Source organism: Equus asinus, chromosome 8, assembly GCF_041296235.1.
Source record: "Equus asinus isolate D_3611 breed Donkey chromosome 8, EquAss-T2T_v2, whole genome shotgun sequence".
Classification (NCBI taxonomy): domain Eukaryota; kingdom Metazoa; phylum Chordata; class Mammalia; order Perissodactyla; family Equidae; genus Equus; species Equus asinus.
In genome coordinates, this window is record NC_091797.1 from 16,660,448 (window position 1) to 16,732,536 (window position 72,089).

A 72,089-nucleotide genomic window follows, 5' to 3' on the forward strand; every position below is an offset into this window, starting at 1 on the left:
GGCCTCCTCTTTAAACAAAAGTAATCAGTAAGAATAAAGAACTTACCTAAGCAACCACGTAGATGTGATTCTTGTGCAATATTTTATAGTATTCATAATTAGCCCTCATTAGATTCAGTTCAAATAAATGATTATACAGAGCAAAATTTCCAAAATATTTGCCGACGAAATTAAATTTTAACAAAATGGAATCAATTCTATTTTTACTTGCTTTTTGACATTTTGAACCCCTTCCTACTGGTTTAGTTGATAAATAACAAAAATGGAGCATTATCTGACAGCATATACAAATACAATTTTCCAAGGGAAAAAAAGAGAAATAATAGATACTTTAGAGAGATTTACCATTTATAAGTCTTTGTACACATTCTCATTTAGGATTGATAACAACAAGGTGAAGTAGGCCCATTTCTGGATGAGAAAATATACTCTAAAAATCTAAAAATAGTGAAGGAGGTGTTGAAAGTAGTCAGGATATAGTTCTGGTCAGACAAATGGTGAACTAGCATGAGCTGAAGATGCCTCTAAGATAAATAGATCATTGAATCATCCTATACTCATTAAAGAAATTGACTTCATAATTCTAAAGGTTCTAAAAGGGAAATTTCCCAGCTTAGGTGGTTTTACTGAAGAATTATACCAAACATTTAAATAAGAGTTAACATTCAAAATCAAACTTGTGTTTTACCATATTAGCAGACTAAAGAATAAAACCATTTTGTTTACCTCAATATATGAAGAACAAGCATTTGATGAAATCTAATATCCAATCCTGATAAAACTCTTAGCAAACCAAGAATAGAAAGGGAGTTTCTCAATTTGATAACAGGAAGGTATACACAAATGTAAAGCTAACATCATGCTTAATAGTAAAAGACTGAATGTTTTCCTTATAAGATCAGAATAAAGGCAAAGATGTCCACTCTCATCATCTCCATTAAACATTGTACTGGTTATGGCCAGTGAATCAGATAAGACAAACAAAAGGCATCCAATTGGAAATGAAGGAGTAAAACTATCCTTGTGCACAGAAGAAATGATAGACATGATCATCAATCTAGAACTAGACATACATGACACGGACACTTGATTTTGACAGTGGTTGAGAGGCGCCACAATGGAGAAAGAATCATCTTGTCAACAAATAGTGCTGGAAAAATTGATATCCATATGTTAAAAAAAGAAAAAACAACTTTGAGCCAGACTTTGCACTGCATCCAACAAGAAACCCCAAATCTATGAGAGACCTAAAAAAAGAAGGCAGAAGACATTCAGAAGAAAACATAACATCTTTGAGGCTTTTGGTTAAGCAAAGATTTCTTAAGTACAATGTCAAAACAATCTATAAAGGAACAAAATGATGACTGGACTTCATCAAAATGAAAAAATTCTGTTTTTCAAAAACACTGTTAAGAGAATGAAGAGGCAAGGCCCGCCCCAATGGCCTAGTGGTTAAGTTTGGTTTGCTCTGCTTCAGCTGCCCAGGTTCAGTTCCTGGACATGGACACACACCACTGTCTGTCGGTGGCCATGCTGTTACAGTGACTCACATACAAAAAAACAAAAATAAAAAATAAAGAGGAAGATTGGCAACAGATGTTAGCTCAGGGCAAATCTTTCTCAGCAAAAGAAAAAAAAGAGAGAGAATGAGAAGGCAAGTCAAGGATTGTGAGAAATTATATACAAAGGATCCATCGAGAAAAGAATTTGTATGGGGAATATATGATGACTCTTATCAGTATTGATAAGAGATATGAGATTGATAATCATTATTATCAATAATGATAAAACAAGCAACCCAATAAAAATGGGCAAAAGACTTGATTAGAGACGTCACAAAACACTATGTACAGATAGCAAATAAGAATACGAAAAGATGTTCAACATTATTCATCATTAAAGAAATGCAAATTAAAACCACTATGAGATACCACTACACAAGTATTAGAATGACCAAAATTAAAAAGATTGACTATACAGAGTGTTAGTGAAGTTGTGGAGGAACTGGATCCATAATACATCCCTCCTGGGAATATAAAATGGTGCAATTGTTTTAGAAAACATGTCTGCAGATTTCTTAAGAAGTTATATCTTAAGTTATATCTACTATATGATCCAGCCTTTCCATTTCTATATACCCAAGAGAAAAGAAAACATATCTCCATTCAAAGACTTGTACATGAGCAACCATAGCAGGTTTATTTGTAATAGCCAAAACCTAGAAATAATTGCAACGTTCACTCATATGTGACTGGATAAACAAATTATAGTATATGCATATAAAGAAGTATTACTTAGCAAATAAAAGGAATCTACTATCGATATATCCAACAATATTGATGAATCTTAAAAGAATTAGGCAGAGTGAAGAAGACAGACATCGAAGTGTACATACTGTGTAATTATATGTGTATACAACTAGAAAATGCAAACTGCAGTGACAGAAAGCCGATCAGATTTCAACCTCTTCATTTAGAAAATGAGTATAATCGTTACATGTACCTCATAAGGATATTTGGTAAAATTTGATGATATAGGTAAGCATTTAAAATATCATAGTGTTGGTTGCAGGGTGATGTCAGCAAATGGCGTCATCGGAATTTCCAGCACTCATCCCCCCACCCAAAAACATCATTTTGCACAAGAATCTGCACATGAAAATAACTTCACAAGAGCCAAGGCTTCCAGGAGAGGAATTGCATGATCTAGGTGAAGCACAAAAATAAGAAAAGACTCAGGAAAGAGGCATACTACCTCATTTTCTTCCCTCAAACCTGAGCAGCTCCCCATGGAGAGAAATACCCTTCCTACAGGAGAAGTAGAGTGAAGTGAGCACCTGACTTCACCACAGACCTTAGAACCAGCACAGGCCAACTCCTGTAGCTCTAGGGGGCTCCGTGTGGGCTCCTGCAAACCCAGGCCCCAAGCTTACCTGGGTGCCTACAAGCTTCAGAGGTCCCAGGCAGCTTCCTCAGCTCCAGGCAGCTTCCTCAGCTCCAGGCTCCCAGTGGGCCCCCATGAACCTAGCTGCTGATGTACCCCAGCATCTGCCTACTTCCACAGCCCCAAGCAACTCTTAGAGTTCCAGGATCCTGTCAGGCTTTTGTGAACATAGGCTCCTGACCCACCTTGGCACCAGCCAACTCCCATGGCACCAAGCTTCCAGCAGGCTCCCGCGAACCCAGGCTCCCAACTCACCCCATCTCCAGCTGTCTCCCAAGGCCCTGGGCAGCTCCTGTGGCACCAGGCGCCCCATCAGCCTGGGCTCCAGGCTTTGCCTTGTCTTCAGGGAGTTCACACTGTCTTTGTCTTCAGAGAGTTTACATTCTAGTGGGATCTGGTCTCTCTTGTTCACTTCATAGCTGTATTCCCAGCACCTGAAAACATGTTTCACATATAGGAGCATTTCAATAAATATTGGCGGAATAAATGAATTATATCAATGAATAGGCCAACAAATAAATAAACAAGATATTGTATACTGTGTCATAAAGAAAAACAAAACAGGAACATGTAACAGAAAAAAAGAAAAGGTGAGCTATTTAAATATCATTCTCTCTTTGGACATGTCAGGAGCAATACTGGGCTACATAACTTCACATGCAGGATGCGTATACTCCATTCAGACTCCAGCTACCTCATCTCATTGCCATACCACATAGTAAAACTGAGATAATCTAGAATTAGCGGCAAAGGTGAAGGTTAAATTTTAAGTTTACTTCTGAATTTTGTGGAGATTAACGTAATATGTAGGCATGGAGTGAGACTATGGCAAGTCCAAAATTGGATTAAATATGTAAAACATAGAAAATTTTTTCCTGATTTAGTAAAATTATTTAAATGAAAAATTTCCCTAAAAACATAAAATTAAGCCTATTGAGTTTTATTTTTTTTAAACTGTCTTGAAAAAAGATAAATTACATAAATATGTAAATACTAGACTGGAAATACATAATTATATGAATACTAGACTAAATAGTAGACAGTACAATCAACATTTAGAATAACAAGATATTTTTGTCTGTAGAAGCAAACTACGTCTCTTATTTTCAACTAAACTATATCTTATGGTTTCAAAACACAGTGAAGAAAGATGGTCAAATCATTGTATCTTCTACTGTGGACTTCCAGGTCAAAAGCTAGCTTTTATTATATCTGTAGAGTTAAATATTGTTTGGAGAAGAAATAAGAACAGAAATAGACAGTGCCTGCAAAATTAAAAAGCAAATCTATTCATCATACACTTAAAGAAGCAAATCTACACAAATGAATCCACAAAATATTCAAGAGAAGTTGCCTAAAAATGCATCATGTGATGCTTCCAGTGATGTAAAAACAATCAGAAAGAGTCAGACAATATCACCTCTGGCAGAAAACAACATAAGAAAAAAACATATATTGGTAACACTACAATGATTCATGGTTTTTTGATGTTTTTATCACATATACAATATTCTATACCGTCAGTCAACATATTCAATATTTTATGCATTAAATTTTTAGTTAAATATGTTAAATAAAAGTTAGAATTTTATGGACTGTAAACTTACAGTCAGTGCTGATAATTGTATTTATAAATGAAATAAAAGCCTTTATTGCTATTTTCATTTTGAAAGCAGAGAGAGGCTGGCAAAGTAATTTCTGCTGGAATTATTCAGATCCAGAATGGAGGAAGAGAAAAGTAGAAGAAGCTCTTTCATTCTAGTGTAGTCAATAATTGAGAGCTAAACGATTCCATTAAAAGCTGAAAAACTCACCAGGAAAATAGTAAATAAAACATGATTAAGGGCACTATAAAAGTATAAGTACAAAGGTAACTACTAAAAAGAAAAGTAAAGGGGCCAGCCCCATGGCTGAGTGGGTAAGTTTGGGGTTCTTCTTAGGTGGCCGGGGTTTCGCAGGTCCGGATCCTTGACGTGGATATGGCACTGCTCATCAGGCCACATTGAGATGGCGTCCCACATGCCACAACTAGAAGGACCCACAACTAAAAACATACAACGGTGTACCAGGGGGCTTTGGGGAGAAAAAGGAAAAACAAAATCTTAAAAAAAAGAAGTAAAAACCTGAAGCCACAATATTTTTGTAAAAAGGGCAAAGCAAATACATCATATAAAGAAACAAAGCAAATATAATGCAATGCACATAATAATTATAAGGTAAAACTATATGATAGAGTTGAAAAACAAATCAGTCATATCAATAAATATGAAAGAGCTTAAATCAATTACTTTACAAAAATTTCAATTTGGCACAAAACAGAACCCAAATATATGCTTTATAAAAGAGTGATTCAGAAAGATAATTTACCAAAGGAAAGTTATAAATACCTATGCACCAAATAACATCAAGGCCACCTTATGAAAACTGTAGGAGATGCAAGGAGACATAAATGGGAACATACCAACAACAGGACACTAACACACCACTCCCAGTTCAAGAAAGATCAAGTGGATAAAAAATAAATAAGAATATAGAAGACAGAAAAGATTCACCAAGACAAGAATAGCAATTATACTTTCAAGTACACAAAACATATTTAAAGATTGATTATATATTAGATCACAGAAAAATGTCAAGCTCCATAAAACAGAAATATAAAAAATACTTTATCATTATGCAATGAAACCATAAATTATGAACAAAATCAAACTCAAAAAGGCCTTTCTACCTGGAAATTCTAAAACCCTCTATTAAACAAGTTGTGGGTGACAAGGGAAATACAAATTACAGAATATCTATAAAAATAATGGTAATAAAAATATTATCTATCTGAATTTGTGGAATGCCCTTAAAGCAGTGACAAGAAAATTCATTGCCTTAAACATTTTAATGAAATAATGAAAATAAATAATCCCAATTCAAAAATCTGGAAAAAGAACAGTAGAGTGGGGCCAGCCCAGTGTCCCAGTTGTTAAGTTTTATAAATACTAAGTACAATTTAATATTGTCTAATTTTTTCTTTTTAAAATATGGACTGTCATTTTGTTAGCCAATGCAGAGGACAGCAGACAAACATATGGCCAAAGTTAGGCACTCTGCTTTTGTGGCCCGGGTTTGGTTCCTGGGTACAGACCTACATCACACATCTGTCAGTGGCCATGCTGTGGCAGCAGCTCACATATAAAAAGAGAAAGATTGGCAGTGAATGTTAGCTCAAGGCGAATCTTCCTCAGAAACAAAAAAAAGAGTAAATCTAAAGGAAAGGAAAGAAGAAAATACTAGTCATAAAACAGAAATTAATGAAATAGAGAACAGAAAATCAGAAGATATAATTAATAAATCAAAATTCTGTGTTTTATAATTTAAAAAATAGACAAATTATTAGCTAGCTTAATAAAGAAAAAAAATAAAACCAAAAATTTATCAAATAAGACGACAAGGGAGAAATAGCTAGTAAAATAGAAAAGAGAGAGAGAGAAATATTAAAACCTTTATGCAAATACGTTTAGATACCTAGAGAAAAGAACAATTTCTTAGGGAAATAGAATTCACACAGAATGACCCTATTAGAGATAGAAAGATTAAACTGGCCACTGACTATATAGAAAAAACTATCAAGGAACTATCACCTCTCAAAGAAAAAGTGTGTGTGTGTGTACACAATCTGATAAATAAATGGACAAAGAACATAAATATATTAAAATTGGTTGCTAAACATATGAAAAGATTTTCAACTACACTTATAATAAAAGCAATGGAAATTAAAACTACACTGAAATAGCATTTTTACCTCTCAGACTAAAAAAATAAAAAAAAAAATTACACTCTGGTACAGTTTTTATGGAGGGGAATTTGACAATATCTACCAAAACTACATGTGCATTTACCCTTTAACCCAACAATCCTTCTAGGATTCATCTTTAAATCATTTCTAGGAATTTCATATTCTTCTCACGACAACATGAAAATACATATGTGCAATGTTATTTATTGAAATAATTTTGTAACTGCAAAATATTGGAAATAACATATTGCCCATAAATAAACAGTTGGTTGAATAAACTATAGTGCATTCACACAACGTAGTACTATGTATTTTTTCAAAAGAATGAGGATCTTTATGAACTAATATGGAGTACTTTCCAGGTATATTGTTAAAAATAAAAAAGAGCAAAATGCAAAAGCATTTTTACAGTATTCTATGTGCAGAAAAGAACGGCAAATACAAAAATACACATGTACTTATACATTTATAGAAAATGTACATGCAACATAGGAAGAGTATACCAGAAACCAATGAGATTGTTTATCTACATTGGTTGAGCAAGAATTGGCTAGGCATGATGGAGGGTGTCAAAGCAGTGGGAGAAAATAGAGGGAGTGCTAATTCTCTGACTATTCCTTTTTGCATAGTTTTAGAGTGTGAACTATGTTAATGTCTCACATATTCTTTAAAATAAAATATAATCAACAAGAGTGGGGAGGAAAATCCAGAAATGGAATAGAAACAAAAACAAATTAAACTATATTTCAAATACATAAAATAATCATCATAAAGGGTGAAAAAAAGAACCAATTCAACTAATATTTGAATGCCATATTTGGACTGTCTTCTATATTTATATAAACAAATGCTCCACTTTAGTAGATAAGGTTTTGATTTTTTTGTTTGTTTTTAACATAGACACATGGGTTAGTAGTTCCGAAACTACTATGTATCCTATGATTGAATAAATAAATAAATACATTATGAATAATGGAGCCAGATCTCTCACTGTTGGAGAAAGGCTTTACGCACATGGAAAGGAGGAATGCACAAATAAACCCTGTGTTGTTGTTTTTGAATTGGAGGTATTGGTAGGAATTTATGGTTTTTAACAGAGTTGGAATGAGTTTCTAGGGAAATATCAGTGAGCAAAGCAGAAGGAATTCCTGCCCTTATGGATGGATAATCTTTGAAACTGGGAGATAAGAACATAAGGGTTTCCAGCCACTAGGGTCACAAACCATTCTTTGGGATGGTAAAAATTATTTATAAAATGTAATGCCAAAGGGAGAAATGCAGTCTTACCACTTTTTAATGATACCCATTGTGGCTCTGAGCTAAAGAAAATTCCAAAAAACAAAAATTCATATTGGCTGCCTCCTTAGCCCTGCAACATTGGCAGCCAGCATCAAAGACAGTGGTAGCTGAGTGCCCATTGGAGGCGTCAGCCAAAGGCAAACTCATCTTTGATATCTGGAGCTATTGGCAACATGCTCACTGAGACTTCCCAGTCATCAGAGTCCTTAGCATCCCAGATCTGTGAAAGAGACTGGAGGAGAAGAGTAAGAAAAGAACAGATGCCATGTGGGAGGTGACAAGATCTGTTAGTTAATCTTTTAGAAAATCCCTCAGGGCCTAGGGGCAGTGAGTAGTTAATTGGGTGAAAAGTTTAGAGTTTATGGCTCTTTCAATTGAAGGTAGAGGGGAACACTATCTCTACCTGTTACACATATAAATGCACACGCACACATGAAGACAACTAATGGGAACTACCTTAAAACCCAAACCCAAGGAAATCTATGAAAAAGCTACTAGAACTAATAAGCAAGTTTAGCAAGGTCACACAATTACAGGGCAGAGGGGGGAGCAATTTGCATACAGAGGAACAGGTTAAGATTACCATGGATTTCTCAGCAGAATCCATGCATCCTCCTAACTCTCAGGCATTTTCAGCACTGCTCCTTTTAACTCAGCACACTGCTAATTTCTGATTTTACTTGAGTACTCAGGAGTACCTGTAGTGTTTCTGTCAATAATGGAGATGTGCTTTTCCATGCACTCTCCAACACATGTAGACTCGAAACCTGCAAGCTTTCTTCTATTCCTAATTTGCCCTCCATACCAAACTCATCATCAACACTGTTTTTTATCTCTTCCCATCCCACTCTTTTGTGCAATTGTCTAGTGCTTTAAAATTAATATGGGAAATTGTAATCACGCTCTTATTTTTCCTATCACCAATTTCTCAGCTCTGCAAATCACCCTGCATAATGCCATTAGGTAGCCTTCATGAGGTAATATTTGATCACATACTTTCACAACTCTCTAAACATCAATGAAATTACTTTCCCACATTATACAAGCAAGCAAATCTTCTTAGACTTCTATACAAAATTTCCCCAAGATTTTCAACAGTCTGTTATTCTGACTTAAATATACCTTGTGATACATTGATTTGTCTGTTTCTGCTCTCCAACCAATTATAAAAAACTCTTTTTTCTTTCTGATCAAGTCATACACATTTTTCTAAGTGGTTCAAATGTCACTCTACCATTTAGTTTTTACCTGAATAATATCAACTCACAGAACTCCCAATTACTGTGTACATTTTCTATTTCAACTACCTAGCACTAAACTACCCTACCTGGTAATGTTCATATATATGTATCTTTCTCACAGTATTATAAGTCTTAGAGGAAAGAGATGGTGTGTTCTTTTCTCTGCATTCCCTAAGAATCTAGGCCAGGTCAATATTTATTCACTCAACGAATATTTACAGGCTCCCACCTATGTCACTGGTATTGTGCTAGGCTTTGGAGACATGGCAATAACCAAGAGAGACATAGTGAATTTCTCAAACACATGTTCGCTGACAGTATCTATCACTACAGCATTCAAGTTGCTATCATTCTGACATCATCTATGGGAAGAGGTAATAATTATAGGTATGGTGTCTCCAAGAATGAAAAATATAATATTCACAGTAAATTATAGGATCATAATAAATTATTTTGCACCAGAAAAAAGAACATATTGTACCAAGCAATTCTATAAAAAGGTGGCTGGCAATTTTGTGGATATAGGCATCTGAAATACTAAATTAGTAATTTAAGTAAGATATGGTGAAAACATGAATAAAACAGTGAGAAAGAGAGATCCAGGGAAGTATTTCCTAAACATTCAGAAAGGCAAACTGTCAGGAGGGAACTTTGATTGAAAGCAGCCATAAGAGTAAAGCAGTGTAGGATGACTTCTAAATTCCAAGATTTTTTCAGTCAGTGATACTCAAACTGTAATAGCAGTAAAGGAGAACTAAAATAACTTCTATGCATTGGTCACTTAAAATTTTAACATTGCTAAGGGAAAAACAGCTTCAGCGCCATGAAAAATGGCAGTTTGTTGTAGTTACGCTTGAGCCTAGGTGAATCTCCAGGGTTGGAATGAGAAATTTCAAGCTTCTTTGCACTGCTATGGAGAACCAGCATGTGATGAATGTTAATCTTTGGTTTGATACCTTCTGACTCAACCAGTCCTCTAGGTAATGATTTAATTTATTCCTTTAAAACTTGAAAACAATTAAGCACCTATTACTCATCCGCCCTCTGTGAAGAGAAGCAACACGCCTTCAACCACACCCTAAAAGACCTGCTGAGCTTGAAGCCAGCAGCCTTAGAGCAGGAATTCTGGGCATCTTCCTAAGACTTATTCCTGTTACTCTTCTTGAACGTCTTAACCACAAAACTGTCGCAGAAGGGAAGAAGAAAGGAAAGAACAGGAAGTGTTTATGATCGAAGCTGCAAAATGCCCTTTTTATCTACATAACCCTGAGTGCGCTGTTGGCACCACACTGATGTTTTGCTGCAAACATGTCTATGGACTTTTCCAAACAGCTCTTTCAATTCTGACTTGCATTAATTTAGGAGATCTTGTCTGAAAAGGAACGCCTCCTTTTTCAGCCACCCCCTGGGCATTTCGGATCCTGATATTATCTTCATCCTCCATCTAGTGTTCAGGTGTGTGAGCAGACATCTACCTTCCTCATCAAATGAAGGTAATGAGAGAAACGCAGAACTCTGCTTTTCACAAAGGAAAGTGCGTAGGATTTTCTCGGTGCAGCCCTAGAGGGCGTTGGGGTAGTTGCAGGAAGAATTCAGTTAGCCAATGACTGCGCTGAAGGCATAAAGCCCTATGACGTCGCACGCACACACGCACGTGGTAGCCCGGGTATCTTACTCTCGCTGTAGGAGGGGAGAGTAGCCGTTAGTCTCTGGCTCCGGCCCCGCAGCAGGAAGATTTGGCAGCTGGAGCCAGGGTAAGAATTAGAACTGGTGGGAAACTGGAAATGACCAGGGCCTGGGGGATGGGGTAAAGATGGGAGAGCGAAAGATCTGTGAGGCGAGGGCTCTTCTAATCCTTTATGCCTCTTCGGCATTCTGATTGGCACATGGACTGATTCAGTGCGTGTGGATAGAGCGTTGTTTTGTTGCTTAGCATAAATCCACCAAAGACTTTCGATATGCCTCTCTCTGTTTATCCTGTTGAAACTCTTTACTTATCTTAAAAGAGAAGTCATTCTATGTATGTGAATTGCTCTGTCTTAGCAGAAGCCTGAAGTCATTTCTAAATCTGGCCTTTGATAAGGTGAAATCAAGAACTTTAGTTTCTTGTTTATGTTTTGAATGCACAGTTATTACAAAGTGTATAATAGAAACAATTGGCGTTGTGATCGTTCACTCTTCTACACTACTGTCATCTACGACTTTCAAGAAAAGACATGAAGAGATATAGTTGTGATCCACGTAGTAAATGCTCAGTTTGTCGGTGATTACTTATAGAAATTATCTTCTAAAGAGTGTATGGGTTGGAGGCCTAGGTAAGGAGCTGTGAGTCTTGAAAATGTGCTGTGACATTCCAAGGAAGTTAGTCAACCAACAGTTAATTGAACTTCTTTAAGAAGCCTGTTTCCTTGTTAGTGTTTGAAGGAAATGCCAGGGTGCCAAACCACAATCTGATTTCAAAAGGAGATTATAGTCTTAATGGTGAGGTAAGGTAAATACAGTAAAGCAGTAGAGAACAATACATAACAATTGGGTCAAATTTTAAGTGTGTGGCAGAGATTATTGATATCACCTATCTACTCTTCACATCTTTATTTTAAATATCCTCTTTTTCCCCATTCTAGGATTATGAAACCATACACCATCCTCTTCCTGTAGATGCCCTGGGAGACCCATGTTATCCTGGTCTTAAAACACCTGCAAGAAAGGGCACTTTTCCATTAGTAAGTAGCAAGGAAAAAAATGGCAGCCGCCTTTTAAACTATGTATGAATGTGAGTTTAAAGGAATAAAATATGATCAATTTTTCTTTAAAGATGCTCTCAACAAAAGTGTCATTGCTTTCATTGATGCAACAAAGATGATTATAGGTTGACTGAGTGAGGGTTTGGGGGAGAGGAGAGTGTCAAGGAGTATGTGGCATCATGGTCTGTTGAACTATGGAATTGTGGGTCATTTATTGCAAACCTGTTAGATGACTGAGCTAAACAGAATCTTCAGGCTCATGTGTATGTCTTTCAATGAGCTAATGAGGATGCAACAGCTCAGGTGTTAGATTATTTTCCTAAAGTTAGCCAGAAGGTCTCCAGTAGAACTGGGCCTTGAACATTTGAATCTCTGATTAAATACTGATTTTTTTCCTGTGACACCTGGAAGTAAAAAAATCTTATAAGCACTTCTAAAATTAGCAGTTCAATCGAACAACATGCATTTATTGAAAGATCTTGTGAGCTCAGCAAACTACCATGTGTTGAAAGGGGTAATAAAAATATTAATAATTTCCATTGACTGAATATTCTATGCCAGGCATTGCATTAGGTGTTTTATGCATATTATGCCTTTTAGTTTTCAAAGCAAATCTATGATATGATAATCCACATTTTACAGAAGAGGAAAGTAAAGCTCAGAGAGAATTTCCTAGAACTGATGGTTTACCAAAGACCATGCTCTTAACCAATAAAATGTAGAAAGTTGGTAACTGGGAAGTAAAAGTTATAGGAGGCTGAGCCATGGCGGTCAGCTATAAGGTAGGATCCTGGTTACCTTAGCAGTGATTAACCAGTCTTGAGTGGTTATTATTAAAAAATGAGGCTAAAAAGGCAGCATCCAGATTTTAGTGCGCCTAAGAAGAGGAGTGGGCTGCTTAGGGAGGGAGGGCCTATTTGACTTATGTTAAAAGCTACGTGGGAACTAAATAATGTCAAAAACAATGTCAGACAACTGGCAATGAAATTTGAAGCTATTAGTGTGAAAAATTCTGTTTTGGAAATTTACTGACTTTGACTTACTTGCACAACCAGAATTTGCTAAAACAGGAATAGGTGTATTGTCTATTGTGCTCCAACCTTCTCTCCACCTTCCTCTTCCTACAGCTGAAGCAGATACTTCATCCTGCTCTGAGAACCAACAGTAAGTGATAATTCATTTATTTTGATGTGAACATTTTATCAATCGTTTTTATTTTGCCAATGATGAAAAGATATAATTAATAAATTTACCCATGATTTTCAAACTTTATGGATAAATTTTTATTGATAGAATGATCTCAAGTTAATTTTACTCTTTTACTCACTATATCAAATTGAAACTTAAATGAATTTTCACATTTTATTCTAAAATAGATAATATAAATATATCCCATGTTTGTGACTTTGAAACAACTATACTAGAACTACCTTTAATAGAAAAATGTAAAAGTATGACAATTTGTATTATATATACACTTCCATTTAATGATTTTTACTATGAATATATATGGTTATGTATTAATACAGGGATTGTTAAAATGAGGATAGAATGTCTCCATTGTGCTTCAGAATGATTGCTTTTTCCTAGTTGAAACTATGTTCCTTTCAATGTGCATTGACTTTGAAGTCATGGTTGGATGAAGGCTAATTTCTGACATTACTGAAGAATGTGCCATTGGCATAGGTTAAGTAACTGTTCTATGCCTCAATTTCTTCATATGTAAAATATAATCAGACCCACCAAGGTATGAGAGTGGTATTAGACATCGGATTTTACCATACATGATCAATAAATGTTCACTCCTCTCCTTTTTATGAGCACACTGTTGAGGATAAAGGGAATACATGGAACAGGTGTCAATTGTCTACTATTTACAAATCAATAAGGCCTGAGAAGGACCACAAATAAATTCTTTAGAATTTGCTTTCCCTCCAAGAATTTGGGAGTACTGTCTCACACAAAGAAAACTACTCAAGGCACATTCCTTTAATTTACAAAGTGAGCAATCATTGACTAATGGTGGGAAGTGGGTGCTTCCTAAATGTAGTGATGATGTTGCTTCATCTAAAGGACCAAGGATTTTTTTGACACGTTGATAAGGGACAGCATGGGTAGCCCAATGCTGAACGTCTTTTAAAAAGTTAATATAAAATCTTTGAACCAAATCATGGATTCAGCAAATGTGAACCCACTAGATTTTTAATACATTAATTGTATTTGTATTTTTTCTATACTCGGAAATTTGGAAATATAGACAAGTATAAGGAATAAGATAAAAATAACTTTCAACCCCGCCGTTGGAGAAATAACCACTAATAAAGTGTTTGCACATTTATTTCTGTATAATCACAACCCTGGAATCTTGAGTAGAGTCATGGGTAAATAAAAGGACAAACAGTTCTACTTTTCATAGAGAAGAGCAAACCAAGAGATGGTACACAGTAAAAATAAACTTTCCCCCAAAATTGAGATGAGTAGTCAATCCAGTACCATAATTAACTATCAAGAAGCCTGGTTTTTTCCATATTTCCTTTTCGATGGGCTTAGGAGCCATAGAACTGGGCAGAAAGAAGTGGTATTCCTAGCCTTTATAGCCTTTATATATACCTATATATAGGTGTACTTTAAGGGCATCAGTCAAGTTCCTCAGTTTTTAAAATTTTTATTGTCTCTGTCAGAGACTAGGTTGGTTCTTCTATGATTCTACTGGCACTGTATGATAATTTCTCTTGTTACATTATCCATGAATTTGGGAATCACAGTTCCTTTGAGATAAGCAACATCATTATATTGGTTTTTCCCTCTTGGTTAGAGGTCCATGTACTACATGTTTCAGTGCAAACCTTTGTTCTCTTTGACTTGCTTCCCAGTAATGGCTTTCCTCCCAGTGGTGATGTTTTTGGCTGCTGTGCTGCTTCCATCTTTACCCACAGAAGGAAAGGTAAGGTTAAAGTGGAAAATCTTTCCAGAGCTACCAAGGCAACTTTTTTGGGATGGCGAGGCATTATGAGAGTGGAAGGGGCTAGAGTGTCTGGTATATCACAAAGTAGTCATTGGTAGCTCAGAGCACTTAACACAATTATCTAGATGAAAGTCTACGGCTGAGCTGTCCAATGTCTGAGCCACTAGTCACAAGTAGCTATTGAATACTTGAAATGTGACTTGTATAAAACAAGATGTACTGTAAGTGTAAATTACACACCAGATTTCAAGATTTATTACAAAACACAGAAGAAATATCTCACTAATAATTTTTATATTTAATACGTGATGACATGATATTTTGGATAATTAAATAATGTATCAGGTCTTTAGGGCTGTTGTAAGAAATTAACACAAATCCGATGGCTTAGAACAGCAGAAATTCATTCTCTCATGGTTATGGAGGCCACTTGTCTGAAATCAAGGCATCAGCAGGGCCATGCTCTCTCTGGAAGACCTAGGAGGTAATTCATTCCATGTCTCTCTCCTTCCTTCTGGTGGCTTCCACCAAGCCTTGATGTTCTTTGGCTTGTGGCTGCATCACTCCAATCTCTGCCTCCATCTTCACGTCACCTTCTCTTCAATGTGTCACTTATAAGGACGCTTGTCATTGTATTTAGGGTCCACTCAGATAGTTCAGGATGATGTCATCTTGAGATCTTTAACTTAATTACACTGCAAAGACCCCTTTCCAAAGAAGGTCGCATTCACAGATTCTGGATTAGGAGATGGACATATCATTTTTGCGGACTATCACTCAACCCATTTCAAATAAAATATTTAAATTAATATCACCTATTTCTTCTCACTTTTTTAATGTGACCACGAAAAAGTTAAAATTACATATAATGCTTGAATTATATTTCTAATGGACTCACTGGTCTGTGAGATTAAAAAGCTAATGATGGTCCTCCTCTCCCAAGACCTTTTCTGATTTTCTTTTTTTAATTCATGTCACTGTGATCCCCACAGAAAATTAGCAATATATTTACATAATCCTAAATTAACACATCTTATTCCTACATCACCACATTTAATTTCATCAATACTTTATGACAAAATTATACGTGTTTTTTACATATAAAAAATCTAACTCTAAAGATCTTAGTGTTTTGTTTTGCTTTGTTTATTAATGGTCATAGACTTAGTATATGAGAGCCCAACTCTTGAACTCAAATCCTCTATTTTGAATATGCTACTTTCCTTAAATAATCCCAAGAACAGGGTCAGTCATCCTCTTCAGTGACTGGTGGGTAGGTGCCCAGATAAGGTGCTAGCTCCTGATCAGAAAACCTCTGAATGTGAGGAGCTTTGGCCATTGCTGCCTGCTCCCACACTCTCCTTTCACTCCAGGCGTACAAGATTAGCTAGGATGCCTCAGACCAGAGAATTCTGACACTGGGTCAAACGTCATTTGGCATCCAGAAATACAGTCATTATGTTACCATAATCAAATTTTCAATCTCAAGGCAATTTATTCATCACCTAGGGCTTGATTCAAGTAGTTTGCTGTCTTCTCAATTTCTTTCTTTATGATTTCCTTTCATGGCCTTTTCTAATGCCCTATTATATTTCTCGTCCATCTCCTGATCTTCATTTATAAACTTATTTAAAAGGGAGATATCATTTAGTCTTTGGCACCACTAACTGTTTGTCGATCAGATGCTTTACATAGCCTCTGCCTAGTGTGGTTTTCAGTCCCTTCTCAGGATGCCTAGAAAATATTATTCTTCTTTCAAAACCCTAATCCAGACCATCTTTTGTGAAGCCTTTCCTAAGCTCAGTCAAGAAGAATTGATCCCTCCTTCCTTTATATCTGGTAGGTCCCACCTATCATTTCAGTTATTATGTGGCGGTGTAATTATTTATGACCTGTTGCCTGTTGAGTATAAACTCTTTAAGGAGAGATAGATAGATACTATATTTGATCCATTTTATTCTCAACACTTTTCATATTTCCTGTTGCCTAATGAAAGTTTTATTGATACTTATTTAAAAAAAAAAAAAGCATATCTTCCTCAGTAGAATTTTTACCTACAAAACAAGATGGGGTAATTGGCAGAAAATAATTAGTTCTTTCTCAGGGACCAAATTTTGATGTGCTTTGAAATGAAACTACTTTACTTTAAGTAGGTTTTTGAAAGTCAATAGGAAATATCCAAGGATGTTATTTTATGCTTTGCTGTAATGCAGAGATTGACCACTACTGGTATTTCACATGTGCATCTTTTCTAACTTAGGAATCAGTAGCTGGGAATGGCCAGATCTGTGGGTACAATGGCATTCACTATTGGTCCCTGTCCTTAGGAACATACAACCAAGCAGGAGAAATGGACATTTAAGTAAAACATGGCAATGTGGTCAGACCTGTGTTTGCAGTATTTGGAGAGGTTTGAGAGAGCTCAGTATTGAGAGGAGGAGAGAATAACTTACCCAAAGATGTTAGGGAAAATCAACACAGGGCCTGTCTGTTTAAACTTACACTTCAAACTCTTGCTCAGGCTCATATAATATCACACCATCGTGTAAATTTAGGTCATCAAGTTGCGTAAACCTTATGGAATAATTCACACACCCTACTGCACCTCCAGGCCTAGTCCTCTCCCCTCCCCCACAAAAGATACACCAAAAATATCAGCTCCTGATTTAGTACCTTGGCAGTTATATTTCTGTTATTAAAAGGAACAAAGTCAGCAATAGTCCATTAATGGATGGCTTTGCTCCCTCCAAATTACCTTGGAGATTCTTTTAATACTGAAAAAAATGTCTTTTGAGTGACCTCATAAAGTCTGCCCATAGTAGGTAGAATTGTTTTACTAGAGTATTGAATGCACTTCAGCTGAACCTGAACATTCTTTCACCTAATACATTCTAAATACATTCTTTCTCTAAATACAGACACCATGTTATCAAAGTCTAGGATGAATCTTGAGGTCCACCCTTATCCCCCTGCTGCAGCCTGATCAGATGTGAATGAATATGTCTGAATGTGCCTATTGTGTACTTTTGTGGTTATAAAATATTATCACTCTTATGTCTAGAAAAATCACATTAAGAGTTCCCTTGAAACTAGAATTTGGCATTTGTGGCCTTAGAGAAGTTTTTGATTTGTTGTGCCATGAATTACATTCCCATTCTCAATGCCTCAAACTACCTCTTTCCTGTTTGTCACAGCTTTGGATCAGATTCGTTGGCAACTCTTAAATAATAATTAATATTGGTTTGAACTGAATGCCTTTTTTAAAAAATTTTATTGAGGTCACATTGGTTTATAACACTTTTTAAAGCGATCTTTGTTCCCTTGAATTAACTTATTCACTCTTAAATGCAATTTTCAAAGATGTTGAAAAATAACCCTAATCTTATTTCCCTTTAGGATCCAGCTTTTTCTGCTTTGTTAACCACTCAAACCCAAGTCCAAAGAGAGATTGTAAATAAACACAATGAACTAAGGAAATCAGTCTCTCCACCTGCCAGCAACATGCTAAAGATGGTAAGAGGCAGCAATATAGGGAAAGTGACGTGAACCAGTGGTGGTAGGAGCAGGTGGCCTGCAGTAACTGGCATCTCTTAAGAACTTTGTGAGTTAGCACATTCTGCCTCTATTTTGGTATACTATTTGACCTTGTTATGGGCCGGGCAGAAATTAATTTTCCTTTGTAACGGTTAAATGACTTGTCAAGGTTACAGGGCTATTAAGTTGGGAAGGCCGAGTTAGAAGCCAAATCTTGAGACATCAAATGTGAAGCTGCCACATTTTTTTGTTCATTATCTTTCCTAGTCTGAGATAAAGATCTCCTTTCCTTCAGGATCAGTGCCATTTAGGGTAAATAACAGCCTGCTTTCCAGGGCATAGTCCATAAAAGCTAGATATCTCCCATATGAGCCCAGTGGTCTACAAATAGAGCTGGAAATAATCTAGGCCAGTTTATTACTATGGAAATATAGTTAGATTACTTCACATGATGATCAGTATTTAAAGTGGCACCATTACTAAAAATCCTAGGAGGAGCTGCTGTGCTGTCATAAATAGTCAGATATTATTGTATTAGATACATCACCTATGGACTTCTCTTCATGTGGAAACTGGCACCGGGGCAGACAAAGACACACATGTACAAAACAAACAAAAAGATATTTTAATACCAATGACAATTAGATAATACATCTACAGAAATTTTAAAGTAGTGCAAATCAACATACCACTCAGATAATAAAGCATATTTCTCATTGGAGTTGAATCTTTAAGTGTATTTTTTTTTCCTGTGACATTTAGGAATGGAGCAGAGAAGCAACAGCAAATGCCCAAAAGTGGGCAAACAAGTGCACTTTAGAACACAGTAGTGCAGATGACCGGAAAACCAGTACGTAAATGAGTCAATATTTGCTGAATAAATGAACAAACAAAATAATATTGGATAAATAAAATAGAATGGACCATTCTGGGATGTTGCATTAAGAAGACTTTGTGAATAAATGCTGCTTTTACTGCTGTCTTTTTAAAATCAAAGTGTGTGTACTTAGAGAGATAATTATATGTACCATTTTGTTGTTGTTGATTGTTTGCATTATGCAAATCATTTCTTAAGCAATAGTTTATTTGTTCCTCTCAACCAGCTCATAAGTAAATAGTTCATGTATCATCATTTTTCCAATTTTAAAGATTAGAAAACCAGGATGTAGGAGGAATGACTTACCCAGGAACGCAGCCTGAAGTAGTGGCATATGTTGGAAAGTTAACCAGGCTTTCTGATTTCTAACCCACTGCCCTATTTGTGATGTTATGTAGCTGTTTGGTGTTTTGAAATCTGTTTATTTTGTATTCATAAAATATATTGAATTATGTTAAATTGTTCCTGAATTTTGCTCTAAAAATATTTAACCTTTTTTAATCAGGATGAATATTTTGGGTATGTTGATTCATTTTTTTAATTTTTGACAACTGTCAAGTATTTTGTGCCTGTAATGCATAGAAGAATATATGTGACTCAAAAAACTGTGACATATCTTTTCAAGGATCATAAAAACTATAAGAGAAAAAAATTTTATGCATGAACTTTACATAAATTATTTATTTACATTTTCAAGCATGATATACATATAAGCAAGCTCAATTTGAAAGTATGAATAATTTACCAGTTATTTAAGTAGACCTGTTATTTATATTATTGATGCTAACATTATAATGAAATTATGAAGAGAGATGATTGCATTCAGTAGAAGATTGAAATAAATGGTCTAGAAGTTCCAAGTCTACTGTTAGATTCTTTATATCTTTCCATCCCTATTAAAGCAGATATCCAAGAACACTTTATATTCTCTTTAAGCAGCATGTGGATGTCACATTTAAAGCCACTAAAATGTAAATATTAAATGAGTGCTTGAAAAGATAGGGAGAAGTTTCTGAGGTGCAAGATACTTCTTTCTTTTTTCAATTAGGTTTATTGTGGTAAGAAGCCTTATTTTTATTTTTTTATTTTATTGTGGTAAGAACACTGAACATGAGATTTACCCTCTTAACAAATTTTCAAGCGTACAATACAATATTGTTGACTATAGGTACAATATCATACAGCAGATCTCTAGAACTTATTCATCTTGCCTACCTGGAACTTTATGCCACATTTTCAGCCCCAGTAACCACCATTCCACCCTTTGATTCTATGAATTTGACTATTTTAGATAGTTCGTAGAAATGAAATCATGCAGTAGCTGTCTTTCTGTGACTGGCTTATTTCACTTAATGTAACGTCCTCAAAGTTCATCCATGTTGTCGCATGTTGCATAATTTCCTTCTTTTTTCAAGGTTGAATGATCTTCTATTGTGTGTGTATATATATATATATATATATATATATATATATACCACGTTTTGTTTACCCATTCATCTGTCAATGGACATTTAGATTGTTTCCACATTGTACATATTGTGAATAGTACTGCAATGAACTTAAGAGTGCTAAATCTCTTCAAGATCCTGATTTCAATTCCTTTGGATAAATACTCAGAAATGGATTGCTGGAAAATTTGATAGTTCTACTTTTAATTTTTTGCAGAACCTCCCTATGGTTTTCCACAGCAGCCACACCATTTTGCTTTCTCACCAACAGTGTTACAGGATTCCATTTTCTCCACATCCTCACCATCAATTGATGTCTTCTTTTTTTTTTAATAGACATCCTGACAGTTGTAAGGTGATACCTCATTCTGGTTTTGATTTGCATTTCCCTGATGATGAGTGACATTGAGCACCTTTTTGAATACTTGTTAGCCATGTGTGTGTCTTCTTTGGAGAAATTTCTATTCAAGTCCATTGTGGTCAGAAAAGATCCGTAGTCAGTCCCTCTTGCGACCCCCAGAAAAGATGGATCTTTGGACATTCCATCCAACTCTTTCTCTTCCCAAAGAGAGGTTAAGAGCTAGAGTTTTTTGCCTGCTTACTCGGTGCTGAACCAGGAAGGGACATTATAGCAACTGCCAGCCCAAATCTCTCTCTCTTCTCACTAGTCCCAGGCAGCAAGATTATTCTACATCTTGTTAACATTCTGAGACAGGCAAATCAGACGCCAGTCCTTTGGGTGACCTCTGGAAAATTTGTGGCATTGGATGCCCAGACCAACTCTTTCCCTCCCCAAGGAGAAGCAGGAAGCTGTGGTTTCTGTCTGCTTGTCTCATCACAGGATGAGCCAAGGAGAAGAGCTATGGCATCTGCCAATCCAAATCACCGTCTCTGTTCTCCCCCAGGGGCAAGACTGGGCCAAACCCATCAGAGCTCCCAAACTGGCAAGACAGATGCCAGTTCTTAGGGCAGCCCTGGAAAAATTGAAGCATTGGACAAACTCTTTGCCTTCCCAGGTGAAAGCTGAGAGCTAGGATTTTTCATTTGCTTGCTCTATGCCGAGCCCGGAGGAGGAGTTATGGCGTCTATCAACCCAAGCCACTATCTCCATTCTCCCCCAGGTGGTTAGCCTGTGCCTGACCGTCAGAGCTCCTAGACTAGCAAGACAGAAACCAGCACACTGGGAACTCCCCTTGAAAAAGTTGGGATGCTGAACACATGAACCAATTCTTTCTCTCCCCCGGGAGAAGCTGTTGAAAGGGGGGGCTCTCCCTGATCATATGGCACTGTGCTGAAGATAGGATTCTAGTAAGAGGGTGTCCCAGTCTCCCTACAGGCTGCAGTGAGTCTGCTTTCATGTTTCTCCAGGGTACTGGAGCCTTTCGGTTAAGTTTTGGATTTCTCACAAGGGCAATGTGTTCATGAGTTGTTGCTGAAGCAGTGTGTGTGTTGGGCGAGGGAGAGTCCAGGGCTTCCTACTTTAACACCTTGCTGATGTCACCCTCTGCAAGGCCTTCTTGCCTAACTCTCTCAGCAGGGTTTGGCCTTGTGACATTCTGATTTATTGATAAAGAGGAAATCCAAAAATTTTGAAAATTGTCATTCCTCCTGATGTCAGCTACCTTTTTTGGGGGGGCTCTTAAAGACTGCCTATAAAGCTTTTTCTTCAAAGTTTACACAAGATCATAATCATAAACATTAATTCAGCATCCTATATGTGAAAAATCTCTGATGAAGGTGGGGAAGAGGAGGAGAGAAAAAAATAAAAGTTGGTGGCTGCCTTTTGCAAGCTTACAATACAAATCTGAGAGCACAGGAGGCAGTACACATGTGAAGAATTTAGCATGAAAAAGAATGCATCTTTGACAGTCCAGAAGGAGAAGGATTTTTAAAGGATAAGATCTTCTCAACCTGCTCAAAGTTTTCATGTTGAGGCCAGCCTCAGTGTACTGGGAAGATCTGTCTTATATTCAGCTTTATAGCTGATAAGGAATGTAAGCACCTTTTATATATTAATTAATAGTTAGCAAGTATAGGCACTGTGTTTGAAGGGCAAAAGCCTTTGGTTCACTGAGTTGATTTCTTTTGCCATCAAATGCTTTAGTGCTTTCCTCATGAATGATCTGTTTCTTCTTAGGTACGAGATGTGGTGAGAATATCTATATGTCAAGCGACCCTACTCCCTGGTCAGATGCAATCCAAAGCTGGTATGATGAGAGCCTTGACTTTACCTATGGTGTAGGACCAAAGAGTGCCGGTTCAGTAGTTGGACATTACACTCAGGTAAGGGAAACAAATTAAAATACTTTTACCGTAAATGCTGTAACAGAGAAAACTTCTCCAAATTATGACCAACTCCAATGATTTGGGGGAAGAGCCCGAGTAGGTATAATGCAAATAGTCCTGGCATTTGGCTGCTACTTCATCTAGAGCTGTCGTCTTTTTGCATGGCCTGCAAACTCTTGGTAGGGAAGTAGACTCGGTACTTTCCCAACATTATAAATGGATAAAGTAGTGAACCTACATGAAAATTTAATATTTTAGAATTTTGTGACTTTGTTTCAATCATTTAACTAAATATTTCCATCAGGTACATGGTTATAAACGACAATAGTAACGGTTTTTCAGTTATATATTTGCTTCTGTTTTTTTTTTTTTTTAATATTTTCCCTCTTCTTTAATGCACTATCATATATTCCTTTATGGATTTGTAGGCTGTTTGGTACTCATCTTACCGCGTTGGATGTGGAATTGCCTATTGTCCCAATCAAGAAAGCCTAAAATACTACTATGTTTGCCAATATTGTCCTGTGTAAGTATACACTTAAGAGTTGAATGCCAATAACTTCATCTGTGATTTAATATTTTGAAACTCTCATTTACTAGATAAACCAGAATAAAAAGCATATTTCAGTAAAGGGAAAGAATAAATCCTTGGAAATGTTCTTTAAGCTGAGATACATTCAGCTTACCAGAGAGGAGACTAAGTTCTCAGTTCCAAGTTTAAATTTAAAGCCTTTTCCTCAATTATAAATTGATCGCCTTTCCCTGAGATTCAAGGTTATTCCGTGAGCGTGTGTAGTGTGTATTTCTCTGGATTTGGTATCGTCAGTTCTAGCTAATTTCACACTCTAGGAAGCTGGCGGCTTGATGGTTAAGCAAGGGGTGGTGGTAGTGGAGTGGCAAATAAGGGATGGCAAATTGTGATTTCAGCCCTTTCTGATAAATGTTCCTATTCCTCCTTTGAAAACCGTTTAATGTTATTAGCATCAGAAATCATTCATTCTTTTGGGGTCTCAAACATTTTTCAACAAATCTTTGATCTATTTCAGAGCCCTTAAAAAGGTAACATCTTAAATCTTTGTTTCTCAGAAGTTTTCACAGAAATACTCCATAATGAACCAACCCTTAAGGTCTTGATTTGTAGCAGGAAACAGGCTCTTTCATCAAGCAGGATGTTTGAAGTTATCCACAATAAGTACTATGGATGTATTGAAGATCTAAAGTTAATGTATCCGTTAGTCTTAATTTCTTTTAATGTTTGAAATTGCTTACCACTGGAGGCAGGGGGAAGACTTCGATAAGATTTATTTTGAGGCTGTAGATAATCCGGGGATGTAGATCTCTGGTTTGAGAGGTATGACCTCGAAAGTCATTTTCCTGCAAGCCCCTATTAGGGTTTAGTAGAAAGAATTGAAAGATCCAAGGAGAAAGCATCCAAGTGCACTGCCTGGCTGTGAGTGGGTGCATCTGGAGCCAGGCATCTGAAGTGAGAGCTGGAGTGAATAATGAGGGAAAGCAGGAGTGAGGGAACTTCCAGAACACTTTTATATCCACTTGACAGTTTTTCCAAGAGCTCCCACACATCCAGCTATGTTCTGTGCAGGGAGACTGAGATAGAAATGCATTGCCTTGGCCTCTTGGCCCACTTGACACTATTGAGATTTGGACTCCTATGTACTTTCAAATGAACAAAATGCCAATAGGGTAATGATCATCAGTGAGTTACAAGTTAGTCACTGTATGATGATTACACCTTAGATATTGCTACTTCTCAAAACGTTTTTTAATTAATGTATTTGTTTTTGCTAAACAGAAAAATCTCTTACACGCCACCTCTAGAAACTCATAAACCTTCCCTAGCTCTCTCTGCTCCACAAACACAAACACCACTAACTACTTCATATCACTGTCCCCGTCTAGAGGTCAAAAATTTGTACACCGGAGCTTTGCTGTCTCTGGTTCATATTAGAGAAATTATGGTATTTTATCATCTTTCAAATCTAAATTGATATTGTAACATTGAGTATTCTTTTCCATACTACAACCCCCTGCCCCAGGAAGCTCACCTGTCTTTCTAGGAAATATGTTCAACCCCCAGCCAGCACATTGAGGTCTGTTGCTTTACCGATGTGACGGAGTCTATCAGGAGATGAAGAGAGTGTCGCCACATGGAAATATACTCTGAAAACTTTAGACTCTAGTTATCCCAATTTAGTTATTCAGCCTGCAGAATTATAGTCAAGGAGATAGGTCAATGTGTGAAGTATTTTCTTAATTTGTATCTTATCTGAAGTACACACTGGGAGTTGTAATTTTTCAGTTTTGCCAACATAACTAAAAAATTTAATAAGTATGTATGTTTGATGATTGATGCTGCCCTTGGAGTAGAAACTAAACAGCAAAGTGAAAAATATTTGACATTATGTATTTTAAATTTCAGTGGTAATAATGTGAATAAAAAGAATACCCCTTACCAGCAAGGAACACCTTGTGCCAGTTGCCCTGGTAACTGTGACAATGGACTATGCAGTAAGTTTGAAGTGATTAACTTGCTATTTTAACAAAGAGTTGATATTGTTTTTTCTTTTTATGGATTAAGAAATCTCCTTAAGTAGCCAATTTAAATAATGTCTTTATGCAAAAGGCAAAATGATACTCAACAGAGTGTGTGTTTAAGTAAACATTTTACACACTTCAATAACCTACATATTATTTGTAATGAAAAGAATATTACCATATGTAAGATAATAAAACTTCTACCATCAATGTGTTTTTGTGACTATGCAGAACTTTTTAATATTAACTATATGTGTTTCTGGTAAATGGTTCATTTCGTCAAAATTAACATTATACTAAAGGTCGTATTTTGATAGAATCAAAGTGTATAAATCTAAGGATGTCAGACCACATTATGGCTCAGTCTAGACAGGCAAACCAAATATTATATTTCTTTTCTGCTGAGTTCATCATGCTGATTACTTCATTTTCTTCTATCGTATAATTGGAATCATAGTGTTTAACGTAATAAATGATCAGTTGCCCTATAATTTGATAGTAGTTTTGTGCACATTTTTAATAAAATTCCATCTCTATACAGTATTGGCTCACAGAACTCACAAACACATTGTTGCAAAAGGAGAGAATAAAATAAATGTCATATGTATCATTTCTAAAGTTGTCATAAATAGAAGTAAAAATAGCTGTTGGCATTTTATAGTTGGGATACTTTTATTAAAATTATTACAAACAATAGAGTTAATCCATTCTCTGAGAGTCTTCCCGTTCAAGTGCATTCATCATTAGTTAGCATTCTTTATGACTGAATTATATAGCTATAATGCAAAATATAGATGATATAAAAGCTATAAATCAACTGAAGAGAAAAAACATTGAATATTTATACCTCTGTGGAATGATATTTGCTAAGGAACTTGGAATTTCTCCTGTTAGCACACTCAATTGAAAGATTTTAAACAAAAGAGTGACAAGGTCAGAATGATATTTTATAAAGAGCTTTCTAGCAATAGTATGTAGAAACAATTGGATGAAAGTCAGCCAGAAAGCTGCTGAAAACCATAGGTTGAAAAAAAGTGGATGTCTTTACTGCATTACTGGCAAAATGAATGAAGAGAAATGGACAGGGATGAGAGACAAGAAATAGAATAGCCAGTGTTTGTTACCTGTGCTGGTTGAGCGCTGGTCAGAAGTAGAAAAGAAAGCAGTTCAGGTTGATTCAGTTCCTGGCCTAAATTACTGAGTAGTCAGAGAGCCATTTCACTGAGATTGTGGGAGGGGTGTAGGGAGACCATACCCAAGAATTGTCAGCCTTGTGGGTGGTATGATGAGTTTAGTTTGAGATTTGTTGAATTTGGGGCTCCTGGGGAACATCTGAGAAGAAATATGAGAAGGAAAGGGGGCATATTATCATTGTTTTACATCTTTATCTTCCCATAGAAATCACTTTCTCCAGAAAGAAAGCACTGGAGTCTAAACAGTGCTGCTCATTAGTGTGACATGATGGAGATGTTCTCGACCAGCATATGTCTTACAAGTAGCCACTAGTCACATGTGGCCTTTGAACACTTGAAATGTGGCAAGTAAGATTAAGGAACTGAATTTTTTATTTTATCTAACTTTGAATAATTTAAATTTAAATAGCTGCATGTGGCTCGGGGCTCCCATTTTAGACTCTGCAGGTGTAGAGAGATTCATTATGTTTATTTTATTCTCTTTGCTAAGAGAGAAAATTGGGTCAATTCATTTTAGAAACATATCACCAAGATCAGAATAAAAAAGTGAGGAATTAATCAGTGAGCTCAACTAAGACACTCCATATGTCCCTCGAGAAGTGAAAGACCATCATAGTGTAAGTGACGCTGAGCTTTGTCCAGTCCTACACCACCTCATGCACTTTGAATGTATGGATTATGTTGCTGCCACTGAGGAAAATGATAATGAGGTAAATAATCTGTTTTTGTTACAGCCAATAGCTGCGAGTATGAAGATCTCCTTAGTAACTGTGATTCCTTGAAGAAAACAGCTGGCTGTGAACATGAATTGCTCAAGGAAAAGTGCAAGGCTACTTGTCGATGTGAAAACAAAATTTACTGAAGTTCCAGTGTGCATTGCGCAAGACTAAGTGGAGAAGGGCTGCATCCTTTTGTTGACACATACCAGAGGGGAAATTATAGGCATGTTAGTTACAAATTTGATTCCAGACAGCAATGCATCTTTTTCTCCTGGATCTTTACAGAAATCTCTTCCATACAATGATTTACAAAATCAGAGTAGTCTGTGATGACAACATTGGGCTTTGATGTGAATTTGATACTTAAAATGTAATGAATTGAGTCAAGTTGAAGATTTGAACGTTGTACAACCATAAGACTTAGGTCCTAGAACTTTGGATTAAAATGAAGAATTACGTGTTTCCTGAAACAACATGTCAACAAAAACCAAAAACACTGTAATATCAATGTCATTCCTACTGCATGATTTTTAACATGTATAAAGAATGAATTCAAAGATTGACATCTACCTTTGTCTCATGGCCTCATCTTTCAACAAAAGTAATAAGTAAGAATAAAGAACTTACTACCTGAGCAACCACATAGATGTGATTCTTGTGCCATATTTTATAGTATTCAGAATTAACCCTAGCTCTATTCAGCCTAGATGAATGGTTCTACAGAGCAGAATTTCCAAAATATTTGCCTGTAAAATTAAATTTTAACAAAAAAGGAATCAGTTCTATTCTTGCTTCCTTTTTGCCTTTGACGTTTTGATCTCCTTCCTACCAGTTTAGTTGATAAATTTAAAAAAGGACATTATTTGACAGCATCTACAAATATAGCTTCACATGAAAAAAAAGTAAGAATAAATATTTTACAGAGATTTACCATTTATAAGTCTTTGCATACGTTCTCATTTAAGACTGGTAACAACAAAGGGTAGTAGGCCCAATTTATGGATAAGAAAATATATACCAGAAATCTAAAAACAGTGAAGGAGGTGTGGAAAGTAGTCAGAAAATAGGTCTGGCCAGACAAACGGTGAACTAGCATGAGCCACTGATGCCCCCAAGATGAAACAGATTATCCAAATCATCCTATACTCATTAACAAAATCGAATTCATAATTCTAAAGCTTCTAAAACAAAAGTTCCCAGGCCCAGATAGTTTTACTGCAGAATTCTACCAAACATTTAAAGAAGAATTAATACAAATTTTACACAATCTTTTCCAGAAAATTGAATAGGAAGGAACACTCCTCAATATGTTCTTTGAGACTAGTATTATCTTACTACTAAACCCAAGGAAAATACAAGAGGAAAACAAAATGAAATAAAACAATAATCCTTTGACTGCATTTTGCAGATGAGTAAACAAGGATAGGAGGGTTGAGTACCTTGTTCAGACAGAAACAGCCAGCAAACGTCAGAGCACAGACTCAGCCCAAAAACAGCCTGACAGAAGCCTCATGTTTTTAAGCAATACACAATGCTGGTTCCTGATCTAGACTAAAATTAACTGACAGTTTGGATTAAATGTGTATTCATCCTGAGTAATTTGAAAAGAAAAATTGGCTTTATATAAAGTTCTTAGGTAGATTACTTGTTCTATGTTCATGGAGATGTTTTATTTTTGACAATGTGGTATTTAAGCCTTGTAATTCAATGGCAGTCAGGCATAGAATACCTCCTTATAACTTCATAAAATTACACAGTGACTCAATCCTATTGACTTCCATTTCTATTATCTTAAAAACTGATTCTGTAATTATAAAAAAGTTGACGAGAAGTAGATCAAACCTTGAAGAGTACTGATTGAGTGAGGGCATGAGGGAGACTTTTGGAATGCTGGTTACACAGCTACACACATACGTAAAAATTAAGTTGGCTCTATGTCTTTAAGATTTTGTGTGCTATATTATATGCAAGTTATACCTTAATTTAAAAAAGAATAAACATGCAGAAGAGATGGAAGCAAGGAGGGATGAAAGGAAGGAAAGAAGAGAAAAAAAGAAAAGAAAATAGATTACCATGATAGAGCACAGAGGCACAGGTTTGGGGAGAAAATGAGGTGTTCAGTTTGGGGCATATTAATATGGGGCATGTTATAAGTGGAGGTATGGAGTAGCAGTTGAATATGTGAGCCTGGGATTCAGTCTAGAATGGAAATAAAACTTTGGGAATGATCACTGTATAGATGATGCTTGAAGTCATGATACTATATTAAATTCCTGGGAGTGAGTGGAGCAATATTCTGAATCCCATACCATGCTGAAGCTGGTGAAGATAAGATGTACAGGTCCACCAAGAGTGTCAAAAACAGGAGAAGAATAAAAAAGGATTAAAGAGTGTAATGTAAATGGATGCCAGAGAGACAGATTACTGTATAACTCCTATTTTTTAAAAATCTTTTCTGTCAAAGAGAGAAATCCTTAAACTCTATAATCCAGCACAGTTATCAGAAGAAGGAAAATAGTAATTTTTTTAAATTTTTTTTTAAAGATTTTATTTTATTTTTTTATTTTTTCCTTTTTCTCCCCAAAGCCCCCCAGTACATGGCTGTATATTCTCCGCTGTGGGTCCTTCTAGTTGTGGCATGTGGGATGCCACCTCAGCATGGCTTGATGAGCAGTGCAATGTCCGCGCCCAGCATTCAAACCAACGAAACACTGGGCCGCCTGCAGCGGAGCGCACGAACTTAACCACTCGGCCACGGGGCCAGCCCCAGGAAAATAGTAATTTAATCTGTGAGGAGACAGTAACAAGTCATCTAGATGCTTGGGGGCTATACAAAAGCTTTTTGAAGTGATCGTGGAATCACTATCAGTTAACCTTGAAAAATGAGGAAGGAGAGCAATGCGAGGTGACTGACGTATGACAAATGGAAGGGACAAAAAACATCTTGAAAGCTTGATATTAAGCTGTGGGAAATTCCTACAATTTAAAATATTTTTCTTTTACGTTTTGACATTCTTGAACCATGGTTTCGTAGATAAAACAGAGTGATAAATACACACTTTTAAAAAGATTGTGCTAAACTAAATTTGTTTCTCTTTTCGATAGTCGATGCATATAAATTAGTTGATCGCATTTTATAAAACTATGTGTTTGGGAGCCCACAGTTCATCTAAATGCTTAGCAGAATTGCATTCAATTCTTATTAGAACTTGGGGATTATTTGCAAATATTATAATGGGTACTTGAAACTGGTTGGTTGAAAAAAATGCTAATAATAGGGACAATATCAATCTGCAGTTCTCTGTACTTGCTTACACAAATTTCTGACCTCGGTTGGATGCTATTAGTCACTGCTTCCAGTGACTTCCGTGGAAGCAGTCAAGTAGGCAGTGCACTGGGTCAGCACTGAGCAACCTCTCAGGAATTTGTAAATAACATTTTATTTCTTAGTTAAACCAAGATTTGACAATGTGATTTTTCAATTTCAATTTCAACTGAAACGTTTGAGAAGCCCCAAAACTCCAGTCAAGGTAACCTATATTTACTCTCCTGAAAATAAGATTGGAATGTAACGATAATTCATTAAATTGAAACTTAACGAGGAAAGACTATGTATTAGACAGGGTCTGTCAGTGTAAGGCAGTGGCCCATAAGAGTTATCTCCCAGCCAGCAGCATCAACTTCACCTGGCAACTTGTTAAAACCTCTGAATCAGAAACTGGGGGTAAGGCCCAGCAATCTGTATTTTAACACATCCTCCGCTAAATCACGCTGAAGTTCAAGACCAAGTGACCGATGGCACAGAATAGGGAAGGCACCAAATTTGGCAGACTCCAGTGTATAGTCATTAGGGGCCAGTATTCCATGTGGGTCAATGCTCTTTCATTAATCCCATTACGACTTGAATGAAGTGCCTCTCAAAACCCTTTGCCTTTGCTCTACTTTTATGATCAAAGCAGCTTTTTAATTTCGTGCTTGACCTTCAAATTACCGTCACTGTGAAAGAGGAGCCCTTAATGGGAGACATGATCATCCTAAACTTGGACAGATGGCTAATACCTTAAATGACAGAATCAAGAGGAGCAAGCATTGGGACAGCCGGAATATGGCAGTAAGGAAGACAGAATTGAGGTTCAAAAATCAAGTGTGGATGAACAAGTCGAGCAATACCAGGTGCATGAGTGTCTTATTTGAAAAAGACCTGGAGCTTTTCATTAACTGCAGAAGTGACTTATGACCACAGTAAGACAGCACTACTAATGTGTTGATGTAAGCCTAGAGAGGGAAATATTCACTCAAGACAAATAAAGCCCATTCTACTGTGCATTGTGGAGAACACACCAGAACCCTATATTCTGATGTCAACTTTTAACAGAGCGCTTGAACTAGTGTCCAAATGACGACCATAGGGAGGTGAGGTCTATTAAAACCGTAATCATCCAACAGGACATCCACAGAGCCATTGAGACACCAAATCTGCAGCATCCCACACACGTGAACATGGCTGCCTCTCACTCAACAATCATTTCTGGAAGACACAGTCATTCCTATACTTGCTTTGGATTTGGCACTATAGACTGTTTAGTGCCACTAGTCTCCCTTTGCAAGTAACAAAACTTGGTAGAAGGAATTAAAGTGGGAAAGGTGCCAACTTGACACTGGTCCTTCTTGAGATATGGTGATCAGAGGCTTTTGGGCAGGGCCTGCTTTAATGATAAAACATGTGACAGTGACCTCAGGCTGGAGAGTCTCCTCTCTTATCTCCCTCTCTTTAAGTCCTGATGCTATCAGGTTTGCCCCTCCACAATTACAAATATCCCAACCACATAGAAGAAATAGAAGGGGTTGGGGGAGGAACTAGTTATGACATGAGACAGCAAGCCTCACTTGCCACAAGTAACTTCATTTGCCTTCCACTTCTCAGATTAAAAAAGGAGAGTAATAGAGCTATCAGGATTCTTTTCTGGAAAAGATGTAATTAGGTGGAAAATTTTATTCCCCAGAGCTTCAGAAGAACTCTATCCCCATAGAAAAGCAAAGTCTCTTGTTGGACTACACTTCTTCTAATGTGGCCCCATGCTGAAACGGGGACACAACACTGCTCATGCGGTTGTGTATGCCTTATCACCCAGTCAGGTTATACAAGCTCTGTGGAGTCATGGTTGACTTTTCTCGTGTGTTCCCTAAGGCACCCAGCACCCTGTAGAACAATACTTGATGCTCAGGGAATATTTGTTGTGTTGACTTATTTCTAAACACCTTTTCTAGTGCTCTATTTTTGATGTCATTATTTTTGCTTTTAAATTCTGGATGCATTTTTGGTATCCTGACCCTGCAAGTATGAGATGTCAGAGCTTAAAGGGACCTTCCCGGGGCCAGCCCAGTGGCATAGCGGTTGGGTTCATGGGCTCCACTTTTGCGGCCCGGGTTCACCGGGTCAGATCCCAGGCACAGACAGACACACTGCTCGTCCAGCCATGCTGTGATAGGCATCCCACATATAGAGTGGAGGGGGGTGGGCACAGATGTTAGCTTGGGGCCAATCTGCCTCAGAAAAAAAAGACCTTCAGAGGTTCTATAGCTTGCACTCTTTTTAGAGACAAGAGCACTGAAACCCCAAAGATGAGGTTACAGAGATAATCAGTAGCAGTTACAAGTCTAACATTGATTCATAATCAGGCTCCCTGACTTCAATTTCAGTAATTGTTCCATTAGAACTATATCCATTCTTGTATATCATCATTTCTTATTTATCTACCACAATCATACTTGCCTTCATTACCTATATCCTTATTAATTACCAATCCCTTAAAAGATTGTCTTCTGAGCTTTCTTTACATTTCCTCAGGTATATCTTTAATCCTTATTAAATTTGGTGTGTATTTAGCTAGAACTCTGTTCAGTATCCCACGTCCAGTACTCTGCTTGACATTAGCTACTGAGTAGTAATTTAAAGGATGGATACATGAGAAAGTAAGTAAATGAATGAAAAAACAACTGAGGAATTGCTACAGGACTGTGTTTGGTGAGACTGACAGATATTTTAAGAAGTCAAAGGATTCTTTACCAAAGAGTCCTTTGGCAAAGGATTTAAGAAATCATTAATGTATTTCCTGCTATGATTGTATGCAAAAGAACACAATCTGTTCTTCAATCTATTGAAAATAAAGAAGAGAATAGTCGTCATCTCCACCTCTTTGGTTAACATGGAACATCACTTCTATTTTTGTGGGGAGGAAGAAATAAGAGCCAACTTCCCTTTGAAACATAATGAATACAAGGAAGAAACATGTAAAGGAATCAAGAAAGTTTAGTTGATTCCCAAATTCTCTCTCTCTTTAAATTATGTTTATTATTTTAGAATGATAAGTTGATATATTGGTTGTTTCATGCATGTAAAATTTAAAGAGAAAGTAAAAATATCTAAACATTTAGTATAAAGGAATATAGCACAATATATTTGATGGAACAAGAACATTGAAATTAAAGGCAACTATGGGCTCTGATATATATCAAGTTATATTTATAATTGACTCTCCATTGGATATCCAGCACCATTATGCATACCTCTCGTAAACCAAGGATAGTCTTTCATAATACATGTTGAGGATCTAATATGTCCCATATGTGCTGTTAGTTGCATTGGGAGATCCTGACTTCATAGCAGGTATGGATCTCCTCAATTTTTAAAGCAATGTGAGCAGGTTTTATATTATTTTCTAAATATAAAGAACTCCATTAACTGGAGATCATTACTACTAACAGGGATGCAAATAAGGTTCAACATTTTTCTCAGCAACTTGGAGTTATGAGTTTAGGGTGCTGACTTGCCAAATTTTAGGTTGAACTAAGGCTGGCAGGGATAACAAACACAGAATCAAGATAAAAGTGATCAAAGGGATGAAGCCAACCTACACCACAAAAAGAAACAAAGAAAGAAAGAAAGAGAGAGAGAAAGAGAAAAGAAAGAGAGAAGGAAGAGAGGGAAAGAAGGAGGGAAGGAAGGGAAGAAGAACTTTGATTCTGGTATACTTTTGGGTCACTGGGTCAAGGTGATAAGGAGGTAGCTGAGAAACTAAACTAATTTCAATCTCCTTTGGTGGAATAAACTAGGCGTTAGCCTTTTCTTTTTCCTATGAAGCCATATGGAGAAATGAAAAGCCAAGAATCTCTAGAGAAGGATGATCTGCACCTGCTCCCATTCTCTGAACTCACACATCAAACAATTACCTAACTCTCTGAGCCAGTTTTTCTAAGCGTCAAAATAAAAATTCTTGCCCAATTACTTTACAGTCTTCTTCTTACATAATGATATTTCTGAACTTTTCCTGACAGTAAAACATTATGCAAACATTAGATATCATTATTACTCTGCTCAGACTACACAAAGAGTATTATTTTCTAATGTATGATTCCACAAAGGAGACTTTAATAAAGGATGATTTAACAGGAAAGTACCTGAAAACCATGACTTGTTACAAATTCTTTACATAAGGAAAAAAGATTGAGGCTGTGGGGATATGATATTCTTAAGTATCATTGAACTCCATTCCCTGGTCTATCAATTATGAGTGTCCTAACTTATCACATCAAATCCCAGTCACCATGTGCCCTGTTACCAAACTATACTTCCTGGAGCACACTTAGTATGTGTCTCTTGCCTAAAAATCTTCCAAAAGATTCTGTTTCCTATAAATTAAAGCGTTTAACTTGAAATGTTGTGACCCTTCATAAACTGGCTAGAAACTCTATTCCCAAACTTTTCCCCTTACGATAGTAGGATAATGCAACTATTTGGGATCCCCTAGAAGATAGCATAGTAAGGATAAATAGTTTCCTCTACAATTCCAAAATATCTGCTTTTATGTATATCCCTATCCAACTAAATAGATATATCAGTTCGTATTCTTGTATTGCAAAACAATAAGAAAACCCAATCCAAAATAACAAACAGTACAGAAGCTTTTTCTGAACTGTATGACTAGAAAGACCCAGAGGAAGGCAGAGAGCTGGGGCCAAAGGTTTTCAACGTTCTCGAGTCACCAGATTCATTTGTCTCCTGTCTCCTCAATTATACCCTCCTCCACGACTTGGCTTCACCTGCAGTTTATGTTTTAATGCTATTAAAAATTAATCTGTAGTTTTAAACATGGAACTAAGAGCACGTGTATTTATCTCCTCAGTGAATGCGTTTTTATACAACAGCAGGAAATGAATAAAAAAGTAAGATTTAATGTCACCTCCCAGCTTCCTTAGGCCAGGCTTCAAGGAATAAGAAGATCTCTAACTCAAGGAGGGACAACGGGATATAGCTTCTCGCCATTCCAGACAGGGCACAGACTCATGGCAGAGGGCCAGGTGGGGTGATGAGAGTTTGCAATACTCCACTGGATCTGAGAAACTGGTTTTTTTCTGTCAAGGGACAAAAAGTCTCACTAGTGGATGTTAGCAGATGTGACAGCACAAGCACGGGACTGGATGTTCTTCCTGCTACTTCAGACTTTCCCAGGAAAGGCAACCATGGAGCCATGGGAGCCAAGCAGCAATGGGGCAGTTTCTTCTAAGGATTAATTATCTATAGTCACAGCTCTTACAAAGAATGGCCTGGCTGTCCGTGACATGTGAGCCATCAATTCTTCTCAATTATTTTTAAGAATCACATCACATTTTAAACAGCATTTGATCCTAAATGATAATTGCTATATTATAATGAGTGTGTGAGCCTCTGTTTAAGACCTAACAATTTCAAATAATTGAGGGGAGACTTGATGATCAAAGGGAATGACAGGCTAATGTGCATGATCATTATGTAACTATATACCTTTTTCATATCGTATACTGCCAATTGTACCACAGCAATGCCTGTGCCCTATTTTTATAAGACTTAGCTAAAAAAGAAAGGTTAGCTGGCTATTGAAGTAAAGTGAGTGAGCAATAATGGAAGTTTGGACTAGGAGGTACAGTGAAAGTTAAACAGGAGATACATGTCTAACCGTAGAACTGACCGGACTTGCCAATTGATTGGATGGAAGGGAGAACTTAACAGACAATATGAAATCAAGAATGATCCTTTTTCCTCTATACTCGTCATCTTCAATTATCTCCTCTCCTTTGAGTCTTGTTATCCTTCTCTGTAATATTTTTACCAGAAAAATTCACAGAAAATATTAGTTGTACTTTCATTTTGTTTCCCACTGACATAGACATAAATTTCATTCAGAAAAAGTCAAGCATCAGATTTAAAATAAGAATGATGAATGGTACTCAGTGACTATGGGCGCTCTCCTTATTATTAAGATTATCTTTCTTTGAATCCAAGCTATTTAGATAAACATAGCATTAAAAGTAACCTGAAACACTGTAATAATTCACTAAAGATTTCTAAGTTTAGAAGAGGTTGCCTGCACAAGAAAAATTGTCACGTTCATTAGAGCAAGAGGGAAGAAGCAAAGTTGATCAAATGGTTTTAAAAATGATCATTTAGTTCTTTGAGTGAAAATAAAGTCACTTAAATTAAACAAATTTCCTGTTCTCCTTTGTCTTTCAGTTAGCTTCCAAGTCTGCGAAATATAGTAAACAAATAAAAAAACTGCTTAAACTCTTTTGATGAAATCATTATTACATGCAGTCCATGACAATTATTAGTAAAGAGGAACAAAAACTTCCCTTCAAGCCTTAGGTTAAGCCAGCTGTCTCCCTGTCACTCTTATCTGGGCAGATTCTTTTACCTGAATGATTTCTGGACTAAAGTATCTGTATTGTGAGGAAAGCTGATTATCTATTCAGCTTCCAAAGATCTAACAAGTTACAAGCACATGGAAAATAACAAAGCATTTTATATATTTCATAATGGCAAAAGGATTTAAGGCATTCTCAATTCCACGTCTTATGTCCCACAGCCAACCTCAATACTGGTCTAGTTCAGGTAATCGTCATTTCTTGATGATGGTGATGTAATTTCCAGTCTTCCTTCCAGCCACATACACACCAGACCGTACCACTCTCAGGATATACAAACCTTCAATGGCTTTGTATACAGTTTCAATCAGGATGGGCTGGGTAGTGCTGCAGAAACAAAATAGCCCCTAAATCTTAGTGACTTAAATAGTATATGTTTATTGCTCACTCATGTTATATTTCCATCACAAGTTGGAGAGGAACATTGCTGCACGTTACCTTCAATCAAAGATCAAACTGATGGAGGTTTCACCATTGAATGAATATCACCATAGTAGAAAAAGGAAATATGGAAACATCTTTGAAGCTTCCATCTAGAAATGACATAGATCGATTCTGCTAGCATTTTATTAGCTTAAACAAGTGACATGGTCATTAATAACTTTAAGAAATGGAGAAATGCAATTCTACCATGTGCCTGGAAGGAGGAGGACAGGAAATATCTGATAATACCACATAACATCCTTCTAGACCAAAAATTTAATTCACTCTCCTTAACACCTGCAAGCTATACCTACCCTTCTTCCCAAAAGAGATACCACAAAGGTCACATCCAGTCATGGCATTTTTCTCAAAGTCTGCATCTCTCCACACAAGGGATGCTTCTCTTGATCTTGTGATCTACAAATTAAAACAAGATTTTAACCCTACACAGAGTTAATACAAAATAATAAAAGAGGAGTTTGATAACTGCAACAAACAATGTCAGTCAGAATGGGGGAAAATGGAAGACATATATCAGGCAGTGGTCCATAGCATTTCTGAAATCCTGCTAAGAAGACATGGTGAGATACCCCCTATCACGGGGGTGGAGATTGTTCTCTGGTTAATCCCTGATTTTGTTCCCTTTTTCATTATTCTCTGTGACCCACAGCTCTACCCTCTGAGAGAAACTTCACTTTAAAGTATATATATATATGTGTGTGTGTGTGTGTGTGTGTGCATATTTCTCAGTTATCACTGAAGTTGCTAAGTAGAGACTATGCTCTCTTTGAAGATGGAACAGCTATCTAAGCTCAGGACCATACACAGTTGTGAGTTTCAAATGCAATCAGACATCACTTAATGACGAGGATATGTTCTGAGAAATGCCCCTTAGGTGACTTCATCATTGTGCAAACATTATACAGTGTACTTACACAAACCTAGATGGTATAGCCTACTACACATCCAGGCTATATGGTACAAGTCTTAGGGGACCACTGTCATATATGCAGTTGGTCATTGGCCAAAATATCACTATGCACCTGACTGGAATTTTAAGTTTTAAACAGTCACAGCCTCTTTTAATCCCGGCTGATGTTTCAGTTTTCTTTTTCTTTTTGTTTTCTGAGTAGCGTGACACCCTCAAAAACATGGTTATCTCATGATTTATTTGAATCCAGTCCATTCCTAATACCTCCATATGTTGTCCTTTTTTCTTTCTCACTTCCATAACACCTCTTCTCTATTTAATAGAAGTTACTTTGAACTGATGTTGCTTTGGTAAGAAAGCAATATTCTTTTCTGAGCTATTTTTCCGGGAGGAAGTATTTGCTGGGAGCTATATACTAAATTTGACCCTTACTCTAAGACTCCTTAATCTTTTCAGAGGTTTTAGCAATAGGTGGGATTGTCTTTTGCTTAATTTGACTCTTGCCAGCAGGCTGAGTTTTAAATGGTTTAAATCTCCATGACTCACTTTTTTGTTAGTTGCATGTATGTACCCTTAAACAACATCTCTCCCATTCCCCAGCCCCTGGTAACCACCATTCCACTCTGTTTTTTGGAGCTCGGCTTTTTTTTAATTCCACATATTAGAGATACCATACAGTATTTGTTTTTCTCTGTCTGACTTATCTCACTTAGCATAATGTCCTCAAGGTCCACTCATGTTGCTGCAAATGACAGGATTTTCTTTTTTCTCGTGGTTAAATAGTATTATATATACCACCTCTTCTTTATCCACTCATCCATTGATGGACATATATCTTGGCTGTTGTGAATAATGCTGACATAAACACAGAGTGCATCAATCTCTTTGATAACCTGTTTTTATTTCCTTTGCATATATACTCAAAAGCAGGATTGCTGGATTGTATGGTAGTTCTATTTTTAATTTTTTTTTTTAAAGATTGGCACCTGGGCTAACAACTGTTGCCAATCTTTTCTTTTTTTTTTCTGTTTTATCTCCCCAAAGCTCCCCTGTACACAGTTGTATATCTTAGTTGCAGGTCCTTCTAGTTGTGGGATGAGGGACGCCGTCTCAACGTGGCCCGACGAGCAGTGCCATGTCTGCGCCCAGGATCCGAACCCTGGGCCGCCGCAGCGGAGCACGCAAACCCAGCCACTTGGCCACAGAGCCGACCCCTATCTTTAATTTTTTAAGGAACCTCTATATTGTTCTCCATAGTGGCTGTGTCAACTGTACACAATTATTCCCTTTTCTCCACATCCTCACCAACATTTCTTATCTTTTGTCTTCTTGATGATAGCCATTCTAAAAAGTATGAGGTGACATCTCATTGTGGCTTTGATTTTACTTCCCTGATGATCAGTGATATTGAGCACCTTTCCATATGCCTGTTGGCCATTTAGGTGTCTTCTTTGAAAAAATATCTATTTAGTTCCTCTGCCTAGTTTTTAATTGGATTGTTTGTCTTTTTGTTTTGAGTTGTATGAGTTCTTCACAAATTTTGAATATCAACCTCTTATCCAATACATGGTTTGCAAATATTTTCTCCCATTTCACAGTTTACTTTTTCATTTTGTTGTTTATTTTGCTATGCAGAAGCTTTTAAGTTTGATGTAGTCCCACTTGTTGAATTTTTCTTTTGTTGTTTGTGCTTGTAATGTCATATCCAAAAAATCTTGGCCAAGATCAATGTCAAGGAGCTTCTTCCCTATGTTTTCTTCTAAGAATTTTATGTTTTCAAGTCTTATGTTTAAGTCATTGATTCATTTTGAGTTAATTTTTGTGAAGGGTGTAAGATAGGGATCCAATTTCATTGTTCTGCATGTGGTTATCCAGTTTTCCTAACACATTTGTTGAAGAAACCATTATTTCCCCATTGGATGCTCTTTGCTCCTTTTTCAAATATCAATTAACTATATATACAGGGCTTTAATTCTGTGCTCTCTAGTCTGTTCCATTGATCTATGTGTCTATTTTTATGCCAGTACCATACTGTTTAAATTACTATAGCTTTGTAGTATAATATCAAATAAGAAAGTGTGATGCCTCAAAAGTCTTCTATCTCATGATTGCTTTGGTTATTCGGAGTCTTTCGTGGCTACATAATAATTTTAGCATTGATTTTTTTCTATTTATGTGAAAAATGCTATTGGAATTTTGATGGGGATTGAGTTGAATCTATAGATGACTTTAGGTAGCATAGACATTTTACCAATATTAGCTCTTCCAATTCATGAACACAGGATGTCTTTCCATTTGTTTTGTCTTTTTTGATTTCTTTCAGCAAAGTCTTTTAGTTTTCATTGTACAGATCTTTCACTTCTTTGGTTAAATTTATTCCTAGATAACGTATTGTTTTTGATGCTATTTTGAATGGAATAGTTTTATTTTTTTTTCAGATGTTTCATGTTAGTGCATAGAAATGCAACTGATTCCTTGTATTGATTTTATATTCTTGAATTTTACTGAATTCATTGATTTGATCCAACAGTTTTTTAGTTGAGCCTTTGGAATTTTCAGTATATAAGATGATATCATCTGCAAATAGCAATAATTTTACTTCTTCCTTTCTGATTTGGATGCCTTTTACTTCTTTGTCTTGCCTGATTGCTCTAGCTAGGACTTCCAGTACAATGTTGAATAAGAGTTGAGAGTGGTCACCCTTGTCTTGTTTCTGATTTTAGAAGAAAGGCTTTTAATTTTCTCCATTGAGTATAATAACTGTGGGTTTGTCATATATGGTCTTTGCTATGTTGAGGTATGTTCCTTCTATACCCGACTGTTGAGAGTTTTTATCATGAAGGGATGTTGTATTTGTCAAATGCTTTTTCTGTATTTATTGAGATGATCATATGATTTTTTTCTTTCATTCTATTAATATGGTATATCACATTTATAGATTTGTATATGATGAACCATTATATAATAACCTTCCTTGTCTCTTCTTACTGTTTTTGTCTTAAATTTTATCTTGTCTGATATAAGTATATCTACCCCTGCTTTCTTTTGGTTTCCACTTGCATGGGATATCTTTTTCCACTTTTTCACTTTCAGTCTATGTGGATCCTTAATTCTGAATTGGGTCTCTTTTAGCAGCATATAATTGAGGCTTCTTTTTTATCTGTCCAGTCACTCTGTGCCTTTTGCTTGGCAAATTCAATCCATTTACACTTAGAGTAATAATTGATATGTAAAGACTTACTAATGCCATCTTATTAATCACTTTCTGATTGTTTTGTATTTCCAATGTTTCTTTTTCCCTCTTTTTCTGCCTACCTTTGTAGATTGGTTGTTTTCCATGGTGATATGATTTGTTCCTCTTTATTTGTCTTTTGTGGACCTACTCTCGGTTTTTGTTTTGTGGTTACCATGGGGTTTACATAAAACATTTTATAAATAAAATAATCCATTTTCAACTGATAGCAGCTTATCTTCAATCGCCTATGAAGGCTTCAGCATTTTCCTCCTCCCTTTCATGTTACTGATGTCATAATCTACCAGTTTTTATGTTGTATTTGTTAGCAGTTTATAGTAGCTATAGTTTTTTTTACTACTCTTTTCCTTCAACTTTTATACAATAGTTGAGTGGTTAGTACACTATCCTAATATAGAGTTACATTTTTCTAAGTCTGACTGTACATTTTTCACCATTATGAATGTACTGTGTACTTTCATATCACCAATTAGCGTCTTTTCATTTCAGCTTGAAGAACTCCTTTCAGCATTTCTTGTATGCAGGTTTAGTGGTAGTGAACTCGGTCAGCTTTTGTTTGTCTGGGAAAGCCTTTATTTCTCCTTTATATCTGAAGGATAACTTTGCCAGGGAAAGTGTTCTTGGCTAGCAATTTTTATCTTTCAACATTTTCAATATGTCATTCCACTCTCTCCTGGGCTGTAGAGTTTCTGCTGAGAAATCTGCTGATGGTCTAAAGGGGTTCCTTTGTAGGTTACCTTTTTTTCCCTGTGGCTGCCTTTGGGATTCTTTCTTTACCATTGATTTTTGACAGTTTCATTATAACATATCTTGGAGATCTTCTTGCATTGAGATGAAAAGATGTCCTATTAGTTTCGTGGACTTATAATTCTGTCTTTCTCCAGGTTTGAGAAGTCCTCAGCTATTATTTCTTTAAATATACTTTCTGCACCCTTTTTCTCTTCTCCTACATTTCCGATTATTCTGATATTTATCTCTCTGATGGAATCTAATAACTCTGGTAGGCTTTCTCACTCTTTTTAATTTTAGTTTCTTTTTCTCTTCTAACTACCATTTCAAAATTCCTATCCTCTAATTCATTTACCATTCCTTCCATTTGCTCTGCCCTGCTACAGATGCTCTCTATTGCATTCTTCATCTCATTTGTTGATTTCTTCATCTCCAGAATTTATACTTGTTTCTTTTTTGCAATTGCAATCCCTTTGGTAAAGAAGTCATTTTGTTCATATTTTATTCCTGATTTCACAGAATTTTCTTTCTGAGTTTTCCATAACTCATTGAGTTTCTTCATACCAGTTATTTTGGATTCTTTATTGGTTATATCACAATATTCCATGTCTTTGACGTCAATTTCTGGAGAATTATTGTTATTTTCTTTGTGTGATGCCATATTATCTTGATTTTTCTTGTTACTTGTAGTTATGCATTTCTGCTTTCCCTTTGAAGTAGCAGACACTTCTTCAACTCTTTATCCATTGTCTTCAGCAGATGGAGTTTTATTTCTATTATGTGAGGTGTGTTTTTTTCAGTTTTTGTGAAACTGTATCTGCTGCACTTTTCTTGTTTCCCCTTGAGGGTGAATTTTTAATCTTTTGTGTCTATTCTGGTTCTTTTAATTCACCCAGCTGGCTTTGGAATCCTCTGTTGTTTTCCAGAAGGTGGCGCTATAGCTCAACTTTGTAGTTTATCCATTGCCCATCAACTGCGGCCTCTTTACTGACTATGCTCCCAGTTTTCCAGAGTACCTTCTCACAGGTGCACTGGGGAGCACGCACAAAAAGCTGCCAGTAGAGTTGAAGGCGATGTGGGTTTAGCATTTGGTGCATTGGGGGTGCCCATGGACCTGGTAGGGAGATTTCCAAGGATGGCACCCCGAGACATTGGTGGGTAGAATTTCTGCTGAGCACAATCCCTTTAACACTGTTTGAAATTCTTATCTGCCTCTTTCCCAATGTCCTCTGTCCCCCCAGGCTAAAGCTCCCACCGTACTACTCCAGGTGCTGGTGGGGAGAAATGGGTTTCTCCAGCCGCATCCCGCCCAGCTGGGGTAGCTGGGCTGTCACGCACCACTTTCCTTTTTCCCTGCGGGAGAGATCGCTTCTGCTGGATAAATCAGCTCCCTACAGTGTTTCCTTAGGGGAAGGGAGGTGCCAAGAAAGTTTCTGTTACCAACTCCACTGTGACTAGATTCCTATTTTTTCTTTTTCCTCCAGTGTTGTGCTAGAGTCTCCCTTCGGGAAGGCTAGACTTCTGCACTGGCTCGTACATGAGTGCCTGCTTAGGCGTAAGCCACCTGACTTTTTGCCCAACTGTGGCAAGAGGGGTCTAGGCAGTTTTGCTGGCTCCGCTGGTTCCACAGCTCAGATGGAGGTTTGTCTGTCTCTTACCAGCTGCATTGGTAAGTGAAATTCCTCTCTGGACTCTTGGAGTAAAAGTCCTAGGTTCCAAAATATCCACAAAGGTGCCTTTGTTTATGTATGATTGTCTAATTTGTTGATTAAAAAGGGGGAATAAAAAGGAGGAACATCTTATGCTACCAGGTTGCTATCACTTCTTCCACATATACTTCTTTATTTTTTTTTCGTAAGGAGGATTACCCCTGAGCTAATATCTGTGCCAGTCTTCTTCTATTTTGTATGTGGGTCACTGCCACAGCATGGCTGAGGAGTGGTGTAGGTTGGCACCAATATCCAAACTGTGAACCCTGGACGCTGAAGCAGAGCACGGGAAACTTAACCACTATGGCCTGGGGCCATCCCCCCCATATAGTTCTTTCCATACTCCATAGTATCTTGCTTTGTCCAGTGTTACTAATAAATTAATTAATTAAAAATTAGTGAAAGATAATAATAAAGGTCACTAAGTGCCTACAATATTGCAAGCCCTAAGAGTTTTAGCTGAATTAACTTATTTCATAATAACTCTAACATCTCATGGTTATTAAGATTACCCCATTTTACAGTTGAGAAAATTGAGGCACGAGGAAAATATATCACTTGCTTATGTTTTCTTGGTTAGTGAGCGGTGAAGCTGGGATATGAACAAGGGCGACTGGCTGCAGAGACCACTCCCTAAAACACTATTGTGGCTGCCTTTCCAATCTAGATTAACACAATCTTGGAGGAAAACTATTTTTTAATGAAAGCATGAAAAATTAACAGTTTTTAGAATAAATTTATTACATATGTCAAACTCATTTTTCCCCCTTTGATGTATTTGGGAGATCTTTTCTTTCAGCAAATTATGATACTGTATTTCTAGAAAATTATTTGAACGCATTATTTCAATATAGTGGCATTTGATGATAAAAATAAGGTAAAAATTATTTTCCTGCATTCATTAAATCTCAGATTGTATGAATGATTTTAATAATGGAACATAACGTGAGATTTTTTTTAATATGCCTTATATCATGCTTAGACGACACAAGGGCAATTTACTGAATGCTAATTAGTTAGTAATTCCATGGAATGCTTTTGAGAAAAAATACATACGTCTCTATCTAGTTAAATTGTATTATATTCTCTAGACCATTGTCGTAAAACTTGTCTTCCCTAACCTATCATTACTAACATTGTTAACCCTAATTACAGCAGAACTGCAATTATTAACTGAATTCTTCTTTAGAACTCAATATTGGGCTTATTTAGTACTGAAGCAGGTGATAAGACCTTTTAGGGGAGGTTTTCACTGTCACACGTTACTACTACCTTGTACAATTCAGAGTAACCAAACAGGAAAGAGAAGTGATTTGTGTTTCATATATATACTGCTGTTCTGAGGAACAAAATAAGTTCATCTCTCTTTGGACATAGAAACATCTTTTCCTTCCCATCTGCTCATTTCAGGTAAAACATTTGCTGCATTATTTAATAATAAGAGCTGTCTACAGTGGGAATAAAACTTTTGTAGTCTTTAATTTTATTCTCAACTTTACTGCTAGTAGATGGGAGTGTATTAATTATTAGGGTTTATATCAAATATTTTTTTCAGCATTGCCTTGGTCCAATATACCAAATAAACCAAAAGATGAATCATGCATGGCATATTGTACTCATATTTGACTTAACACTTTTTAATGGGGAGTAGAGATAAACTGCAGTATATTCAGAACAAAGATATTAGGGAACTGAGGATAGTCAAAAACATGTCATACACAAATTGGTTGAAGGGGGCAGGCTGTCCAACTTTTCGGACAGGATCCCCACTGGGACAATGATAGCCAACATTAATACTTAATAGTCATAAAGAAGAATTAGAGCAAAATTTCATGGGAAAAAGGTGTTTTAAGAAATAACTTCTAAAATAAAAGAATTGTTATAAAAGTAACACTTGGCAATTTTTTAATAATAGTAATAACAGTGGAGAATTATATGGACTAAGAGTAAGAGTGTGATGGAAATATAAATCCATCACTCTTTGGAGTATTCACTTGTATAACTTTAGCGTACAATCTTGCAAATCTGCAACTTGCTTTGTTCTCTGGTACATTAAAAAGTATAATGACCAAGAGAGAAATTTTTTAAGACAAGGTTTTAAACTAACTTCCTCCAACTGGAGACGCTCATCAGTGATATGAATTATTACAGATCAACTTCTCCTTTGGTTAGGTCTCAAATTCTTGTCTTTCTAAAGGTATTAAGAAGAATTCCTGGGTTCCAACCTAGCAATGGGTAACACAAGAATAAAGCCTGCATTTGTAGGTAAAGGGTGAGATTGACTTTCATTGAGAAAAACTGTTCATCTGACCAAGAAAATCTGTTCTTATATTCTACAAAATCTCTGCAAAAAGTTATATGAATCCATTTCTTAATATTATAATAATTTTGTTCATAAAGTAAGCTATTTCTATGTACTCATAAATCTCATTAATGCTTCATTTCTTCTCAGAGACAATGGTGTTGGTGGTCATATGCTTCATGTTAGTGCTGCAACAAGCTGCAGGAATGGTAAGGATTTGACTTAGAAGATAGATTTTAAGCTCTAATAATAAGGCTGCCTTACCCATTACTCATGGTGAATGTTACACAGACAAAGATGATGTTTGCAAATCTCCTGGCATGGGGAGCAAAAAGAAATCTTCTCTGGTCATATAATACACCTTGGTTCTCACCAATGCATATATTCACAGTAATCAATAACTTTCTTACTGGTTAAAACTACTAAGCAATAGACAGTAGGTCAGCAATGAGCATCAGATGTGAAGTATAGCATGAATCAGAAGCATAAAGTAACTCACTGCTTGCCTTATAGAAATCCATTTTTATCATGAGTAGCTTATTCAGTTGAAGAATTTAACATATGCTTGAAGATATAGTTTCTAGACCTACAAAAGTGTATATTTGATATTACAAAGTCCTAAACAGCAACAGTTCAAAAATGAAAGTATAATTTTGGCTTCCAAAGTTTAGCTCACTCCATTTCAATTTAGTTCAATTCAACAACCACATATTTAATGTCTACTATACCAGACACTTGCTAGATGCTAGGGATGGAGCAATAAATAAGATTAACTTGCTACTGCTCACATAACACTTCGAGTAGTAGAGGATTTATGGGTCAACAGGCAATTTTAAAAGTATGATAAGTGCATTGCAAAGGTACCTATGGGGCTTCAAAGAACATTATTACTGAACATTTGCTATTTTTAAAAAATTCTAAGCACTTTGTATTTATCATCTCATCTAGTCCTGATGATAATACAATTAGTAGAATTTAGACCAGTGAGGAGAGAGGAGAGAGATGGAAAAGGGAAGTATTTGAGGAAAAGGTTATATCAGGTCTGAAGTGTGACAGATAAGAGAGAGAGCATGAGAGTTTGAGCAGAAGCCAGTTTAGAGTATGAAGAAGTAAGAGACAGTCATGTTTGGTGGAGTTAGAAGAGATGAACTGTGGGATGAAGCTGGAGTTGTAAGAGGAGGCTCCAGTCTTATCAGACCTAAGCAATCAGGAAGCGTTCAAATTAGAGACAGATAGAGTCAGATTTGCATTTCAGAAAGACCACTCTATCATATGACAGAGGGCAACACAGGAGGCAGGGAGACTCGTTGGGAACTTGCTCAGTAATGTAAGTGAAATGTTATGATAGTGGCCTGTGCTTGATTATGGGAATGAGGATCTAATTCCAAAGTAGAAGCTACAGGATTCCGAGATTGATTAGACATGAGATGTGAGGAGAGGGTGACAACATCTGGTTTGCATCACTGGGTCACTGGTGATGCCATTCACTAGAATAGAGGGCACCTGATGATGATCAGGCATAGAAGGGAGCCAAGGATGAATTTATCTGGCGCAGGTAGGTTTCGGGCGAGGCGTGAATGAGATCTGAGCTGGAGGTAGAGGTTTGGGGGTCATCAGCATATAAGTGACACCGAAACTGCAAAGGTGGAAAGTGTATAAAGTAAAAAAGGAAAGAATACTGAAGAATACCAAGATTGAAGGGTGAGCCAGAGGAAGGGAAGCTTAAAGGGAAGGAGACTGAGAAGAAGAAATAGCAACATCACAAAAGTCAAGGGGAAAGTGATTCAAGAAGAAAGATGTACGCAACATTTCCCAATGCTACTGAGACAAATAGCATAAGGAATGAAAAGTTTCCATTATATTTACCATTGATGAGGTTGTGATGGTCTCAGCAAATGCCAGTTCAGTAGGGTTGTGGGGACAGAAGACAGAATGTAGTAGGTTGAGAAACAAGTGGAAAGTGAACAAGTAGAGAAAGATACAAGATTTTAGAAAAATAGGCTATATCCCGCTCCTTGCTAAAAGAGGAAACTCGAAGAAATGAAAGATCTGCCCCGTAAATTTCTACTTCCTCTTACCCTCCTTGACTATAAGAACAAGTAGGTTAGGTGGTGTACCAGGAAAAAGGAAGGCAATTTTATACCCTTGAAGTTTAGTGATTATCATAATTTGACTTCTGTATTTATTTAAAGGGATAGTGAGTTTGACTTCTAAAGAACTGAAGCTTTTACCAGACTAGGAAGTTATTTGAGTAAAACAAAAAGAAGAAAGCATCTTCCATATTTCTCAAAAGAAGATAAGAAAAAACAAGTTTTCCATAGTTGGTTACCATCTTTGTGCACCATGTAAGTAGATTAGTATCAGCACATGGGAAGAAGAATTTTAGCTAAAGTTTAGAAGTGCTATTTCCTAAGTGATCATTGCATTGTAGGTGCCAGTCTCTTGACCTGGAAAGACCCTAGGATTTATTTAGTGTCAAAAGAATTTGTTCACATTCTGGCATTTTTGCTCACTGATTTTGTAAGTTTAGATAAGAGATTTTTAACATGTCTAATTTCCAGGGTCCTCATCTATAAAATGGGCATAGAGTTTTAGTCAATCCTGCCATTTATTCTGAGCAGTGTCCATTAAGGAGTGATTTATTTAGTCTAGAATATCTCTGAACCTTAATTTCTTCATTTTTTCCAGTGGAGATGATAATTCTTACCACAATGGGGTGCTTTGAGAAACAAATTATATAATAGTACTTCCATAAAGTGTAGAAATTAAAATTCTTTCACAGCTTTTTTAAGATACAGGGAAAGAAAATGTGACAATATATTAATGAATGTTATGAATATCCCCAAGGCTGAGTGTGATGGGTCTGCTGCTTAGTACTCACAGTGTTGGCTTCCAGGAAACCCATTGCACATTCAAGGGTCTCAGTTATCATTTGCTTTTGGCTTCTTAATCGTGTGAGCTATAACTTTAAGAGCACGTTTGGCCTTCTGCCCTCTTGTTATTCACATAGCACTTTAAAACATCAGGGACTATTCTTGCTGCTTTGTGTTTGGTAATGGTGTGATTGGAAAAGCAATACTAGTGCATATGAGAAGGTCAATGTGAGGTGATGTCTGAGTAAAAGGATGCATTAGTGCAAAGAAATTAGACACTAATTCAGTTATTTAAGCAAACTTGCCCAGCTTTAGTGATGTACTTATACTCAAATGCTTGTGATCCTCTGAAACTGTATTTTCAGAACGCCTTTAGTGGGGTTTTTTTGCCAAATACTTTCTTTGGGTTTGATCAGTGAGTCAAAAGATGTTATTAGCAAATCCAAGAAATAAAAAAGACATATGAGCACACTGATAGCAAAATGCTTAATGTGGTAAGCTGTTTTCGAAAAAACAATGGTAGCTTCCATATGTTGCCGTCATTATTAAATGAGAGCCTATAAGCATAAACGGTATGTTATCTGTTTATTAATTTGCACTTCTAAGTTTAAATTAATTGCTTTCTGGATATAATGAAAAAAGAGACTCTCCATAATCCAGTCAACCTTTCTGAATCTGTTCTTTCCTGGGTAAAACAAGGCACTTCTTTCACTCAGAGTCTAGATAAGGATCAGAATTCAACACAGATGTTTTCTTTTGTTCCAAATTTATTGAGATATAATTGACACATACACATAATTGTACAACATGTTGATTTGTTACACTTATATATTACAAATGATAACCACCATAGGTTTAGCTAACACCTCCATCATGTCACATCATTACCATTTCTTTTTTCAACCCAAATGTTTTCAGTGCATGAGCATTAATGAAGCGATATTTGTAGAGGAAGGAACAGGGTTGAAGGAACAAAGGTAGAGACCAGCAGCAGTGGAAAGCCTTTCCACTGCTAGGCCTCAGGGACTAGAGGAAGAAATAATGTTATGGAGTTTGAAGCCAAAAAAATGGGATCAAGAATGGAGATATCTACTCCAGAGATGGAGTGCAGAAGTAGGAAGGGAGTGGCAAGAAATGTGCTGACCTCTACCCCATCTCAACCCTCTATTTTCCTACCAGTGCCTCCCTTTGATTCACTCTATCCAGAAAGCCTGAGTAAGACAAGTGAGCCCAGGGCGTGCAGACCAGAAAGGTCAGCTCCAGCCCACAGGTCAGGGCACAGAAGGATGGGCAGTACACAGGTTGGGCAGTACAGCAAATAGAGAAGAACCAGCACAGCATCTACTAAATGATTTCTGGGGTTTCTTTCAGCTTTTTCAGTCCATAATTTTTAATGAGTAATTTTTCCATTTTTAAAAAATATGTTGCCCCTTAGTTATGCTCTTATTTAGATAGAAAAGGATAATTTCTGAGGGTGGTTTAAACATAAGTATGCACACAACTCATAATCTCTATAAGATACTGAATACAGTTGGCGGAGACACCCCAGAATGCCACTCATATTGTTTAATCTAAATAATATCTGGATCTACTATAGCCTTCTTAGATTTCTCTGTGGTTTTTTAAGCCTGAAATTCTCTGCATTTTGAGTAGATATTTCTTGTTGGGTATCATATGGCTCAAATTCTCTTTTTGAGTAAAAGGTTGGAACTATTTTTTTGTTCTATTGGCATTTTCTGGTGCTAATTAGGCCGATGATGAGGACTTTAAATTCTTGCATGTTATAGGATAGGATCGTGTGTAAATAGGTCTTATGGATCAAATTAATCTATTATTGAAGGCAAAAAATGGTGATATTCAAAAGGACAAGCCCAAGTTCCACGCAATTTTATGAGTTAGACTACTTATTGATTCTCAAAGCATGGTCCCTGAGAACCTGTTGGAAAGGCAAATTCTCTCACCCCACCCAGTCTTCCTGAATCAGAAACTCTGGGGGTGGAGCCTGTAATTGTGTATTAACTAGCCCTCTGGGTGAGTTTGATGTTAAAGCTAGAGAACACAAAGCTAAACATTTTTATTAACTTCCACATTGAAATAAAGCAATTGTAGTTCTGTTACTTTGTTTTTCAATATGGTAACATTGTCCTTAGTAACTTTTTGCTTCATTTTAAAGTCAGATATCTCAGTTTCCTCTTTATCAACCCGTCATCTATCAATCCAAATGGAGATTGTTAATACACACAATGACATGAGAAGGATGGTGAAGCCCACTGCTTCCAACATGCTTAAAATGGTAAGTTTTGTCATGTTGATGGATCGTTATCAACTAGCATTTAACCATTTAGCAATGGATGTTAAGCTAGGATCTACATATGTGAAATGCTCTAATCTGTTTATTTCACTAGAAAGTTGACCTATTGGCTGGTGGTTAAATGCAACACCCTGCGTTTGAACTGAACATGTTGATTCTATCATTCTAGGATGAAGATATAATTAATGGACCAATGTTGTGGAAGAAACCCTGTAAATTACCTAACTTGAATAATTAGATGCCAAACTACAAATGAAAACTTAAACTGTATAATAAAATATGGCATATAGGTCTGGAATATGAGAGTCCCACTCTTTTTGGCCATGATCAGATCATATGTTATATAATGTGAACAGATTTGGACAACACATTAATAAAAAGAGCATATACCGAAGATGTTGATTGGCATGGTGCAGAGCCTGGAAACCCAAACACAATAAAGTAGGAGATAATTTGGGTTAAATAAAGAATATCCCAGGAGGATATGATAGTTGACTCTAAGATAATTACTTAATCTGGAGGAGCCTCAGCTTTCTTGGCTATTAGTGGAAATGATACTTCAAACTTTGTTCAATCTTTGTGAGGATTATTAGAGAAATATTAAATATGTAAATAAAATGCCAGTAACATATGGGATGCGAAATAGAAATTAGTTCCCGTTTCTCTTTTCAATTCAAGTATTTAAAGTGTTATATGACAAATGAATTAGATTTCCCAAAGGGCTGAGCTAGAATCAACAAATCATAGGTATTTGGAGGCTATACTATACCTCAATAGATTAAAAAAATCTGTGTAGCAATTAATGCTACAGTGAGCTGTCCTAGAAGGTACTGAACACATATTTCAATTATGGTCAAAATGAGTATTTTTTGGAAAGGATTCCTGTAATTAATGGGAAATAGAATCTATTATCTTTCTGGTTCATTCCATTTCTGCGACTCTATGACAGTCGGTTCTTAATCTAGGCTATGGGAAGGAATTTTTCCACTGAGTCTCATGTCTAGCTTCACTTCTGAGAAAGTGTGTTGTGCCAAATGCACAGGATAAATACCTCATGACCACAATAAGTAATTGGAATTGCCTTCCCAAAGATACAAGATAAGTCTGCTCTATTCTGAACATTTCTTCTCATCTTAGCTTGGGACATTTTTTTTTTCTTCCTTTAAAGGAATGCTAGTAATCTTGGCTTAGCTTGTCTGAATTACGATAATACTAAATCCCTATTTGCATTGATTTTCCTAGATTTTTTTCTATTTTGTATATGAGATAAGGGTGAGCATTTATTTTTCCATACATTTTGTCCTTCACACCGTTGTATTTCATTTAGTATAACACAAACTTACTAATGCTTACTATAACATCCAATGTATATTAACATATGAAGACTACTGCAGATGCAATAGACATTTTGGGGGGGGAAACAGCACATATTTAGTCTCATTTCTAGTTAAATAGCCATAGCCCCAAGCTAGAAAAAAAAAGAATTATCACCTGTATTGTCTATCTAAAAGAGTGAGCCTTGGTTTTGAAATATTTATTTTCCTGCTAAGAAGATGGCTATTCTTTTTCCTAAAATGTTTCACCTGTGACCCACATATAGAAAGACACTTCCTAGTAACTAAGTCATTTAGGAAAGCAAGAAATGTATCTTTTGTTAGAACAATGGAAAAATAAGAAATTCGGGAAAATAATTCATCAGATAGGCATTTGTTTTCAATATAATCATCCACATCTCCATTATCTCATGAAAGCTTCGTATTTTCATTTCCAAATGTTTTTCATTTATTTCAAGATGTGGAATCATGAAGCTGCAAAGAATGCTGAAAAGTGGGCAAAAAAGTGCACCCTGACTCACAGTTCTTCCTCCAAACGAAAAATTAGCTGTAAGTCAAGCTTCTCCAGTGAATGATATGTCATTTTATAAAAACTAAAAATTAACTAAAAATCATTGAAGTAGCAAACATGGCAGTTTGAGAAAGGTGATCTAATTTTTGTCTGTTGGTTTTAGATTTATCACCTGTCACACACACACCCTGCTTCTTTTCTTATTGTCCTTCCATCTTTTTTAAACTCTTGTCCTAAAATCTCTTTACTCCTGCTACTCCAAGTCAAAAAAGTAAAATGAGTCTGTAGGGATCAAAGGCAAAAGCTATGAGGGAGGAAAACAACAAAAAATTGTTTGAAGTACTTTTTTCTGAAGTTAAGTCTATTTAGATACTCATCATCCTTATTTAGCCACATGCCAAATTTATTCCTGAAATGCAAAAAAATCTCCCGCTTAACACAGTATTGTCAAAGTTACCAAACCACAAGCTCCTGGTGAAAATAATCATTTATTTCAGTATAACTTTCCAGAACGTAAGTGTAAGTGGTGTTAATGTAGAATTAAATCTCTATGTAACTTCCGAAGTCCTCAGGTCACCCCACTCTGCCTGTCCATTCTACTCCAACCTATCTTACTTGTTTTTACTAATATCTGGCCAGCCTCCACCTCATCACATACATGCCATTGTCACTCTTGCATCCATGGCTTTGATTTTGTCATTTTCCTACTGGATAACCCATCTCTATCTGATCTATTTGCTCTCTGCTTCACATGTGCTCCCCTTATTTCCTTAGCTGAAGAGCCAAGGATAAAAATTATGTCTGAAACTTTTTTGACTATCCCCTGTATGCATATCACGAAGGCATAGCAGATAATCAATACTTGTCAATTCACAGTGTTTATCAGTTTACTAGTGTTACCAAAATGATGACTGTGATTGCATGAAACTACATAATCAGTTTGAAAATGAATTACTGTTTACCTTTAAAAAAGAGCTATTCCTAGGTTGCAGGAAAAGTGATTCCAATTCACAGAGCCAAGCTGTTGAAATTGAAATTGGATATCTCCCATAGGTCAGTTGGTGAAAGATGGCTGCACATCTTTGGGAGGTGATATTGATCCCCAAAACTAAAATGTAATGTTTTAATAGTTTTCAGTGAGGATTCTTCACTAGTGGTTTAACTGTTGGTTCATTGTTTTTTCTAATTTTTAGTTGCTGGCTGTGGGGAGAATATACTCATGTCCAGTCGTATCAAATCTTGGCCAGATGTAATCCAATATTTTTACGAGGAACTTAAATATTTTAAATATGGATTTGGACGTACTCGAGCAAATGTTAAAATTGGCCATTACACCCAGGTAAAAATGAAATGACAAAAGCTTAATGTTTCTTGTCCTCTACCATCCCAGAATTACTTTTTCTCCTGAGTTTATCGTGGAAATGCCAAGCAGTCATCTGAGCTATGTAATCTTTATGTGAGCATGAAAGCTCCTCTTCTTTATAAAGTATGTGCTACCTGTTAATATACATAAGCATCTGTCTACTATTTCTTGGATACCCACAAACACTTATCTCATCATTGTGACCTTGATTTGCCACAGCAGATTTTTTTAAATGATAGTTCTGGAAGTAAAGTGATGAAATGAATTCGATTATATTTAAGCAACAGTAAATGACCTTTAAACAAAAGTCTTGAAGTCTTTTCTCTGGGCCAGTCACAGGATGAAATGCTAAAGAGAAAAATAATCAACAATATTAGACTCTTATATATCCACTTTTTTTTTTTTAAAGATTTGATTTTTTCCTTTTTCTCCCCAAAGCCCCCCGGTACATAGTTGTATATTCTTAGTTGTGGGTCCTTCTAGTTGTGGCATGTGGGACGCCACCTCAGCGTGGCTTGATGAGCGGTGCCATGTCCGCACCCAGGATTCGAACTGACAAAACACTGGGTCGCCTACAGTGGAGTGCGCGACCTTAACCGCTCGGCCACGGGGCCAGCCCCTTATATATCCACTTTTTAAAATTGTTGAATAGATAATTTTTGTATTATATTAAAATTAAAGAAAAGTTATATTGGGGCACCAGAGATTATCTGCACAAAAACACAACGACAATAAGCTTTTTTCTTCTTTTCCCTGCAAAAATCAAATTGCTTGTAGGTGACTTTCTCCTCATTGCCCAACACTCCGTTGTCTACATATTTATGAATTTGGGAATGAATCATTGTTATAACAAAGGTATCATGAATGCATAAAGCTTCCTTCGATGTTAAATGAAGCGCTATAGTTGTAAGAGAGATTTTAAAAGAATAATCATCAAGTTTATAGGGAAATTTAAAATATCTGAAGCCTATACTTTTCAGCTTTTAAAATTCCCTTCATTGATGATTTCTAATAAGCAGTTAAGAAACAAAAAGCCAACAGTGTGAACACTATAAATTTAATTAAAATGACTTGATTTTAAACTTTTCACTTACAGCTTGTTTGGCCCACTTCCCACCAGCTCGGCTGTGCATTAGCCTACTGTCCTCACAAGACTTTAAAGTATTTCTATGTTTGCCAGTATTGCCCCGGGTAAGTACAGTGCAAGAGATCCTTTTGGGCATATAGTAGGCCAAGTGGCTTGCACGTTGAACTATAATCCAACCCCTTTCATCAATCTGAGGTTCTAGGGTAGCTTCATGGAGAGCCTTGAAGGCAGGTTTTGAAGAATGGAGAGACTTGGGAAAGACAGGAAACAACAAGCAGTGCATTCTCAGGGGTGATAAAGCCATGGGGATATCAATAGCATGGTGTATAGAGAATGGGCTCTGGGGGCCACAAGGTTCAAATACAAACATTGGCTCTGCCACTCACTAGTTGTGTGACCTTCAGTTCCCCAATAACATAATAACATGGAGCTCATTTTTTCTTATCTATAAAGAAGCAGTGGCAATACATTTCTTGTAGGATCTTTCTGAGGATTAAATATGAAAAGCTATGTTAAGTGTCTAGCATCGTTCATGGCACATAATAGATTCTCAATGAAAGCAAATTCATCTAATAAAGAAGTAATAGTCTGCGTGATGCTAATACCAAAAATTCTTAGGAACCTTACTGCAAACCTGTCTTCTGGCTGCATGCCTTTGGTCCTCTGTAAAGGCAGTGGGAGTAAAGGCAGTAGAGTAGGAGATGGAACCCCATCTCCTTTCTTCTGCATATATTTATATACTATCAATTTACCTTGAAATTGTCTCTGTGGCTTCACCCTTCAAAGATTCCTCCTCTTCTTTCCTAAGCTCTTGAGACTCTTGCTGTATATTCCACTCCCATGGCACAATCCTATATTCCTTACTGTTGTCACTAATTCTGTCCTTCAAAACTTTGATTGCCAGGGGAAACTATGTGAAAAGAATGAATACCCCATATAAAAAAGGAGAACCATGTGGAGACTGCCCTCATCATTGTGATAATGGGCTTTGCAGTAAGTAATATCCATTCTGCATCTTTACTTGGTGATGTCTACATGGACACTGACCTTACTGAGGATGACTGTCTCAGAATCTGCCCTGATAGATATATGCCCCCATTCTGCTTCTGGGTCTTCCTTTTCCTACATCAACCTTTTAGACCTTGGCAATAAAACCAGATCTAAAAATGAAGTGGTAAGTTCAGCTGCCATTTGAGAGTAATGATGACTAAAACAATACAGACATGAGGTAGTCATTCAGAGCAAAGTTAACCCAAGCCAAAGTGGAGATTAAGTTTCCCTTTAAGTCCTTCTTTTTCTCGGTGAGGGAGGGAAAAGGCAAAAGTATAGAAACCAACCAACTACAATATCAGACAGGGTCAGGCCTGATTTGGTTTTGCCCCTAAACAAAAGGGAATATGTAAAAAAGAAACTTAATGTTGTGCTCCACAGAGTGGCTACCCCTTTCCTCTCTCTCTCACACACACATATGCACACACATTCAGAACTCAGACACACTCTGCCAATTCCATCACTTGATTGCTCCCTAACAGCTGCATTTCACTGGAAGCAGGCACCTGAAAAAAGAGTGTGGGGCTATTTTAAGAAAATGTTGAAGGTTCCAGCTAGTCTTCTGTTAATCCCCAGACAGTACACACACACATCAGAGCCACTGCTAGTAGAGGATGCTATTCCTTCCTGTGGTTTGTTGAATGGAATGGGAGATGGATTTGTGTTCCCCGTTTGGTACCCTTGTCGCTTTGTACAATCCACTCATCCCACAAGCAGATATGATAGCACACAGACACACACACATATACACACTGGGCTAAATAAGTAACACCTGAAACATATTGGGAATTAAGGTTATTTCTGTTACTGTGCACCTTATTGGTACAAGACAGGAAAATTTATTTGATTTTATAAAGCTCTAGGTGTGTAAACTCTATATCTGCTACATAAGTTATGTCTGTTAAGCCGTTTAAAACTGTTACGTCTTATTATGTACTGAACTTTAAATAACAGAATGTCCAGAGTAAGTAGATTTTCCCTGAGATAATACAGTTTTGGGTAACTGATAGTTTCATCCAAGAAGCAGCGTTTTATTTGCCTTTTATTTCATTTTAGCCAATCCCTGCATGCATGTAAATAAGTACTCAAATTGTGACGACTTGGTCGGAAAACACGGCTGTGCTACAAAAGACATGATGGAAAGCTGCCCTGCCACCTGCAAATGCCCCACAGAAATAAGATAGAACATCTTTAATGGTGCAGTTTCTTCTTAAGAGCAAAGTGACTTCCCTTAAAAAAAAATGACTGTAAAAGTTTCATATCTTCTTTTATCAGTTCACACGTTTTGAAAAAGTCTTCTATTGAATACATCCTCTTTCATGAATTAAATTTGATAATATCTGAATTTTAAAAGGTAATAAAAACAGTAAATTCAGTAACTGTGAACTATAGATATGAACGTAATGTTGACTGTAATAAATTATTTAGTCATCATAATTGATAACATACTTAAAGCTTTTGTGTAACTCTTATGAATAAACATGCTCAAATTTTTTTAAACAGCTCAGAAATTCTTTTTTTCACTAAGACTTTAAAAAAAATGCATTGATGAGGATATGCACCTGCATCCTTGAAGAGCTCTGTTCTGGTTGGCATCTGTAGGCCAGAGATAATAGGGGCATATACTGACCTCAATGATAATTAAAAATATATACATATCTAAGTTTGTTGGCAGAAATGTGAAAGAAGTTGCCATAATGATAATTCACAAACACTTACCCAGGTGCTGGATCTAAACCAGTTCATAGATTTGGCCTCCCCAATTGAAGGGGAGTTCACATCGCTAGAGAAAGCACCCAGCAATGCAGTCATGTACATATTCCATGAACCTTTCTTCAGGCCATCCCTCAAAGAAACCTGCGGCCATTTATCAAGGTGACTGACACTGAGAAGTGGAAAAAAATTTTTTGTAGCTTACTAGATACTGACTTAAAATTAATACTTATCTCCAAAGACTTGAAGAACCACCACAGTACGTGGATCAGACTGGAACTTATAAAGGTCAAGACAGTGAAGTCATGGCCCTAGTGCCTCTCAGACTACCCACAGTAGGACTGCAGACCGATCCTACGCTTAATTCTCCAGTTCCAAACTACAGAGTAGAAATCAATATACTTAGAAATTCTCAAAATCTCCACATTGGTTCTCTGACCCAAAGATTAAAGAGCTATCATGGTAGAAAGTGCCAAATGGAAGCTTCTGAAGCTATCTATTCACTCTCAGCAAGACTGTAAGTCCAAAATAAGTTCAAATGTCTTGGGTATTCAGAAATTTGTGTTACAACCAAGACAAAAAGTTCAGAGGTGGTAACTGTGTCTACACCCTTATTTAACTTGCCCATTTGACTAGTGAAAAAGCAAGATGGTTTGTGGACAATAACTGTAGACCATCACAGACTTATTCACATGTTGGCACCACTCACAACTGCGAGTCTACATATCAAATCTTCATTAGAGAAAATCAACAGATTGCGTGGCACTGGGAGTATATTTATAGCCTTACAATTGCTTTTATTCTATTACAACTAACAAAGATAATTAGAGACGATTTTCCCTTATATAGCAAAGAAACTGTCTAATCTACTCTCCCCATAGTGCTTCTACTATCACCTTATTCACATAATGTCAATCTATTGCCATAGTACCACACTACTGTTTTAATAGCTTTGGTGAAAAGGATAAGGTTTTGGACATATTAGTTTTTATGAAATATTTCAGGTGCGATGTAGAGATTAACATAATAAACATCCGTATACTCACCTGCCAGCTTAAGAAACAAAATAATTTGTAGAGTTGAAACTCCCTTATTTCTCCTGCCTCTATCTTGAATTTATTGCTTGTCATGTCCATGAATATCACAACATAGTTTTTCCATATGTGTTTCCCTAGGCATATTTAGTATTGTTTTTCATATTTTCAAATTTTATGTAAATACTAGAACACTGTACATACTATCTCTGTCTCTTTATCGCAATATGTTTTGAAGATTCATTCATTCTGATGTTATCAAGCATATACTAGCAATTAATATAATATTAGGGAAAGATACTGGAATAGGTGCATCAGCAATGTTGTCTTCAGTTGGTTATGGTTTCCTATTGTTTCATTCTTATCATTTAATGATAAACTATTAATACTGTTGCTTCACTTTGTTTTTCTACTGTACTTTGTTGTGGGGCATTTGGTTAATAGAACAATATGTGTTGTTGTATTTTGCATGTTTTGGACTAGAATTTTCTAATATCTAGAATTAGAGACAAAAATGTACTGTGGTTCAAATATTTCCAAAGTAGATATACAAATACTATACATAATATTTGTCTGGACTATGATTATTGTTATTGGTGGTTTATTTTTTCCATGAGTGAGATGTAAACATGATGGATTGAATACAGGTCTTTACTAAACCGCCACTCCCTCCCAAAACCCCACTAATACTTGGGTAAAGAGATAAAAGGGAGGAACATCAAAACTTTTGAACCTGGTGACTCATTGGATAAGAGGTAACTGATTTAGCAGGACAGAAAAAGTTGACCACTAATAGTGGGAAAGCTCTGAAACAACTATTCTGTCATGTAGAACCCAAGGAAGTCTCAGGAAATGGTAACACCAAGTAGTTGTAAAATTGTAGGTGTGGATGGGAATAAGAAAATGAAAATGGGTTGAAAGCCTACCATTTAGAGTAATCTTTCTCCCATTCTAAACACCCAGGTGACGACATTTTTCTCCTCCTAATAGAAGACTGAAGGCTTACACTTTGAAGAAAACCCGTCAATTATGTAACAAAACTGAGAAATATAAAGGAAATGAACGATAAATTTAACAACATAAACGTTAATCACATAACTCAGTAATAAAAAAAATGATATGAAAAAAGATAAGGGCTACCTAATAAAATTATATGACCACCAAAGGGATATTTTCTGCAATATGCCAAGACTTACTGCAAAACAATTTGAACGCGAAAACCCAACAGAAAGATGGACAAAAGACCTTAGCAAACAATAAAAAAATAAACACCAGGAGCCAGGCTGGTGGTGCAGCAGTTAAGTTCTCGTGTTCTGCTTCGGCAGCCCAGGGTTCACCAGTTCGGATCCCAGGTGCAGACCTACGTGCTGCTTATCAAGCCATACTGTGGCAGGCGTCCCACATATAAAGTAGAGGAAGATGGGCAGGGATGTTAGCTAAGGGCCAGTCTTCCTCAGCAAAAATAGGAGAATGTCAGCTCAGGGCTAATCTTCCTCAAAAAATAAATAAATAAATAACCATCAACAATAAAATATGTAAAGAGGCCCAGATTTACAACTTAACTGCAGACATAGACAACGAAAAGTTACCATTTTTCATGTATCACATTGACGAGGATTTGAAGTTTATTAGTACCCAGGGTCGATGAAGAAAACAATCATTCTTTCTTAGGGGAGCATAAACAAGTTTTGGCGGGGACATAGAGAAAAGGGAACACTTGTGCATTATTGGTTGGAATGTAAATTGATGGAGTCACTATGGAAAACAGTTTGGAGGTTCCTCCAAAACTTAAAAATAAAACTATCATATGATCCAGCAATTCTACTTCTGGGTATTTATCCAAAGAAAACGAAACCACTAACTTAAAAAGATATATGCACCCCATCATGTTCATTGCAGCATTATTTACCATAGCTAAGCCATGGAAACTACCTAAATGTACATCAGCGGACAAATGGACACAGAAAATGTGATATATATATAACAATGGAATATTATTCAGCCACAAAAAAGAATGACATCTTGCCATTTGTGACAACACGGATGGATCTTGAGGGCATTATTCTAACTGAAATAAGTCAGACAGAAAAAGATTAATACCTTGTAGTCTCACTTATATGTGTAGTCTAAAAAAAATGGAGCTCATGGATACAAAAAACAGATTAATGGTTGCCTAAGGCAGGTAGTGGGGGGTGGGCGAAATGGGTGAACAGGTTAAAAGGTACAAATTTCCAGTTATAAAATGAATGAGTCAAAGGGGTGTAATGTACAGCATGGTAACTACAGTTAATAATACTATATTGCGTATTTGAAAGTAGCTAGAAGAGTGGATCTTGAAAGTTCTCATCACAAGAAAAACAAATTTTGTGACGATGTATGGCAATAGATGTTAACTGGACTTATTGTGGTGATCATTTTGCAATATATACAAATATCAAATCATGACATTGTACATCTGAAATTAATATAATGTTATTCAATTATATCTCAAATAAATAAACGTTTCTGAATGAATAAATATCTAACAAAATGTTAATTGAATTTATGAGTTCAATATACCAGAAAGATAGAAATGTAATTTTTAAAAAAGCTTGTCACGGGGCTGGCCCTGTGGCCGAGTGGTTAAGTTCGCGCGCTCCGCTGCAGGCGGCCCAGTGTTTCGTTGGTTCGAATCCTGGGCGCGGACATGGCACTGCTCATCAGACCACGCTGAGGCAGCGTCCCACATGCCGCAACTAGAAGAACCCACAACGAAGAATACACAACTATGTACCGGGGGGGGCTTTGGGGAGAAAAAGGAAAAAATAAAATCTTTAAAAAAAAAAAAAAAAAAAAAAAAAAAAAGCTTGTCACATACTTTCCACATTATATACTAAAATACATTATAGAGAAAGAATTTAAATGTCATAATTAAAAACAACAAATACACACATGATGAATATCTGCAATTAGAGCGGGGAAAGTGTTAAAAGGCTTAAAAGCAATGAAAGAAACTACGAAAGGGAACAATATCATATTTGACCATGTAAAAGCTCAAGGTGTAATAACTAAAAAAGAAAAATCTAGAAACAAAAAATATGTACAACTATAAGAAAAAAATATTTTCCCTGCAAATGGCAAAAAGGTTAGATACCCTTAATATGTAAATAATTCGTTCAAACAAATAATGAAAGCTGAACAATTAAGAGTAGGTAAAGATATAAATAAGCTCACAAAAGAAGAAACATTTAAAAACAAGAAAATGTGAAAAAGTTCAATTTCAATAATCACTTGTTTAATTAACAGTTGTTAAAGATCTGTATGTGTCAGACCTGCAAGGACAAGCAGTGTTTTGGTATTCCAACGCTGGGAAACTAGCATTAAACAGATCAACAAAAATCTGTATAGTATTCCAAGTGGTGATAAGACACATAAAGCACTGAAGTTGGAAGATTGTTATCTTAGTGTAGTCAGGGTAGACCTCTGTGATAAGGTATGTGCCTCTTCCCAATTTACAATCTCTCAGTTCTAAATCCATCGTTCTTTCCCCTCCTTTGTGCTCCTGGATCTCTTCCTAGTCTGTTCCTTCCTTGAGGACTCTGCCTCAGACTGAGAGGTAGATGCTGTTGCTTCCTAAATCTGCTATTCCTATATTCTGTAGCGTTCCCTTCACTCCCTCAGGTGCTAAAATGTTAAGTCAGTGCTAGTTTTTACAGTAGACATTAGGTTATCCAACAGATATATCATTTTTAGATTATAATTGAAATAAAAGGCAAAATTGCAAAATTCTATAAATAAATCATAATTCTCCAAGAAAATTTTCTCAGAAATGTTTGAGGATGGTATGGTGAGAAAATATTGGATTTAGGGTTAAACATATTTGGTTTGGATCCTGATTCTTCTACTTAATAGCTACGTGGCCTTGAACAATCTTATCCTGGCCCCCACAGCTATGTGGGGCACTCAGTACCACCTGAGAGAGTTATTGTGTGGACTGAGTGAAATGATGTTTACAAAAACAGGGTCTCACCCAATCAAGTAAAAAGACTTCAGTTTTAATTCTGCAAAATTAAGATATTGAAATAGGAAACCATTAGGATCCCTTCCATTTCTAGTTTTCTCTAGTTTCAAAGAAAGCAAAATAACAGGAGTTAGCACTTTGAAAAATTTTTTAAGCCCCGCTTTGCTTTATCAGTCCTGGGGACTGAGTTTTACTGGTGCCAAAAAAATTATGTAAAAATTCAACTATATTTCAAATTTTCAGAGGCAGAGTATTTAAATACTGCTGGTGATTGGTAGTATTTTCCCTAATTTTGAAATAAAATGTGTTCAGTTGGCCAGGCATTTGTGTAATGATGGCGTTTTCCACATTCTCAAAGCAACTGTGGAATTTATTGATATTTTCAATAAAATATTGGCAAAGAGAAAGACAAATCATCTATATGGCTTTAGTATACATAAAGCCGTGTATATTGCACTTTAGGAGTAATTTAAATGATCCACAATGTGAATTTCGACCATGCATGAATTTCTTTGTAAATTGACACTACCAACTAGCTCCCTGTACTCATCCTCATAAGGAGATGGCTGTGGAGCATAGTGAGTAAAGAAGGACATGCAGGTAAATATATTTTTTAAATATTTCAAAATTATTTAAAAATATTTTTAAGCATCTGACCAGTCAGTTTCAGACCTCAACTTTTCCCATTTCTGTCATACTAGTTTTTAGTTGGACCTTTCACACCTTGCAGAAAACTTAGGGATTTGAATATTTAGGAAATATCTTTGGAGACCTCATAAATTTAATGACATCCTGCCGCAAGATTGCTCAAAGGGAGAGAAATGCAATTAGATTAAAAGGTGTGATATAACAGAAACATATTCAATAACCTGCTGCTAGTCAAACACCAAAACATTGCTGCAGTGGGCAGGTTTGAGGAGCCCTCATCTCAGACACCTGAGATTCTCTCTGTCAAGGTCATACCACTATTGTGACCTTCATCACTGCCATAATATTCTAGGACAGACTTTTGTTTTCAAACGATTTCTCAGTGAAACAACGTATGCCTAGAAGAAATTCACATCTAACCACAGTTTAATTTTCTATCTTGAGAAAAGGTAAACAATAGGAAACACACCACTGATTTGGGGGAAAATATGGCCATTTCTGTGACAATTCTACAGATATAAGGTAATGCAATGTATAAACATTTTTAGGTGAAATGTATGACCATCTCAAAACTGTGAAATAAATATTAATCATTATTTTAATCTCTATAGGTAATGAAATCAACTTAGATATTTAAGCAGGAATCTATTACGTATTTCAAAATAAGAAAGTATTTATTAGCATCAAGATGAACCGATAAAGAACACAAATGATAACTTAGATCATTTCTATCTGGAAACACTTTGTACTTTTTTCATACACAGTTAAAGATCGTATTTCCCTTGGCACACAGTGAAATTTTCAAACATGATATGATACACGTATATAAAGGAACAATTTATTTTTCTAAGATGTTAAACTTTACCTCTCAGTTTCATTTCCCAACTCCTAACCATTTTCTATTCTAGATAGAGAAAAACAAACCTTTGTTTTGCATTTTTCTTCCTATTCCCATTGGTCACAGGTCATCCAGCAGCCATTTGTGAAGGACGGGTTCGATGCCATTTCAGCCCTACTTTCCAGTTGTTTGTGTAGGGTAGCATAATATGATTTTCTTTTCTATTTTTAGGTTTCTCAACATACCCTAGCTGGACCACAAAGTTTCATGCCTTCTCCATCACCTACTCACAACAAGATTTTCCGTGGGAGCTCTATGGTGCCCCTATACTATTTATAAAGACATTATACATATAGCATATGATGCTTTTTGAAAAACTATTTATCTTCTCACAATAACATTATAAGTGTTATCATCTACACTTAACACATTAAAAAATGAAATAAAATAAAACTAAGAACCTAAAATAAGAGTATGCGCAAAGAGCATGCATCGTAAAACCAGACAGATAGGGTCTGACATCTTACTCTTTAAGTTATAAGCCATGTGATTTTAGACAAATTAATTTCTATTGGCCTCAACTTCATTTTCAGGGAAAAAAGATATACAACAATAATAATACCATCCTCCTGAGATTGTTGTAAAAATTAACAATAGTGTAAGTAAAGAGATAAGTATCTCGCAGCTGTCACTATTGCTATTCTATCATTTATATTATCATAATAGACAGATTATAAATATTTACTGCAATGTACGGATTTGTCTTGAAGTGAAAAGTAAGAAAGGAGAGAAATCTCCTATAGGTTATAATTTAATGGTCAAAAGAAAAGGTCACTCATGCTCAAAAATTACTGCACCATGGCTCAACTTTTCCCAATTGGGTATTGGGAATACTTCGTCTTCAAATGTAGAAAGCCTGGCTGTTACAACACAAAGGGCATTTAAGGAAGTTTTAAACCAAGGCAGAAAATGACAGGAAGAAGGAAGCTGGCAGATAAAACTTCTATATTTTCTCCATTGGATATGCTATTCTGAGATGCGTGATTCACATAGTATCTCTTTGCAGATATCACTCAAGATCAGTCAACCACACTGGCCACAAAGCTACTGCCACCTTTGTGATGCCCGCTTCTGCATGTGCTCTCCCTCCTTCCTGATCTTCTTTCTCTCTTAATCTTGCTTATCTGGAATTGCACTCTGCAATAAAGTTAAAACATAAGTTTTTGCCTCAGGCTCTATTTTCCAAAGAACCTGAGCTAAGACAGTATACTAAAATAGAATCTGCAGAGAAAATATTATGAAATGGGGCCAAAATTACTTATACTTTTTATACAAGACCTATAATTATATATCTCTCAAGCTTACATTAATTGTTACCCATCTTTCCAATTGCCTACAATTGGGTGGAGACCTCATGGTAATCATCTTTCTTAATCATGGTGGATGAGATCTATGAAGACTAGAAAACTAGGCTAGACGAGAAAATTACTGGTACTGTTTAATAAAGGTCATTAAACAGAAGGGGATATAACTACTAATTTCTCACTTCCAATTTTTCTCCATATTAGTTAATTACTTAATTATTTACCCGGGTTCTCAGGCAGAAGGCTAGGAGTAAAGCTTTTTTTTTTTTTTTTTGGTGAGGAAGATTTTCCCTGAGCTAAAATCTGTTGCCAATCTTCCTCCACTTTGTATGTGGGACACCACCACAGCATGGCTTGATGAGAGGTGTGTAGGTCCGCACCCAGGATCCAGGCCATGAACCCTGGGCCACCGAAGCAGAGCGTGCAAATTTAACACCAGGCTGGCCCCTAGGAGTCATTCTTTATTCCTGGCTTTTTTTTTTTTGGAATTTAAGATTCTGCATGGAATTTTAATCCCTTAATCCCCCCCACACACACACACAAACACATAAATTCATGTACAAATTATGTTGTGACTCTTGTAACAATGATATAATGTAATTTGCTTAGTTTTTTACTGCACAGGGATTTGCAAAGTAGCCAAAAATTGGTTTTGCACCTCTTAGCCTAACATCCTCCTCAAAAATATAAAAGCATTGAGATCAAAGAAGGAAAAAGATTCTTTGGAGAGTTGCTCAAGTGTTATGCAATGTCCAGCTTGCTCCCCTCCAAGGGGATCAGTGGGCTGTGCTTCTCCTTCCATTTAAGCTTACAAGAGCATGGTCTATGTCCTCTGGTGTCTCTGGAGCTCAAAGGTCCATACTAAACACATGCAGGAAAAGAACCAAAGATGGGGCTGGCCACTAGCTGCCTGTCTAACAGAGAGGCACCTACTTGGGAACAGCCCGCACTCCCAAGATTTGTAAAGGAAAAGGATGCATGAATGTTTCACATATTGGGGACCCAGCCTGAGGCCATTTTAAACTGGACTTTGCCAGCTCTAGGGCTGGAGACCTTAATAGAGCAAGTCTCTGCAGGGTGGAATAATGGAAACCAGGGACTAAGGGAAAGATCAAAAGTGGACATCTGGGAAAAGGCATTCCTTTATCAGTGATTCTTAATCTTGAGCATGCATCAGACTCACCTGAGGGCTTGTTACACCACAGCTTGCGGGGCTCCATCCCTAGAGGTTGATTCAGTAAGTCTAGGATAAGGCTGGAGAATCTGCACTTCTAACAAGTCCCCAAGGAATGCTAATGCTGCTGGTCCAGGACTACACTTGGAGAACCACTGACCTACATTAAGAGAAAGGCTGTCAGAGATCCTCAGATACAGACAGACTCTTCATCAAAACCTTGCAGAGAAAAGAGAAGAAAGTACAGAAGCAGAATCTCAGTGCTCAAAATAAGTTGATTTCTTGCTCACACAAAGTCAGATCAGATGGGATTGGGTGGGTAGAGGTAATGAAAGGAGGGCTTAGTCATTCAAGGACCCAAACTGACTGACCCTTTACCCTCTTCAAGTGGCTTCAAAAGTTATCCTGGGAGTGGCCGTACAACCAGCAGATGAGAGAATAGAATGGAGGATCATGAAAGAAATTTTTATGAAGCAGGCCTGAATTCCTACATCCATTGCTAAGAATCCTCCATCGCTAAGAATTTAGTCACATGCCCAAACATAGATGCAAAGGGAGCAGAAAAATGTAGTCCCTGGTAGGGCGGTCATATCTCAGCAACAGAAGTCAGGAGAGCAAGAATCTCCAATGAACATCTAGCAGTTTCTGCCACTGAACCCCCTTCCCATTGCTGGCTTCCAGGCTTGAGCAAGTCTGAATTTAGCTTTGAAGGAAATGTATAGTTAATTACACAGACATTTTAATTACTAAAATGAATGTTTGTAACTAAAAATGACCAGAGGACTTATTATCTGAGTGACTGGAAAAAGTTATGAGACTCATCAGGATAGGGAAAAGAGGATGAAAGATTGTGTTTACAGAGCAGTCATGAGGAAAAAGAAATTTGCTCTTCTAAAATTCTAGAGTTCCTCTCTTTTAACGTTACACTACTTTTTTAGAGATTAAGCAAACTTTTAAGTGAAGTAAATCTAAAGATTTCATAATTTCACATTTGCTATGCAACGTGACATCCTTTATTTATCTGTCATTCTTAAAGCAAATGGCAAATTTACTTTTCACAGATGAAAGCTTGCTATTACTGAGGATATCTTCAACATCTTACTCCAACTCCAAAAACAGGAAGATTCCACACAGTAGCTTCAAACGCTTTGTTTTTTAAGGTGATTACGGTTAGCAGGTGTACTCATTTGCCTATGCTTACCATAAAGTGAAGTAATGACATCTCCTGATTCATAAAGCTGGGGAGTCAAGCTGGGGCTTGACTTCTAGTTATATGTCTTTTAAGACTAAGAGTAAATTAACTAATATTTGATGCTATTTATTGAAAAGGAAAAGCAAGACGTAAACAAATATCCTTCATGATCTTTCACTCATTTTCTCTATTAGGACACACAAAGCAGCATCTTTCTCTATGATCTAGTCTCTCCTATGAGCAGAATTTTCTCTTTGTTGTTCATCCTGACCACTACAATTCTTTCTATCATCAGTGTCCATTCTTTCAGTTTTTACTCTCATCCCTGTTTCTGATGGGGCAAATCATCAGGCAAAGAAACCAAGTAATTTTGAATCATCTCAATGCCTCACTGCAGATGCTTCTGAAACCTCTCAGCTGTTTCAAGACATTTATGTTTCTGCACCTCCACCTCGTCTCTCAAGGTCTCCCTTGCTTGATGGGGTCAGTATTCATTAATGAATTAATACACATGGACAAAAAGCAGTTTAAGATCTAGTTTGTCGTCTCGTTTTATATTCCCAGGGCTCCTTATCAAGAAATCTAAGGGGTCTACGAAATTAGTAAGGACAGATGTTTTGAGTTTCCTTTATTGTGATCAGACTGCACAGGATGAAGCCCTTTGATGTCCCGACTTTCTAAAGGGCAAGTGATAAGATCATCACATTGGAACTGGTTGTTAAACTTCACGTCACTGTCCTTTATCGGAGGCGGAGGCTTGGGAGTGAGGCCTTCCTGAATATTTTCATCTGTATACTCCTTGCTGTACTGCATCGGAGGTGGTGGAAGGGCTCTCACTTGCTGTGGTTCACTCGTTGTGGGAGATCAAGAACGACAAGCTTGAGGTGTACACTGGTGTCGGCCTTTGCCACCCTCGCTCACATCTGACTTCCGGTCTCCTCCAGAAAGAAGCCACTGATGCATTTTTTATTCCTTTCTTTTACTCACATGCCACATCCAGTCTATTAGTAAATCATGGTGGCTTTCCCTGCAAAATATTTCCCAATTTATTCCATTTTCCTCCATTTGTACCGCTCTAAACCTAGACCAAACCGCCCTTGTCTCTTGGCCTGTCACTACAAAACCCCTAACTGGTCTCTCTGCTTTCGTTCTTGTCCCCTACCTCCTGATTGATTCCGCATATGGCAACATGCCTTAAATTAATTCATGCTATGTTATGCCACTTTCAACAGTTTCTCATTGTTTTTAGAATAAATCAAAACCTCTCAGTCTTCTCTTCCTCATCTGCCACGCTCTCGTGCTCTAACTTAGGTGTGACCACAGTCACCAAGGCCCACAATAAAACAGTTTGATTACAAACCAAACCAGTTAGGCATTTTATTCAAATTATAATGGGACATTTTCTTATGGAGTTCTAAATATCCACACAAGAAAACCTCATGAGATCAAGAATGAGAGGCAAATTTGAAAAAGCTTGTTACAAATGTGAGCCGTTAAATTCCTAAATAATCACATTTTACAGTAATTGAATTATTAATTTAACAAGATATAATACGTATTGGGGCAGAAAGTACTGGGATAGGAAAGTGATATGTGCTCAAGAGTAGACAGTGCATTCTTGTAAAATATTTTTTTCTCAGTATACATTTGGCTTCTTTTTTGCCCTTCTCCTTTTTCCTCAAATATTTTTTCTTTCTTTTGTTACTTAATGACACTATAATGACAGCAGTAAAGTTTCAAGCTTTCATGTCCAAATTTAGTTACTCCACCAATATTTATGTCTTCCCAACGCTGTGCTAAGCACTCTCCTAGATGCTCAGAACACTGCAGGGCACTCATGTTCTATAAGTAGACTTTTGAATGATAACAGGCACGTGCTGACGACCATATTCGTCCATTCCTTCATGAATGAATTTGATCAATAATAATTACTGATTACAGAAGTCTCTTTAACTTAAAAGAAAATTACTAATGTAGCATCAGTAATTGTTTTCTTAAGTTAAAGAGACTTCTGTCCACACGAAAGTAGCTTGATAAATCTTGTTATTACCAAGCATCATATCTTATTGATAATTAGTTTATCTGCAGACCTGAAAGGTTCAGGTGAAAGGAAGGGGTAGTAATTTCTGATCACAGAGAATGGGGCACCCCTAGGTTGCAGCCCCATGGCCTTAGGGTCAGGGAGCTCCATGAGTGTACACAGAAAAACAAATGACATACAATTGTTGGGTTACGGCCTGTGGGAGAGGTGAAAGAATGTCAAATGGAACTTGTCCCGCTCCTCTTCTCCCTCCTCTGTGTCCCTCTGTCTCTATCTTTATCTCTATCTCTATCTAATTCTCTCTCTCTCACTTTTTCCCTCTGTCTACCCAAGGCAAAACTTGTCATTATTCTCAACTCACCCAGGTATCTTCTTTTTTTAAATTATTTTTCTTATTTTATTGCTTTTTGACTTCAGGCAGTTAGCTAACAGGGAATTTCCAAAAAAGATAAAGAACATAGAAACAATAGAGCAAATTCTTAGTCTCAAGGTATTTTTTCATGGCCCACTAAGGTTTTTGCATTCCATTTCTCTTTTTTTCCAATAGTGTAAGCCCTCTTACTGCAACATTCTTGCCAAAGCATTACAGAAATGTGAAAATAATTAAACAATGGGACCCATTGTTAAAAGATCACAAGCCTCAACTCAAGATGTACAACTTCAACATCCAGATTGAGGTAAATTCAACCCTTGGAAGCAGCCTCAAGTGGAGTGGGTCACATGTTAGGGAGTTAGGTGTTTACAATTTTCTCTAGAAGGAATTACAACAGAAGATAGGGGTTTGAGAGTCTCTCAGCTTTGCACAGAATCAAATTATCTTAAGAAAACGGAATATAGATATGTCACAACTCCTCTGGCCTCCATTTTTTCACACTTAAATGGAGA

General features: G+C 36.6%; 3 protein-coding genes and 1 pseudogene across 3 annotated transcripts in view; 3 read left to right on the forward strand and 1 right to left on the reverse strand.

The window, feature by feature from the left end:
• Positions 1 to 54, forward strand: part of LOC106827057 (cysteine-rich secretory protein 3) — a 24,435-nt gene extending 24,381 nt beyond the window's left edge. Inside the window, exon 8 of the mRNA XM_044776835.2 lies at positions 1 to 54. This exon is cut by the window's left edge and continues 567 nt beyond it. The gene's annotated coding sequence lies outside the window, so the exon portion shown is untranslated.
• A 10,856-nt stretch (positions 55 to 10,910) lies between these two features.
• Positions 10,911 to 28,220, forward strand: LOC106827055 (cysteine-rich secretory protein 2). The gene is made up of 10 exons (XM_014834696.3): positions 10,911 to 11,021; positions 11,892 to 11,990; positions 13,139 to 13,175; positions 14,885 to 14,955; positions 18,373 to 18,489; positions 19,273 to 19,360; positions 22,973 to 23,118; positions 23,550 to 23,647; positions 25,559 to 25,647; positions 27,602 to 28,220. Exons 4-10 carry the CDS (start codon positions 14,887 to 14,889, stop codon positions 27,727 to 27,729), a joined length of 735 nt encoding a protein of 244 aa, XP_014690182.2. The 5' UTR covers positions 10,911 to 11,021; positions 11,892 to 11,990; positions 13,139 to 13,175; positions 14,885 to 14,886; the 3' UTR covers positions 27,730 to 28,220.
• Positions 28,221 to 43,944: 15,724 nt separating this feature from the next.
• On the forward strand, positions 43,945 to 58,697 carry LOC123288337 (cysteine-rich venom protein-like). Its single transcript, XM_044776833.2, has 9 exons — positions 43,945 to 44,078; positions 44,145 to 44,329; positions 46,822 to 46,880; positions 51,718 to 51,837; positions 53,648 to 53,738; positions 54,894 to 55,039; positions 56,160 to 56,254; positions 57,055 to 57,143; positions 58,257 to 58,697. Exons 1-9 carry the CDS (start codon positions 43,945 to 43,947, stop codon positions 58,382 to 58,384), a joined length of 1,047 nt encoding a protein of 348 aa, XP_044632768.2. The 3' UTR covers positions 58,385 to 58,697.
• A 10,630-nt stretch (positions 58,698 to 69,327) lies between these two features.
• The window catches only part of LOC106827013 (mediator of RNA polymerase II transcription subunit 7-like), a 5,158-nt pseudogene continuing 2,396 nt past the window's right edge, over positions 69,328 to 72,089 (reverse strand).

Coding starts and splice junctions, on each gene's coding strand:
- LOC123288337 (XM_044776833.2), top strand. CDS start 43,945: ATGGGTTTCTCCAGCCGCATCCCGCCCAGCTGGGGTAGCTGGGCTGTC. Junction 56,255..57,054: donor GTTTGCCAGTATTGCCCCGG/GTAAGTACAGTG, acceptor TTTGATTGCCAG/GGGAAACTATGTGAAAAGAA. Junction 57,144..58,256: donor TTGTGATAATGGGCTTTGCA/GTAAGTAATATC, acceptor ATTTCATTTTAG/CCAATCCCTGCATGCATGTA.
- LOC106827055 (XM_014834696.3), top strand. CDS start 14,887: ATGGCTTTCCTCCCAGTGGTGATGTTTTTGGCTGCTGTGCTGCTTCCA. Junction 18,490..19,272: donor CCAGCAACATGCTAAAGATG/GTAAGAGGCAGC, acceptor TGTGACATTTAG/GAATGGAGCAGAGAAGCAAC. Junction 25,648..27,601: donor CTGTGACAATGGACTATGCA/GTAAGTTTGAAG, acceptor TTTTTGTTACAG/CCAATAGCTGCGAGTATGAA.